Source organism: Impatiens glandulifera, chromosome 1 (genome assembly GCF_907164915.1).
Source record: "Impatiens glandulifera chromosome 1, dImpGla2.1, whole genome shotgun sequence".
In the NCBI taxonomy this organism is placed as follows: Eukaryota; Viridiplantae; Streptophyta; class Magnoliopsida; order Ericales; family Balsaminaceae; genus Impatiens; species Impatiens glandulifera.
Window position 1 is genome coordinate 83,938,661 of NC_061862.1, and position 72,089 is coordinate 84,010,749.

The 72,089-nt window shown below is 31.5% G+C and overlaps 4 protein-coding genes across 5 annotated transcripts; 3 read left to right on the forward strand and 1 right to left on the reverse strand.

Annotated features, from left to right (window-relative positions):
• The first annotated feature begins 42 nt into the window (after positions 1-42).
• LOC124919134 lies at positions 43-5,718 on the forward strand. 2 transcript variants are annotated; one of them, XM_047459299.1, is made up of 9 exons: positions 43-235; positions 523-646; positions 1,425-1,757; positions 1,877-2,099; positions 2,600-2,746; positions 2,823-2,947; positions 3,990-4,194; positions 4,427-4,680; positions 5,407-5,718. In XM_047459299.1, exons 2-9 carry the CDS (start codon positions 540-542, stop codon positions 5,573-5,575), a joined length of 1,563 nt encoding a protein of 520 aa, XP_047315255.1. In that variant the 5' UTR covers positions 43-235; positions 523-539; the 3' UTR covers positions 5,576-5,718. The 2 variants fall into 2 exon arrangements, with proteins under 2 accessions (XP_047315255.1, XP_047315256.1); XM_047459300.1 differs by lacking the exon at positions 5,407-5,718 and adding an exon at positions 5,103-5,396.
• Positions 5,719-25,072: 19,354 nt separating this feature from the next.
• Positions 25,073-29,023, reverse strand: LOC124921937 (E3 ubiquitin-protein ligase PRT1-like). The gene is made up of 8 exons (XM_047462644.1): positions 28,648-29,023; positions 28,463-28,491; positions 28,200-28,379; positions 28,026-28,111; positions 27,736-27,916; positions 27,401-27,607; positions 26,058-26,179; positions 25,073-25,811 (listed from the first exon to the last, which is right to left on the reverse strand). Exons 1-8 carry the CDS (start codon positions 28,716-28,718, stop codon positions 25,383-25,385), a joined length of 1,305 nt encoding a protein of 434 aa, XP_047318600.1. The 5' UTR covers positions 28,719-29,023; the 3' UTR covers positions 25,073-25,382.
• A 14,608-nt stretch (positions 29,024-43,631) lies between these two features.
• On the forward strand, positions 43,632-54,185 carry LOC124919135 (sec-independent protein translocase protein TatB). Its single transcript, XM_047459301.1, has 7 exons — positions 43,632-43,777; positions 46,075-46,170; positions 46,335-46,456; positions 48,133-48,265; positions 48,350-48,411; positions 48,505-48,709; positions 53,973-54,185. The coding sequence occupies exons 2-7, from the start codon at positions 46,110-46,112 to the stop codon at positions 54,071-54,073; spliced, it is 684 nt and encodes a 227-aa protein (XP_047315257.1). The 5' UTR covers positions 43,632-43,777; positions 46,075-46,109; the 3' UTR covers positions 54,074-54,185.
• A 3,641-nt stretch (positions 54,186-57,826) lies between these two features.
• Positions 57,827-59,270, forward strand: LOC124937854 (cyclin-dependent kinase inhibitor 3-like). Its single transcript, XM_047478548.1, has 3 exons — positions 57,827-58,258; positions 58,823-58,966; positions 59,042-59,270. The coding sequence occupies exons 1-3, from the start codon at positions 57,873-57,875 to the stop codon at positions 59,121-59,123; spliced, it is 612 nt and encodes a 203-aa protein (XP_047334504.1). The 5' UTR covers positions 57,827-57,872; the 3' UTR covers positions 59,124-59,270.
• Positions 59,271-72,089: the final 12,819 nt, after the last annotated feature.

Here is a 72,089-nt window from a genome sequence, read left to right on the forward strand (position 1 = left end):
TTTTTTAAGAATTACAAGTTTTCTCCCCTTGTGGGCAAAAACAGATACAAACACATCCATTTGAGAGAGAGAGAAAGACAGGGAGAGTCGTCGAGAATCAGGTCCGCAGATACCCAATCTTCTTACCTCCCCAGAATATTTTCCTTTCAATTAATCGATCAACTTCACCTGATGGTGTTGTTCAACCAGTGTTCTTAGGGTTTACTAAACTGTCAGCTGCTTGTTTCATCCATCTGTGAGTACATATGCTTTTCTTTAAGTAAATCGATTGCTGTGTGATGAAGTAACTGTTACATTCCGGGCGAGAACTATGTATTGTATTCATTTTCACAGAACAAGCATGATTTGACTGAGGAAGACCATGTTTTTCTTTTCTTTTCTTTTATATTATTATATGTACAATTCATAAAGTCATATACATTGGAGAATTTCTTATATGAAAAAATGCTTAGGGTTATTGTTTTATGATCAGATGATTTAGTAACATACAAGTGAAAGACTGTTTTTTTTTTTATATTTTAGGAATTGAGAATCTAGGGATGGCAGAATATCTAGCCATACCATCTCAGATCAAGCTGCATTCGAGAAGAAGACCCATTTCAAACTTGTGCTTTCTTGGCAAACATTCACTTATCAAAGTTCAAAGGTTTTCCCTCATCCAATTTACTTAACATTTAAATTCATTATCTGAATGATCACTTAGATATTTTTATCATTTGAATGTTCATTGAGATGTTACACTTGATTAGTGGTTCTCCTGTAATCCTTACTAAACCTTCTTCATTGGATTAGTCTCCCCAATTTCAACTGGACTTCTTTTGCATACAAGTATACATTATGTCATGTACAAGAACAAATAGAAAACTTATGTTTGAAATGTATGTTATTGCTAAAATGTCTGGATGGGAATTTGAGAATGAACATGAGAAACCAATACTCTTTGAGAACAAATTCCTAATTGCTCTTAGTTTGTGATAATAGTTGCCATGACTAGGAAGGTCGAACTGGTTATTGCTTGGAAATATTAGTTGTTTTTTATGTTAGTGTCTTCTCAAATCTAGATGCATGTTATCTTCACTATCCAAAGGCATAAGAGAGAGTTAGAGATGCTAAAAGTAATGAATGGCCATTCCTTATGCAAGGAAAACAAGATTTCATGTTTCTTGTGAAAATCTAATCACTCGGAGTGTATTAGTATATATATCATCTTTCAATTATTTCATCTTGTAGCTTAGAGTACCGTAGCTATAAGTTATTACCTCCCCAAACTTTCACTGGAACTAAAGAATAATCTGGTGAGTCTCTGATGAGTTATCTTTTACATTTAGATGTAGCATGTCAATATATGCACCACCAAGTTTCATGGAATGCTACTTTTGAGTTATATAATTTGAACAATAGGACTAATTATTGTTTCTGTGCAGTCATTTTAGGTTCTTTTCCTATAAAAGACATTCAATAGTTGGTCAGGTATCATGGAATGAAAGAAAACAAGATCTTGCCTATGTGCCAAATAAAAAGTTAGGGCCTTGCCTGAAGTATAAGTATACACGGTATTATTGCTTGGGAACATTGACAAATGCTGATGGTTTCACACCTTCTGACTGGATTCCTTTTGTCAATCAAGCACTTCTTATGACCAGTATATTCCTCACACATATGGCTGGAGCAATTCCCCATAACAAGGCACCATTAAGGTCACCAATGGACATGTTGAATGACTATACACTTGCAGGAGATCCTACATTTTCGGGTAGGTAAGGATAACATCACACGGAGTTGCCAAACAATCATTGTTATATTGATGATTTGAAGGTGGTTCCAATAATTGTTTTTTAACTGATATTCACTTGCAATACATTTTTTCTACTTGTAGTGCCAAACCAAGTGAAGAGGTAGTTAACTTAAAGTGTGCCTGGGAGTTGGTGGAAGTAAAACTTATGAATGCAGTGGATGCAGTTGGAAATGAGATATCTTCCAGCCAGATGCTTATTGGAAGTGATCAAGACCGAACAAAACAACCTTTGAGCTTATACGCTATTGCTGAAGTTCATCGGCTCAGATTACTTTGTGCTACATTTCAGGGGCTAAAGGAAGAGGCAGGCACTATTTCTGTGACATTACTAAGTTGTTTTTACATTTTTTCTCCATATGAAGAACAAAAAGTAAATATATCATTGACTTGAGAAGCTTAGGGGACAAAATATAATAGTAATATGTAGTTGCATTCTAAATGCCAAATTGGAACTCTAGAAATATAGCCTTAGGAACTAAGGCTTCATCTATTTTAGGAATAAGGAGCTCTGGATATTGTTAATAGCTTGCAGTCCTACATATCCACTGTATATGCCTGGTCCAAGGGGATTAGCGTTCTCTTATAGAGTGGTTGAAGGTGGTATTAACCGATTAGTCTGATCTTGATATCTAAATTCTTTGTCCACCTTAAGCCTCCTCTTCAACCAATCTGTTAAACAATAGGCTCATAATGATTGTTATTACAAAGAAATCTTGACAGGTTTCCATATAATCACAGTCCTTTTCCTTCCTGCTACTGACGTGATTGGCAAAGTTTGAATAATAGAATCTTTGCGGTTAACAGGTTGATAACATGGTCAGAAAGCATGGTACTGTAAGCATCAATGATTGGTGTATATTTTTCTCTGAAATTATCCTGAAATCATGCAAACAAGTCTACATGTCTTGGCTGGGTAAGGAACTATGCTTGAAAACCAACAAATCTCTGAAGGTACCTTTGAGAACATAAACTATATTTTGGATATGACTGCATATAGTTTCTTAAGTGGATAGTTTTTTTTTTGTAGGAACTTTTTCCATTGTTGGTGGAGAAGATAAGGGGAGATGACACTGTCTTGCAAAACATTAAAAAGTCCAGCAAAGAGAATCTTTATGCTGAGCTAACACACTTCCTTGCATATGGTTCTCTTGGGTAAATCCTATTCTGATTCTTGACAACTATATTTTTGTCCTGTTTGGAAAAAAAAATTAAATAAGTGTTTGTTAAATAGAACTAATTTAATTTCATTGAATCTGACAACATGGTCATCTTATTGTACTCATCTTGATATATTAGGGTTTATTTGGAAAACACTTTTGTTTATGGATCCATTTCCGGATGAGAGACCGTCAGTAAATTTCAGAAACTGTCTGACTAAGTTCAGTTTCCAAATGTGACCCCATCTGGATCTACATTCGGATGTGAAATTTGACAGAAAATGTGTTTCCAAATAAACCCTCAAGTTCAAGCACCATAAAAGTTGCTACCAATTGATGCATACACTTTTGTCTATTACTTGTAGTCAACAACTGCATTTACTGAATTTCTTAGTCAAAAGAAACTGTTTTCCATTTCATATTTAGGCCTATATGATTCAAATAAACTATTAGGAGTCATGGTTTCAACAAATACCAGATCAGAAGCTATGGGATCTTATTCTGATTTGGGATAAACAGAAGGATATACAAAGATATTTCAAGGCTGGATGAAAGAACATAGGTTAATGGATACAGCGTAGAAAATCCAAGCTGTGATTTTTTGATAATACATGTGGGAAATTGGCAACCAAAAGTCATCCATGGCCCATCCAACCACGCATGTTGAAAATAGTCCAAAGCCGAAATCCAAACCAAGAATCACTAGAATTTTCTTTTAGAATACAAATAGAATAGGCTGTGATGCCAGAATCAAGATCTCTAGACCAATAATGGCAATACAAAACTCAATTTAAGATTTTTCCAGAGAGCTATTATTACAACAACTGGTGATACTATTACAACAAGATTGGTTGTACATGCCGAATTTTTCTTGATGTTATGCATGAAATTCTTCTTGTGAACATAGTTTTTTCCCCTGAAACTTTAGTAGTAGATGCTGGTTAATTTTATTTTGTGATAATCTTCCATTCATTCCTAAATATATTATATTCAACTTCTGTTTTAGCATCTTTTGTTTTGTCCTTACCAAAAAACAGGAAAGATTGCTGTTACAATTCTAGCTTGTTTATTCAGCATGGAGCTTCAATACTGGAAGATCTAATCATTGGCTTAGCTGATGGAGTTGCAAGCATATATTTAGAGCTTATTTCTGTGGATGGTACCATGTTGAATGAAATGAATAGCCTTGGATTTACATTCTGTACATTGTCAACACGAGAGCTTCAGAAGTTGCGGAATGAGGTGAAGTGGACTATCTAATATTATCCTCGTTCATTGACTACTTATTCCTCTAGGCAAATATTGATGCAGTTTTTTCAATGGTCTTTTTGTTTGCTTCCCTAATATTATTATTGCCATGGCCCATAGTGGATGTCTGTTGGGGCTTTAATCAATCTGCTAGTTTACTGTACAGTTTTATGGTTTACTGCTGGCAGAAATCTTAGAAATTTCAGCTGATCAAGAATTATAACAGGTAGCAGTTAACACGTGGTTACATCAGAACACGGAGGCAATAGTGTCAATGTATGAGGATCGTTTTGATTTACGCATTCTTCAGAGCCGAATCATTGAGGAACCAACCAGGAGCCACATTGAAGATTTCAACTGGTGGAAGAAGCTAACCCGGAGGAAATCAGGATACATATCATCTCCTCCACAATATCTAGCAATAAGCTATCAAGCTTTGATGGTTAGGAGGACTCAAGAGTTGAGGGCCTTGACAGGGTGGTATGCTCCCATTTCTTTACATATCTTACTCTGTATGCAGCCATATGCTTTCCATGTATTTGTTACTCTTTCTAAATTTTGAATTTTCAATCTCTGAGTCAACTTCATAATTTGTTCAAAAGAATAATAAAGGTAGTGGCTTATCTATGATGGCATCTTAACAACTATAAAAGAATATTTCTTATGTCTACCAATTGGCATGTACATTTGATTTCTCTGTTGACAAAATGGATTCTATATAAAGTTGCTTTTCTTCCCACTGTTTTTCATCAAGATGTTTGAAGCTGATGGATCCTTTCAAATCTATTTTCCTGCTTTCTAATCTAATCTCATACCCCAAAATGCATAACTGTCTTATAATTCTCACAAAAGAATAAATGAACCAAGATTGTGTGGAATTTGACTGTTCTTCATTCATTCAGGCAGACTTAATTCTGTCTTATCTTGCTGGGGACGTGCATGAATATGATAATACCGAAAGAGTGTTAAGTTGGGATCCAGTGTTGGAGAAGAAAGTGGACGAGTTCCTTGTTGATGTTTGAATTCATCATTCAAGAAGATATCACATTCTTATATGCATTGATCTCATTCTGAAATTGGAATAGTATATTTTGCATAGAGCAGTCCCAATTCATTTATATGATGTTGTTTAATGAACCATTTGTTCCACAACTAAATTATTTTGTCAAACTAATATATACTTATTATCTCCTTTTTGGCCTGCAGGCAATACTACTACAGTCTCTACCTGGAGTTAGTTGACATTACTTCTCCATTTATCAGGACTGCTTTTGAGAAATTGCGCGACGCCATCTCATTTTTCCTCGTTTCTTTAATTGGGCGGTCCTTAGGACTTATCTACACTGGTATAAGGCAGTGTTTGCGATGGAGGTGATACGACACTTTCCCTCTTTTTTTAGGGGGTGAAATTCTATGCTATATTTTATTATTTCATGTGATGATATATACTGATGGATGAACTTGACATTTAAAAGCTATCATTTTTTAAAATTTAAAAATGGATTGGTTATTCATTTTTATTTTCCAGACTTTTTATATAGTTAATTGATTTGTTATTTAATTCATTATTTTGTTCATATATTGTGATTAGATTGATAGTTTCCAGATTATCTGACATTATTATGTAGCTTATGGTATGCACCTTTAATAATACTCCAGATAAGAGTTCGATTATTTTTTTTTTTATGAATTTTGTGTTTCCAAAAATGATCTCATGAAAGTGATTTATAGTGCATGTATGGGTAATGTCTTTTCAAAAGTTGATTTACATTGTTTATGATTCTGTAATTCAGAATTATTTCAACAATTTGGCATAATTTCTGTAATTGGTTAAAATTTTCACCAGTTAGATTGTAAAATATATAACAAAATTGCACAAGGAAGGAATCAAAATAGACACGTTCTTGAATTGAATGTGCGAACACGTTCGTGACTCGGTCTGATGCGTAGGAGAAGATGAATAGGAAAGGTCAATGCTTGATCTGGAAGAATCAAATTGAATTGGGTCATACTGATAAAAGTAGTTATACTAATGAACTGAACACAATCAAATGTGGATTGGATTCAAGAAAGAAATGGACAAGAACAAGAATTGTCAATGTTAGCTTATTCTGTCCAATTTGGTTTGTGGCACAACTCACTGAGGGGATGCTTGGTACGTGGTTTTTGTACTCAGGAATGGGAAAGGGAATAAAATGAAGTGTTTGGTTGATGGGTTTCATTCCAAAACATTGATTTGATTCCCGGATACTCAGGAATCATCCATTCCTCTCTAAATTGTGAGGAATGAATCCCATTCCCTTGTAATGTATTTTTTCTCCCATTATGTCCACTCTCCTACGTTCTCTCTCATAATTATAATTATAATATTATATATATTTTTTCTTTTATAATTATATTAGACGTTCTTTTATAATTAAAATAATAATTTATTTTAATTTATTTATTGACATAAATTATTTCAATTATTTATATAATATTGAGAAATTATTTTAAATAATATAAAATTAATAAAATAAAATAATTATTTTAAAATAATTATAATAACTAATAATAAAAAAAATATTTTATATAATCAATTTATATATTATATATTAATAATAAAATTATAATAAATTAATTAAAATATAAAAACTTAAAAATAAAATAACAATTTTATATAACATAAATATTGAAAAAATATTAAAAAAGTTAGATATAAAATATTTTAATAAAATTTTTTATTAAAAATATTATGCAATGTTATAGTATATATTATTAGATAAAATATTATATTTTATTTGATTAATTATTAATATATAATATTTTAAAAAATTTATCTTTATTAATAGATAATTTTTATTTATAAATTAAAAAAATTGAATCATTCAATTATTTTTTTATATATATTTAAAATATATATATATATATATATAATTAATATAATAAAATACTAGATGTTTATATTTTATTAAATTAGAACACACTTCAATATTTTATAGATTTTAAACAATTATAATATAAAAATAATAATATTTTGTATTTTTAATTAAATAAAATATAATAAAAAAAAATAAAAATATTAATTTAATTCAATTACAAAATAATATTAATAATTTCTCTCTAATAAATCTAAACATTATCAATCAAATAAAAATATCTGAATGAAAATATCCAAACACTATCAATGGTATTGAGAATGATTAATACTCATAACCAAACACTACACTTCTATCAATCATACCCATTCCCATTCCACCCATCTATCAATCCCATTCCTATTCCGATTCCCTTATTTGAACCAAGCGCCCCCTGAATCGATCTCTCCCTCAAATATACAACAGTTACAGTAAGTATTAATTTGTGTGTTTGTTTGTGCAGTCTAATAGTATTTTAAGCAATTTGTTCTAGTCTCTTCACATTTCAATTGTCTCTTTCACTCATTCTTGGGTGAGAAATTTAGTCTTCTGAAACTTATGAGTGTTCTTCTTTGCATTGGAGGAACTATAATAGTAAGTTTAGGGGATACAAAAACAGGGCAAACCAAAATTGCATCCAACTCTGTTCTTTGTGATACATTTGTTCTTCTTTCGTCATTCTTTTATGCAGTTTACATTACCCTCATCAGTATAAAGTTACCAAATGAGGATCATGGTGAAAAAAATGATCAGTTAAGTATAGGTCACTTTCTTGGGTTCATCTGAGTTTACAACATTCTGGTCTTTTCTCCAATTTTCCTCTTACTTGGTATCACAATACAAAGGTCCACATGTATAATTTTGTAAGAATTTACCCTAATTTATTAGCATTCAAGTCTATAAAATTTTGAAAAACATAATATCTCTTATATTTTTAATAAAATATATTCTTTTAGCTTGATATTTACATAGTTACTGAACTTACTTAATATCAAGAACTTGCATAAAACTGATAACATAGGAATCTTCCCATTAGTTTGTTGTCATGCAAATTAGATCATATGTGACCAAATGGTCCTATATCCCATGTGCCCTCTCACATAGGAGATTTCAATTGAAATGGTTATTTTTTTTTAATATTATAATCTCTCATGTAAGAGGACATATGAACCATTTGGTCACAGAGAATTCCATCTATGGACCCTGTATAAAGCACTGTAGGATCATTTGCATTTTCCATCACCAACAAAATTGAACTACCTTAAAATGAATCATATTATAATGTTAAAACTAAAACTATTTGTTTGTGTATAGAATGAGCCACGAACAGTTTATTAATGTAATGAAACATTAATTTTATGCCGATTATCATATTATGCTCTGTAATAAATATTTGGGAAAAGTATTAAATTAGATTATTGTGATGACTCTCGGTATTTTTGGGATATACAATAGTCTGGGTATATTTATATATAATACATCATTTATATTTATATATATCTTATTTTAAATATCTATTTATTTTGTATATTGTAGAACCCACCTTTTACTCCCTATATTATATAATTTTATTTTTCAAAATAATTAACATTCAGACTATTTTCAAATAAAATTAACTATATAAATAAACAATTAAATAAAGAATCAATTAAAAAAAAATCCTCCAATCCTGTGTTCCCTTAACAGCTTTGAAAATAATCAATTTTTATTCATTAAATAGATTGAAATGATATTTATAATTTTTTTTGAATTTTATTTTGCTACCTTTTACCGTTTAAAAAATTATCTTGATTTTTGTTTATTACTTTATAATATTTACAAAATTATATTGATTTGTATTTATTACCTTATTTAAAAGTCATATTTTTATTTGGCTATTACCTTGATCTAATTTGTTTCTTAATAGGATTCGAAAAGAAGAGCGAAAATTATGTATTACGGCGGTTAAGATCGGGATCGTCAAAGTAGACTGGGGTCTCACAAAAGTGAACGCTTACACACACACGCCGATTGATAATAACCCTTTTAGAGGTTAATATCGATCTCTATTCTTCGCAAGTTGTCACAAACTCTTGAACCGAGTTCAAGTGCGGAAATGTTTGTTTCAACTTGAAGCAACAACAACTAAATGGTTTAGAGGATGATAAGGAAGAAGACACACAACACAAGATTTATGGATATCCGGAGATAAACATTTGAGAAAAATAATCACTAGAATATTCGATCTGTTTACAACCCGTACACAGACTTAGTCGAACAATCAGGGCTTAATTACTGCCTGTTTTCGACCTTTCAATATACTCACTATGTTGAACAGAAACAAATTATGTCAACTTACAATACTCACCACTCACACAGAATAAGTAATATTGTAATACACTTGAGTTTCTAGCACACTCTTTTAAACTGGTAAGTTTCGAAAACTTGAGCGATTTGATAATAAAAATTCAAGATGTCGGAAAAAGTTTGTTAAAAAGGTTCGGTCAAAAGGTGATGTGCTTAGATGACTTTTGTCTTCTTAAGTAGGCAAATATATCAATGGATATATTTTTGACTTCAACGACTATGTCTGCTTCAAGAAATAGTTGTTCTTCTTTTTGATTGGTTGAAGTTCAGAATAGTACAACAGATGGGATATCCTTTGATTTTGTCTGTACTTTGATAATAATAATCCAAGAAATCATTAATTGGTTTAATGATTTCCGAGGAGCAATCAGAATACATTTTTATCTTCTAATGATTTGACAGTTTGAATTAGGCTGGAAGACATCTGCTCCAAAGAAGTCTTCATCAGACTTGCACTATAATGGCAACAAGACAGTCTAGAGATATAAAAGATGCTTTATGCAATTGTCGGATATGCTAATTACAATGTTGGGATACATACTACCGGCTACGCTTCATTAGAGACCAATTAGGATACTACCGGCTGCTCTTGATATAAAACCGATTGTGATACTACCGGTTATGCATGAGATAAAATCGGTTCTGAGATACTACCGGTTACGCTTTGACATACTAACGACTTTGAGATATTACCGGTTTGGAGATACTACTGGTTACGTCTTGAGATATTACCAACTTCGAGATATTACCGATTTTGGAGATACTACCGGTTACGTCTTGAGATATTACCGACTTCAATATATTACCAATTTGGAGATATTACCGATTACGTATTGAGATATTACCGACTTCGAGATATTACCGGTTTGGAGATACTACCAGTTACGTCTTGAGATATTACTGACTTCGAGATATTACCGGTTCTAAGATACTACCGGATACACATGAGATACTACTGAAGTGGAGATATTACCGATTCTAAGATACTACCGGTTACGTCTTGAGATACTACCGAAGTGGAGATATTACCAGTTCTAAGATACTACCGGATACGCCTTTGATATAAAGCCGATTTTGCAGCCGACTTGAGATAAAATCGATCAGTTTTATTTCCGGTTTTCTTTAACCTGCAAGATATTTAAACTTAGTTAAGTTCTTTATTAATAGTTAATACTAATAATTAATTACCAATTTATCCAAAATTTTTTCCTTTTTTGATTATTTAATCTAAATATTCAAAACCTTGTATTTTTATAATCGTTGGTCGTTTATACTAAGTTAATCGTTTATTTTAATCTAACAATTTCTCCCTCTTTGATTGTTTAGAATAAATTATCAAAGCCAATTTAGTTTTCAAAGATAAGGAGAGAATTTCAGCGTCTCCCTCTTTTTGGTTGCGGAGTCAGTTTTGTAAGGTCGCCCATGAATCTTGCCACAAAGCCTTGACCTAGTTGCGCCGGAATATTGATTTCAGCTTCTTGCCCTCGGTTGATCAAGTACATCATCAATGTTGAGTCCACCAGCTCGTCGTATCCTACGACCTGACATAGCGTTGCGTGGGATTTCTAGAGGAGGTGCATTAGGCTGGGACCGAGTGCTCACGACTCGAGGTCTATATTGTGACAACGACATATCATCCGTTAGTACTGTAGGTTGTGGACTTTTCTTTCGTTTAACATCTTTGGTCGTTTTGGAAGTATTTTCTTGTAAGATAGCGTCATTTGCATTCAACTCATCCTGAATACGTCGAGTAGCCTCTTCATCAGCTTGTTCAGCGGCCTTAGCTTTTGCGTTCTCTTCCTCCTAAATACGACTGACAACTTCTTCATGTTCCCCCAATTTCTCAGCATCGGCAGCGTTCTGGGATTTGGCCATCTCGACAAGTTACGATGATACGACTTCAACAGTAGTGAGTGTCTTGCAGACCATGGGTTTTATCTGTCCCAATTCCTGTCTCAACTTCTGTCTTAACCCTGTCAATTCCTGATTATGAGAACCTGAAGAAGATGCTTGCTTCCTTTCCATTACATCCAATCGGGCATTAACAGATGCTTGCCATGGAGCTAAAGCGTTCTGGACAATTTTCTCGATGCCCTGCCTTGGAATTTCCTCAGAATCGGATCGAGTCGAGATATGAGATCTAAGAGCAACAGATTGGATAGGACAAACTTGATGAGAGCTAATTTGAATATATCTTTCCGGACGAGCCGGTCCTTAAACATTATCATTCCTGTTCTTATGACCATGACCAGATAGTTCTTTAGGCTTAGAAGACTTACCCGATTTAGATTGAGTAGGAGTCGGTGTCTTGGCGGGTGGAGCTTCAAGTTCCTATTCATCGAGTGGTTGTGTTAGGGGAAGATTAGAGTTGGTTGTGTCTTGACCATTCTCGTTTTCATATTCATCACAGGTTGTTCCCAGTAGGCCAGAGTCCATTATATCAGCCGAAGTAACTTTCTGTCTTTCGGTAATCCGTTCATAATCTTGTCTAGACATTCTAAGGTATTTTTCTTAAACGCATTGTCCCCTAACATCATAACCCTCAAAGAGCTCTCGTTCTTCAAAAGGAGTCCAGGTTAGCTTTGATGTGCGAGCCTCTTCAACAAGTGGCTGCTCGGTTCTGATAATTTGAGGTTCACCTTGAGAGTGGGGCATTTCTTCAATGAAATCCAGCGGTTTCGTCCCTTCGTCATTATTTAGATCGACTCGCGGGAAGGGAATACCAGACTCCTCAGAGGTTGAAGTAGCCCCTCCATCCACAAATCTCACAGTAGTGGACATGTATTGATCCATAATAGCTTCCAAGTGTTTAATCACTTCCCCGTCTGCCTTTGTGGTTGCTACAGATGAGTCAAAATTCTCCTTGCAACCTTTAAGAAAAGAGAAAAACGATCGGCCCCTTGCATAGGCATCCACAAATATATTTCTTCGCATGGCTTCAACAACCGATTTGGTTTTGTCTATGGAGAGTGCCCTTTTTTCTAAGGCGAGAAGTGCATCCCATTTCTTATTTTCGGCAACCTTGGGGAATATCTCAACAAAATTCCTTTCGAGTCTCAATTTTACCCACGTATTATATATATTTATCTTTTTCTTGGGCAGTGGTCTCGGCCTCTTCGAGAATGAGTTTAATAGTCTCATGAGCTTCTAGAGATACATTTAAGGGAGAATCAGGAGGTGGTGATGCAATGCCTTTGTTTTTATATGGTTTTCCCGTAGTAGGATCTATGTCTAGCTCAGCAACGTTCTCCGGTTCTGGAATGGGCTCTCTGATCTCAAGCTGCCTTTAATTTCTCATTGCAACAAAAGAGGATTGTAGTTCAATAATAGTTCTTTTTAGACCATGTTCATTTGGAGGAGTCAAAATATGCAGAATCCCCTATGGAAACGATGGAGTTGGAATAGGTTCTTTGTGGATGACTGTCATAACTGTTTCATCCTCAGTAGACAAGGGGCCTATAGTAGGAGTGGAAAGCTCTTTCTGAGATGTCGGTTCATCGTTAACTTGATCGGTTTCAGCGACTTCTGGATGACCTGTTTTTGGCATATTCGACTAATCGGTTTCAGGAGGAATCGACTGATCGGTTCCAGACGCAGCGTTAACCTGATCAATTTCAGTTATCCGACCGGTTGCAGCGGGATCAACCACCTGTTTTGTAGTATCAACCACTACCGATTGAACCTCTAAAGCCGTAGGCTCAATCGTAGTGGCAGGAAGTGCAACACTTTCCTTCTGATTTTCCGTAACTACCAACACAGCCTACACAGGTTCAACATTAAAGAGAGGAGGAAGAGGGATATTTACCTTGGATTGAGTCTTCTTTTGTAAAGAAGTCATTTTATTCACATATTTTGGTCTTGTTCCAGTAATACTGGTAGTGCTAATGGTGGACTCAGCGGCTGACCTGAATCTTGAAACTGCACGGGTGGAAGTGTTGATGCGTTTCAAACCTCCCACTTTCTTTTCACTAGCAGCCTTTCCGCCGCTTGTTTGTCGACTTGAGGCTCGGAGTTAGACTCCTTAGCCTTGCTTATCCTTGTAAAGTATCTACCAGTAGTAAGGGCATTCAAGATTTTGCTAGAAATCTTGGACCAGTAGGTATATTTAGATGTGTTAAGATCCATTCAATCTGCATCGCATACCCAAGACTTTGCTTGTTGAAAGGGGACACCATTTCGCACAGGGTGTTGAATAGAATAAGCCCCTAGTTGATGATATCGCCCCTAACGATGGCACCCATCATATCAAACTTGGACTGTGTCATACTGTCAAAGTTTCCCTCTTTTCCTTGTAGCACTTTGGAAACAATATCGCACAGAACACGATATTCACATTTCAATTCATTTTCTTCCCGCTAAGGCTTACTGGAAAGTCGCTGTCGAAAAATAAAGATTGTAACCTAGATGTAGAGGATGAGGATAGCGCTTCAGAGAAACCCCTGCCCTTGGATGAAAGTTTCAGAACTTCGACGAATAGCTCTTCGGTGATGGTGACCTCCATACCGCTTACTTTGACGACAATGGAGCCTTCGACCATTTTGGCGGAGTCGAAGAACTCCCGAACGGCTTTCAGATAATAAATGGGCGGTCCTTCCAGGAAGTATCTCAAACCAGATTTTTCAATGGATCGTAATATCTTTTGCATCTCGATGCTTCCAGAGTCATAAATGGATTGAAAGTCGACTTGTACAATATGGTTAAACAGAGCGTTATCCTTAACCATTTTGATGATACAGATGAAGAGAAGTAGCGAAGAAGAAGAGATATTTTAGAGAGAAGGTAGAGCAAGAATATTTTAGGGTATGCAAATATCTCTTTTAATCCAAGATTTTCGGCATGCATTCCATTTTAAGGGGACAGTGCTGAACGTGTTTAAAAACTGCCAGGTATTTGAACCGTCGTATTTAATAGCGCGCTTCCCGAAACACTATTAAAATATGAAGTTTGGCGCCAGTTTGAAAAAGAAGACATGTTTCTAAGGCACATTCATTATTTTAATATTAAATTCTTTATGACCGTTATTTAGGAAAATGCAAATTAATTAATTGATACACTTAAACTAAAATATTCCATAAGTTCATTAAATATAAATAATAGAGGAAAATATTAATAACTTCATGAATTTAAGTAACCGGTTATGAAACAAAATAACCGGTTCACATTTTTCTGAGCCGGAAAAGACAAAGGAAACTTAACGCAGGTTCTAATGGTTTGAGGATCCTGGGGTTAATTCCTTCTAGCTTGTGCCGATTCTATCATATGGATACATCTTTCGAAATTTTCTTTGGTCAGGAGGTTGGATGGTCTTAGATAAGTTCTAGGTCCAAGGTTGATTTGGAGTTCGAGGAGGATGCAGCTAAGCTGAGAGACGTACCTGATCATCATTCTTGGTGAAGAGACCATTCTCTTCAGATTTTTAAAAATGACATATGACCAAATGATTGGGATGCTACTGACTATGGATCGGGATGGCCAAAGGAGACTGGGGTCTCACAAAAGTGAACGCTTACATACACGCTGGTTGATAATAACCCTGTTAGAGGTTAATATCGATCTCTATTTTTCGCAAGTTGTCACAAACTCTTGAACCGAGTTCAAGTGTGGAAATGTTTGTTTCAACTTAGAGCAGCGACAACTAAATGGTTTAGAGGATAATAAGGAAAAAGACACACAATACAAGATTTATGGATGTTCGGAGATAAACTCCTACGTCACCCCTTCTTCTCAAACCTTTGAGAAAGATATCCACTAGAATATTCGATCTGTTTACAACCCGTACATAAACTTAATCGAACAATCAGGGCTTAGTTACTGCCTGTTTTCAACCTTTCAATATACTCACTCTGTTGAATATAAACAAATTCTGTCAACTTACAATGCTCACCACTCACACAGAATAGGTAATATTGTAATACACTTGAGTTTCTAGCACACTCTTTTAGAACTGGTAAGTTTCGAAAGCTTGAGCAATTTGATAGCAAAGATTCAAGATGTCGGAAAAATCTTGTTGAGAAGGTTCGGTCAAAAGGTGATGTGTTTAGATGACTTTTGTCTTCTTAAGTAGGCAAATATATCAATAGATATATTTTTGACTTCAACGGCTATGTCTGCTTCAAGAAACAGTTGTTCTTCTCTTTGATTGGTTGAAGTTCAGAATAGTACAACAGATGGGATATCCTTTAATTTTGTCTATACTTTGATAATAATAAACCAAGAAATCATTAATTGGTTTAATGATTTCTGAGGAGCAATCAGAATACATTTTTGTCTTCTAATGATTTGACAGTCTGAATTAGGCTGGCAGACATCTGCTCCCAAGAAGTCTTCATCAGACTTGCACTAAAATGACAACAATACAGTCTGGAGATTTAAAAGTTGCTTTATGCAATTTTTTGATATGCTTATTACAATTTTGGGATACATACTACCGGCTACGCTTCATTAGAGACCGATTAGGATACTACCGACTACTCTTGATATAAAACCGATTGAGATACTATTGGTTACGCATGAGATAAAATCGGTCTTAAGATACTATCGGTTCTGAGATACTACCGGTTATGTTTTGACATACTATCGACTTTGAGATATTACCGGTTTGGAGATACTACCGGTTATATCTTGAGATATTACCGACTTCGAGATATTACCGGTTTGGAGATACTATCGGTTACGTTATGAGATATTACCGGTTTTGAGATACTACCGGTTATGTCTTGAGATATTACCGACTTCGAGATATTACTAGTTTGGAGATACTACCAGTTACGTCTTAAGATATTACCGACTTCGAGATATTACCGGTTTGGAGATACTACCGGTTACGTCTTGAGATATTACCGACTTCGAGATATTATCGGTTTTGAGATACTACCGGATACGCATGAGACACTGTCGAAGTGGAGATATTACCGGTTTTGAGATACTACCGATTACGTCTTGAGATACTACCGAAGCGGAGATATTACCGGTTCTGAGATACTATCGGCACAAATCGTTTCTTTAAATGATTTGACATAACGGGTGTATAAAAACTTTTGGAATTGCTTGCGGTTATAAATAGGACTTTAGAACAAACGAAAATGGGCCGAGAAAAAGAGAAAAAAATCTTGAATTCATAGAACCATCATCCTTCTAAAGAGACACACTTGTTCCACACCTTGACACACATTCTCATACCCCAAACCTTAAAATATACACCTTCTCAACCCTAAAACTCATTTTTTTGATTTTTCTAAGTAAAACCACCAAATTTGTTTTATTGGTATTCAAATCTAAGTGTTTTGTTTTTAAATTTCGTCAATTTACTCAAAATGATATCCATATGCAATGTAAAAAATCTTTTTTCTCAATTTGACTTCTCTAAGCATAATTTAATAAAATCATCTTATTGACATTTCGAACATGTTTCTAGTTTCAGTTTAATTAAATTTATTAGATATTATTTTTGTGTGAGTGATTATTTAATATTTCGTTCATATAGATTTGTTCAATTCAATTATATTAAAAAATTAATAAATTCAAATAAGAGATTTGTTTTGATTGACTCTTGTTCTTGAACCCTTGTTTGAAGACAATACTCAAAATTAATCTACATGTCATGTATCCAATTCGGAGGCTTCAGCAATCTGCCAAATAAATCTTGACCAGTTACGCTAGTAAACAGATCCTTCATGTCTTCATCCTTCACCTCCTTCAGCTTCATCCAATTGTTCAACTCATCCATCTGTTCAATGTCATAACCTAACAGAGGATTGGCCGTTACCAGATCATTGAGTTTAAACATTTTTCCATTAGGGTCTGTGTAGTTCTCCAATTTTGTGGACTTCTTCTTTCTCCAAAATTGCTTTCCCAAAAAATTGTTGGAGTCATTTCTAACATATCATCATCCATCTTCTTCTCCAACTCCTGATCACCATCCTTCTTCTTCTCCAACTCCACTTTCCTTTTCTTGGCCAACTCTTCCTTCCTCTTATTGGCCAACTCCACCTTCCTCTTCGTACTCAACTCCTTCTTTTTCGTGGCAAACTCTTTCTTCTTCGTGACCAAATATTCATTGTTGTCCATCTCAACTCAGCCTGCTTCTTTTCCAACTCTTGTTCCTCTAATACCTCCAACCACTTATTTTTCAGAAACTTCATCTGCCTCAACTCATCAGCATTATCTTCTTTGTTATCCATCTCATTCAACCCATCAACAACATCATCTTTGTTATCCATCTCATTCAACCCATCAACATCATCATCTTTGTTATCCATCTCATTCAACCCATCAACACCATCATCTTTGTTCTTCTCTAAGTCATTAAACACATCAGTATCATCTTCTTTCTTCTCCAATCCATCATCATTCAACACATCATCATCATATTTTTTCTTCTTCAATCCATCATCATTCAACCCATCAACAATCTCTTATTTCTTCTCCAATCCATCATCATTCAACCCATCATCAACATCTTCTTTCTTCTCCAATCCATCAGCAACATCTTTCTTCTTCAATCCATCAGCAACATCTTTCTTCTTCATCTCATTCAACCCATTATCAGCAACATCTTTTTTCTTCTCCAACCCATCATCAAGCCTCTTCAACTCCAACTACTTCTCCACTGAATCTGAATCAACATTTTTTGTTGTTTTATTTCCTCCAATAATTTGATTATGTGGTTGAACATAACACGTTGATCCTCTTTGATGAGCGTCATTTAAGTTTTAAGTTCATTTACAACCCTTGCCAGCTCCCTTAGATACTTTGTCATCAAACTTGACATCATGTTGGGCTTGAGTCACTCGATTGTCTTGGCTAGTTAGAAAATTGTCTTGATTAGTATGAGGAGTCGTCGCAGAAGGGACATGGCTAGATTCATGAGTAGTAGACTAAGAGATGTCTTGGTTAGATTCATCAATAAATGACCTCCCGGTCCTCTTGGCTAGTGTGATTTTAAGTGGTCTTCTCCTTTTGGGTGCCGGTTTGTGAGTCATTTCATCTTTGGGAGTATTGTCATCTTCATTCTTTCTCTTTCTACCATCCACTTCAAATAATTCATCATAAATGTAACCTCTCATATCTTCAAAATCTTCCCCACAATAGTTTCTCTTCTCCTCCTCAAACTCATCAATCTTGTTAAACACATTGCACTTCAGGAGGCTAGTGGATACCTCCTAGGTAGTGTTGGTGTTGCTCCTAGAGGCTGTATAGTGCAATATCATTGGGCATATAGGCTGTTCCTCGATCATATCCGCAAACTTGGGGCAAATGTCTTGATAACCTCATAGGTCCAAACTTGAAAGGCTATTGCGAACCCACTAATATTATAAGAGACATCACGGTTCCCCTTGCAAGTTTCTCTTTTGGCCAGATATACCTCCCGAAGATGTTTCATGTCTTTGTCAATACCCTTCAGGGTTGAACTGAAGGACACATTTCTCCATGTAAATTGAAGGAATATGTCAATGTCCTCCACCATGCTGGAGATTTTCAAATTTACCCTCCTCCTATTATCAGATCCAAAAAGACATTGATAAATCAGGTTTATGAGCCCTATCTTCCATGCATCCTCCTTATCACAGCATTGGAGGAAACTTGTTTGAACCTCATTAACTCTAATAATCATTTTGCCCCAAAATATTTGCGGAATAGGGGTGGAAATTCTTCAACGTGCCAGTTTTCAACCACAGGAAATCTTCCAAAGTTAAGGTCTGTCACCAAGGCATATTCCTTCATGCCCTAGTAGAGCTCTTGACCATTGACCAGGAAACTTATTCCCTTCAAATTGGAGCTACTTTTCCTTATCAGCATCTGATGGATTATTGTTCCTAAGGAAATTATAGTCAGGGCTTTCAATATATGCTAGAATTGAGTCTACAAAACCCTATCCATAAGACCAAGGTTATTAAACGTGTCCTTAATCTTTAACAAGCAGGTGCAAGTGGATTTCCATGAAACACGGCCAGGAAAGTTCTCAATAACGGATTTGGTTTTGGTTTTGCTTTTGGTTGGTGCCATCTGCAAAGAAATATTATGTTAGACTAATGAAAGCAAATACCACTTCTTTATAGAAGCAAATAATATATTATTCGTCTACGACATATGCATCCGTCGTAGGCGAAAATGCATCTGTCGTAGGCAACGATGCATCTGTCGTAGGCAAAGATGCATTTTCGCTTGCGACAGATGCATATTCCACCGTAAAACCATTCAGCCACCCCCTAAAACCCTAAACCTAAACTTAACGATAAAACCATAAATCATTCTTCCATTTCAGCATGCATGCAAGGAAAACGACGGAAAAACAGGAAAAACTCACCTGAAATGATGAAGGTGTTCCGGCGTTGCCTCAGGGAGTTGATCGATCGACTTCCTTCGTCTTCGTTTCGTTGGTTCGCTTGGATGGTCGGGGGAGAAGAAGAGAGAATACCAAAGGTCGAGGGTCGGGGGGAGAAAGGGGAAAATGAAATGAGGAGAGGGAGAGAAAACGAAAAATAACCGGCCACATTTTTATTTGAAGGGTATAAATGTCTTTTGCCCATTGCAAAAGGTTATATTTGCAAAAATTAGTTTACCTATATTAATTTTGGAAATAACCCTCGTCAAATTTCCCTAAATGGGGGTGTTTGTAACTCCTAAGAAAATCTTCAATTACTTTAATTTTTTTATTATTTTATGTGACTAACCTACTTGATTTTCTATGAATGCATGATTGGTGTTTGATACTTTATGTATGCTTGCATAGAAACATTCGCTAACATTAATTAAACATCAAACATGCATCTATAATATTAAAGAATCAAAATAGTTATAGAAGCATGTTCGTTAGAAAAATTTTTAAAAATTTAAAAAGTTGAAGACTTTTTAGGAGCTAGAAGCACCCATTTTTATTACATACAAATGTGTATTGATTTGGAGATCTTGTCTTCAAATCACAAGAGTCAATCAAAACAAATCTCTTATTTGAATTTAGACTTTTTGAATATGATTAAATTGAATAAATTTATAAGAACGAAAAGTTAAATAATCACCCAGACATACAATAATTTAATCAATTTTAATACATCGAAACTAGAAACATTTAATAATTCGAAAATGTCAATAAAGTATTTCATTAAATTGAACTTACAAAAGATTAATTGAATAAGAAAAGATTCTTTCAGCATTCATGATATCCTTGTAAGTAAACTGACTAAATTTGAGAGCAAACTGTTAAGGCATGAATTATAACTTAGCTTTCTGAGTTTTTATTTCAAGAATTGAGTTCTTAATCGCTGTGACCGAGTGGGGAATTTTATAATCAAAGGGCAGCGGAAGAATTTTGTAGTAGAAAATTTGAGATGAGGGGAAAAGAAGAATCAAGGGTGAGAAATGAATATTGTTGGTCTATACCAAACAGTCCAAAACAAAGGTTCAAAACCTAAAATAAAATAGAGGTGAAGAACTTTCACAAGAGATTTCAAATATTCATTATTCCATAGGTCCTTGGGAGAGGGATCAGCCTTATATAGATGTTGTCTTACCCCTGAATATTCAGTTACAACAACTAACAGAATTTGGTTTGAAAAAACAGAACAGAAATACAAAACAGAATATAAAAATAAAAAATAGAAATTAGCCCAAGTGCTGAATTGGACCGATGGAGGGTGCTGGAATTATATTTGTAACGCAGACTTTATTTCTAGACCGTAACACAAACTTTGTGATTTTACTTAGAAAAATCAAAAGGGAAGTTTTAGGATTTTTTTATAGGGTTTTGGGTATGAGAATGTGTGTCAATCTGTAAAAGAAGTGTCTGGCTTTAGAAGAACAAGTTTTATAAAGTCGAGAATTTTTTTCTTTCATATTTTATTTGTCTCTTAACCTTGAGCCCTATTTATAACACCAACCGTTTGTAGAAACTTTTACAGGGTCAATGTAATTTTGTCCTCTTTTTTTCAAATTATAAGGTAGCAAATAAAATTCAAGAATTTTTATTTTAAGATACTAAAATGTAGTAAATGAAAGTTAAGAAAATTTATTGATATCATCTCAATCTAGTTTATTTATATATTTAATTTTATTTAAAAATAGTTCAAATTTTAATTATTTTGAAAAATAAAATGTAGGGGTAATATATGGGTGTCTAAATATTTAATTTTTATGGTTAATATTATATTATTACTTTTTAATTTTTTATAATTACGTATAATTTTAATTAATATATATAATTCAAATATATATATATATATTAAATTAAATTTATGAGTTATTTATTTATTTTTTAAATAGTGAATTGATTTTATTTACGTTTTTAATATATAAGTGAACAGTTAAAATAAAATAAATATATATTTAAAATAATATGTAAATATAGAGAAAGAATTAGGAGAAAGAATTAGAGGGAAGAAACGAGGGTAAATCAATTTGATTGGCTAAAAAAATAAAATAATTTACCTATCTTTTATATTTTATTTGTACTTTCTTTCAACCAATTAAGTGATGACATATCGTTCTTTTTCCCAAATTATTTCTTTCCATCCCTCTTCATAAATATATTTGAATTATATATATATATATATATATATATATATATATATATATATATATTAAAATGATGAATTATATATAATTTTTTCTCAATGATCATGTGCCTTGCTACCTAAACTAGAGGCAACACTAAACATAGGGGTCTAATTAAAATTTTATACCACATATTAGAATTTGTGAAACAGTTTGTTATTTGTGTACTTTTTCTTAAATATTTTTAGGCTGAGTTGTTTTCTTTGTTTTTAGAAAACGATGGTGAGAAGTTGAAACATGAGTTCAAAGTTTGTAATTTGTAATGCAACACTTCACACTCAAGTTATTTGGACATCTTGAAATTTTATTTTACTTTCTTATTTATATATTTGATGACAACTTTCTCTTTTATTAATGTTGAGATATGCTTAATTTATTGAATATTATTTAATTTTTCTTGGAGACTCGAATCTTACTAAATTATTAGAACTAATATTGTCAAAAATATTATTATTATTGCAAAGATTGACATGAAAAAATATTTATAACATGCATTCATATGTTGTTTGAATTTTGAATAGAAATATGAAGAAAATAAGTTCAATTTTTTTATTATGCACATTTGATAGAACCCAATGTTATGTAAAGAGACACTTTTTATTTTTATTTTTAGTTTATTTTACAAAATTAACTCTTTAAATTATTGTAGTAAGGATATAGCTTTGTGAAATAATATTGATGTGATGTAGACTCAAACTTAAAAGAATAAAATATAATGGATTCTTAAACTATGTTGATCAAAAAATTCCTTTTATAATTGGTAGAAAAGTTTTTAACTGTAACTAATTTCTTAAAAGAAAGAATACTGGGTTGGGAAGACTGGGTTGGGTGGAGCATACTTAAAAAGCGTTTTCTATTATTATTCCATTTAACTAGAGAGATAAAATGTACCTCGGGTAAAACCTTCGATCAGTTAGTTGGAATCTTGGTCTTAGGTATCCGAGTATAAAGACCCTACATAGACGTAATTTATAAATGGTTAATTTTATATCTTTAATTTAAGTAATTGAGTTCCCTTTCTTATCTCTCTCATGTAAGGCAAATGCAAAACCTTTGCATTTGGTCTTTGATAACAAATCTCTTATTTTATACTGACGTCTGAGTTCAAAAAGGAGTGCTTTCAATATAAGATTCTAAAGCCCGTCTCGGTCCCTCGGTGACCGGAAAAATAACTCTAGTATGAATAAGAATGACAATACCTCTAGCTCTGGCAAGTGAAAGTCTTTTTTTATGAAAAAAAAGTAAGAAGACGACCTTTCTATTAGGAGCTATAAGCGCCTAAGCTGCTCTTAGCTAGGATCTATAGAGAAGCTCTTTTTGTCTCACTCTCTTTAGTGGAAGAATTTTCTATTGATGTGTAGGATTATTCTCCATTACACTCCTTTATTATAGGGAGATCTTTTAAAGTTGTCACATCTTCAAAATCAATTTATTTTTGCTAGTTTTTTTCCTAAGATAATCTGCTCTCATATAATATAATATTGCTTTTACGTCGTTGATCCTGTCTAATACATTCTTAAAAGAAATTTTGTTCTTAAATCTTGGAAATTGTTTTTTCTTTTAAATTATATATGAATGTGTCCTCTAGTTAATTATTTGTACAAATTTACGGGTCTATTATAGTTATATAGACACGGTTAAATATTTCATCTTCCTTGATGATCACAAGAGAAAGAGAAGGGGAGTGAGTCATTTTTTACATTACAGATATCATTTTATTTAGAAAACTCATTTCCACAATTGATATAAGAACAATTATATGAATATTATTGAAGATGCATTTATATGATTATATAATATTACGAACTCAAATGGAATGACCTTTGAGTTTGAGCACCTATGTCTAACAAATGGTTATGAACATAACATTGGTCTCATCGTGTAGGCTTCGACGCGCATCATCTTACGTCAAGGCTATGGAGCAACTCGGTGGGGGTATGTAATACCTATTCATGAGCACCCCTATACTCCGGAAAAGAAGACTGATGACCAATTTGGTGAGAAGGGAGCATCATAGGTTCCCTATGAGGAATGGTTATGAACATAACATTGGTCTCATCGTGTAGGCTTCGACGCACATCATCTTACGTCAAGGCTATGGAGCAACTCGGTGGGGGTATGTAATACCTATTCATGAGCGCCCCTATACTACGGAAAAGAAGACAGATAACCAATTTGGTGAGAAGGGAGCATCATAGGTTCCCTATGAGGAATGGTTATGAACATAACATTGGTCTCATCGTGTAGGCTTCGACGCGCATCATCTTACGTCAAGGCTATGGAGCAACTCGGTGGGGGTATGTAATACCTATTCATGAGCACCCCTATACTCCGGAAAAGAAGATTGATGACCATTTTGGTGAGAAGGGAGCATCATAGGTTCCCTATGAGGAGGCCCTTCCATTTTGATTTTTGCACTTTTCAAGGAGGATCCACCTTCCCTGTTCAACAAAATGGAGACTGATACTCTTGTTTGTGGTGCATGGACATTCCAAAGAAAGGTCTGCATCTGGCCCGGTAATACCTGATGAAAATGAGCAATCTAATCTATCCGAGATAAACATTGGGAGGAATCCAGAGAAGTCGTATGCACACAAAACTCTTATGAAATGAGCAATCTAATCTATCCGAGATAAATATTGGGAGGAATCCAGAGAAGTCGTATGCACACAAAACTCTTACTTATGACGATGCAGCATTTTATCACAACATATAGTACAATATCTAACCATGTTGGAGCACATGCAAGTGAAGTAACCGAGAAATGAATCAAACTTCATGTTGATTTCACATATTTTGAGCCAGAAACCTGTTTTTGTAGTAAAGAAATTGGAACACAAACCCCTAAGCCCAGATAGTATTCAAGAGGAAGTAGAGATGATTGCACTTAATAAACACCAAGATTTGGAGTAGGAATGCAGTAAATACACTAGATTTATAGTGGTTTAAAGAGAATTCCTACCTCCATTTTGCCAAGGCAGGGACTTAGCTTTTAGAAATGCAGTAAATGTTGAAGTTAGACTTTGCCCAAAACTAATGAGAGATGACCAACTAAAAAAGGAACAAAGCTTAAGAAGAGGTGAAAGAAACAGGTTTTATCATTCATGAAAATAGGGTATGTCAAAGGTTTGATTAACAACATATCAATCAAAATCTGTTGAACCAAAGCAAGATGGTTTTCTTTCCAGGGTTAGTATTTAATTTCACATAATACTGGAATAAGCAGCATGTACATGTAGATAAAATGACATATTATGAAATCTTTTGAAGCAGAAGAAGAGACATTATGAAAAGTTTTTCTTTAGGCATACATATATACCTACTACCCCCATCACACCACCCTCCCTAAAGAAAGAAGGGAGTTTAAAACCCAAATAGATCATGGACCTCTCATGTGGTATTATTCAAGGCAACATCATTTTCACTATCTTCGGCAGTAGTAGAAGTAGAAGGTGGTGTACTACTAGTGCTAGTACTAGGACTAGTACTAGTACTGAGATTGGTGGTGGTCTGGTCCTCCTGCTGGCTAAGTTGGAGTATACTAGAGATATTGGTTTCATCTTGGTCATCTGTTGCAGAAGTGATACCAGATAAAAGGAAGGGGAGTAAGCGATCTTGAGTCTGGCCCCTTAGCATTCTTGACAGAAATATACGAAAATGGTTTGAATCCCAGAGTTCAAATTTGTGTTCTGGGGTGTGTTGCTGATTAAAACGCCCAGGGACCTTTGAATGACTGTTGTAGCACTGCCCACACAGGTCGAAACCTATCTCTTCCTTGCAATCCATGCATCTGTATCTATCTCCAACTATTGGGAACATCTGTAAGTCCATGTAACTTGTTGTTATCATTATTATACTATTATAAATACTTCTTGTTTCGAATAACTGTCGCTGAAAACATGACAAAAAAAGAAATTTGCGGTTTCTAGCAATAAACTGATAATAATAATGCTCCACAAAACACTTCTCCTTTTATATTTCCTTTCATGCCAAGACTAATGATTTTATATAAAGACAATCTAGGTGTCCTATTAGTGAAAATAAACACACAAACCACATTCTTACCCCACAAATGTCGCAACCAACTCCAGTATGTAAATGTGCGCCTTTATCACCCCAACATGGTTGAAGATTTTCTTCCTTAGGTGATGAGAGCTGAACGCCGTTTTCAACGGATGTGGTGGAGCCTGAAAGTAACAAGATTGCTTTGTGAACCAACAGATCAAACAAACACTAAGCATCTTCCCAGGTGGTTACAGAAGAGAAACAAAATGTAAGAATGCTACAAACAATAATGTTTTCCTTTTTAAATGATATAGTTTGAACTAAATGAGTGGTCACAAAGACTTCTAATAAATACAAACAATATTTGTACAGATCGTTGAATATGCAACATAAATGTTGTTTATTGAAAAACTGTAATAAGTAGAAAGGGATGAGATAGGAGAATGCAAGAGGAGATGAGAACTAGTCCTTAGATGAGAAACATGGAGAGTCTCCATTGCCAATATGAGTTTTACACTTTGAATATTCATTCATAATTCTAACCTAACTATTTTCTACCTCAACTATACTCACTCTCTAATATCTTAGTGAGCCTACAATATTGTTATGTTTTATTTATATTCCCTAATGCCAATGAGCCATTTGATGTAATTATTATATTTATTATATGTTATTTGGGTTTGAGTTGTAAGTTCACTTAGATATTAAAGTGTGGGTATATATGTGGTTAGATTATGTTGAAATGGTAGTTAAAAGACACTCTTATCTCTTATCTATGCTATGGAGATTTTCTACAAGCTTCTCGTAACACACTCTTCAACATTCAAGGCACTTCTGAAATAAGAAAATGAAAATATTGTTTATGGAGATTATGCATAACATGGTCACACATCCAGTATTAAGCTTTTAGATGTTTGATATATAATACAGCCAAAATATTATTGATGGGCAATTATTCTAAATTCTGTTTCAATATAGCGTTGGAGTAGGCAAATGAACTTATTTATAAAGATTTACTGAATTAGAAAATTTAGGTGTATTAAGTATTTAATAAAACAAACTATGTTGGTAAGATTATATGTATAAGGATTAAAACATCCATTGTGTGATCAAGTTACCATTATCAGGCTAGTCCTTTTCATATATATATGGGGATAAATTGAGGAATTGATTTAAGATTGTTATAGACAATGTTCTTTGAAGGATTTGTTCCTGAAAAGCTATAGCTTATTCGTCAGCTATAACTCATTGTTCCTTTTTCCACGTTAGGAATCTGCTTTCTAAAGAAGCTAGAGTCAGCAAGTTATTAAATACAGTTCGTTGTGGTGAAGAATCTGAAGATTATAATTTTCACAAATCAAGATAAAAGTGATGGAGAGGATATCAAAGACAAGGAGACATACATGTCACTGGATTCTCATGCTGCATTTGTGCTTGCTTGAGTAGAACCGCCTGTTTCCTGGTTGCATATTCCTTTGGGAAGTGTTCCACCAAGAAATTATCAAAGGCCAAACATACTTTTGGGAATCCCCTGGGATCTATCCTTTGACAAACATGACAAACTGCCCCAACTGCCTCATTGGCTGGTGCAATGCAACTTGTGCAGAATACTAATGTCACCAGAGGTGAGGGGCGGGAGATAGAAAAAAGAGCAATGTGAATTTACAATTAACAAACATTAGAACCAATAACATAATAGATAAAGCAACGGAGCTTCAGTAACATTAAAAAAAAATACCATGGCCACAGTTAAGGACAGCAGGATGAAATAGCAGTTGATTGCATGCAGCACACAACACATCATTCACAGTAATCTTTTGATTTGTTTCAGATAAATTGCTTTCTTTCATGTCTACGGCATTTATGCCTCCTCCAACAATGCCAAATGTTCTATTCAGCAGCGTATTCTTATTATCAACCTAAAGAAAAATAAATAATCAACTTATCCCAAGGTCTTAATTCTGAATTACAAAGGTTTGCAAGCACGAGTAATGCATAAATGTTTATGGAAGATTATCCTTGACAAACCTTGTCATTCAGATTGTCACCAATCAGAGATGCCTGTTGGCCAGGATAGAAACTAGGAGAAGAACAACCTTTAACTTCTTCCTCGACTGGACCAACACGAGATATCAGAAACTATATGCATAAACAACGAATACAAGAGGCAAGCAAGAAATGTGACTGACCAACAGAACTCACCTAAAATCTGAGATTCCCTTCTCTTATAAGTTTCTGGATAAGCTTTGACAAGCAAAAAGTGAAGAACCTCACAGATGGCGGGAAAGTAATGATATTGATTCCTACATATGGGACACTGAGACTCTTGTAGCCCGTTCATGGATTGGTGGACACACCAGAAGCAAGACATGTGGCCACAAGCTGCAATTGTAGAAGAAAGATCAGTAAATGGATTGGACCCAAATCTAGATATTCACGACTTTGCAAGAAGAACAACAACTTACCCAGTACAACAGGTTTGAAGAGAAGATCTCTGCAGAAAAATAAAGAGGAAAAAGATCACTACAAAAAACTGTTATCTTTCTGGACTCATTGGATGAATCGGGAATATCCAAAAGTTAGATTAATTCTAATTCAAGCAAGAAATAAAGTAATGATTTTGACATGTATGAAGGGAAAAGAAGTGTACAGGCATATGCAACAGTAAAATTCCTCAGCAATTTGCTCCAAATTAGCTTCACCCGCCGATAGGGTTTCCATTGATCAAGCTTCTGAGTTCGTATCTCGGATAGATTGGTTGATTGAAAGAAAGAGGGAGAGAGAGAAGCAACAAGACTATGGATTTATTAGTGGGGTTGGAAAAGAAGAAACGTTACAGAGAAAAATGGTCAAATGATAGCGAAAAAGTGATGGGATTGAAACAGGAAATGGAAATGGAAATGAGTGGATGATGATGAGGAAGACGATGTATATATATATATATATATATACGAAGAATCTCGTCTATCACAATTGAGTAGAAAGAGGCATTTCCCTTGCCGCGGGCGAAGAATAACGCAGGTTGCGTATTACGGTATAATAGAAAATACAAGACTGAAAACCGTCTTCTTCCTTTCTTTACTTTTGTCCCTACTTCCAAAATATTAAAATATATGAATTTTTATTTTTACTTTTTTTAACTTGAATATACATATCAAAACTTTAAATTTTAAAATAATATAAACAAACTTTAAACAAGTAGATGAAGATTTATAATATCATCTATTAACTTTATTTCCTTTGGCTAAAAAATGAGACAAATACAAATTCAAGAAATGATCATGGATAAAATTAGAAGGTATAAATAGGAACGACAAACAATTCACCGAAAATTAAGAATATTATTCGGATTATAAAATCCTGAATAAAAAAATTTGATTTAACTAAAAAAATTATCACACCAAACAAAACACAACATCAACTCAAATCTGAGTAGTGAAAAAAACAAAATTTTAACTTATCTTGAAAGTTTTATTTTGTTAGAGATAGACTTAACTGCTTGAAATATATCTTTTCAAGTCCAAAAAGATATATTAGTTAAACGATGATGTAAGTAATGATGATGTAAGTAATGTTATTTTATTAGATATCAACCACTTAATCTGTTGTTCTATTTTTTTATTAGATATCAACGGCTTTATTTTGTTTATAAAAAATTACGTGATTGAGTTTTTTTTTATGAAATTATAAACCGCTATTGTTAACTATTATGTAGCTCGAGCATATAAGTCATGTTACACTATTAAATAACAAGTTTATCATTTTTTATTTGTAAAAATTTGTGGGTTTGAAAGATGTAATTTAAAAAATGACAGAGTTTTTATCTTTTATTTTTAAATATTGTAAACTGCTTTTTAACAATCATTTCTGATATCCAATTCTCATTTATGACGCCTTAAGTTGGAGTGGATGGTATGGCAATGGGTCATTCTATTTTCTTTAATTAAAAAAAAATCATTTATGATGGATAAATCATGTTTCGTGATGTTAACTTTTTATAGTAATATTATTGACGAATTTTAACATTTTGAACGACATGTATTATTATAATAATTAATAATATTAATTATGCAAATTTAGATTTACACAAATACACTCAAATTAGTTGAGTTTCTTTAATTTTATTTTAAAATATTTTAATTGATTCTCGACAACCTATTTAGTGTCTAATCGAGACAATTTTGCTTTGTTAATTATGTAACGTTGCGTATTTAAAATTAGTATAATATTAACGCTTTTAACCTTGCAACACAAGATCATTTTATTATTTTATTTAATTTTATTTTCCTTCGTTTTATTGAGTTGGTGTTGTATTTTGTTCAGTCTAGTATCTTGTTTAGTTGGATCGGATTTTTTATCCAAATTTTTTATAATTCAAAATTACTCTCAATTTTGGGTGGATCGTTTGCAGTTCATACCTCCAATTGTCTTGATGATGCTTTCTTGAGTATGTGGACATTCTCATTTTAGCATTAAAGATAATGAAATTGTCAGATCTTGAGTTGTTTCTCTTTTGTTCAATGGAAAGTTATCGAAACGAGTTTTTCATTTAGAAGCCCTCTTAAAGGTATCATCCCTTAATTTGTACGAATTTCTTATTATTGTAACTATATATATATATATATGTAGATGGTCAATTATCAAGTGTTAAAAAATTTAGCATTGTTTACCAATGATTTTACTAGTGAAAAAGTAACATTTAAAGACAGTTTCTATTGTCGTTAATGTATATTTTATGTCGTTAAACATATTTCCAGTAATAAAATCATTGTAGTCCACCATCGTTAAAAGTTCTGTCGTTAAAATAATTTTTACAGTTAAGAACGGTAAAATTACCTTAATTAATAGTCTCTAATTATATAGTTTGTAAAACCATAGTTAATACTCTCTAACTGCAGTTTCTAATAAAACTGAATTTAATAGCTATCCTATAAAAGTGGTAAAATTAACCCCAATTAAATAGTTGGCATAATAGTTTATTATAAAGACGCTAAAAATAGCGTCATTAAATAGTTGATTTATAAAGATAATAAAAATAATAATAGTTGACATATAAAGGCAAAAATACTGTAGGTAATAGTTAATTGGCAAGTAAAGGCCATAAAAATATAAAATTATAACTTATATTATTTTTGGGAAAAAATATAAGACTTTCAAAATAATATTTATATTTTATAAATAATACAATATTTTATATTTAAAAAAATTAAAAATATTATCTAAAAATATAATTATATCAAAATATCATTTAAGTATTCAAGTCATCCAAAATAAACACTTAGCATATGAATAAAAATAAATTATCATTTCCAAGATTTAAAACAACTTTTCTTAAGTTCATTATTGGGGTTTATAAAATAATAAGACAAAAAAATTATCAATCAATAACAAATTCCAATTCAACTATTACTAAATTAGTTAAAATAAATTTTATTAAAAAAATAGTCAAGAATATTATAGGAAGTCTCTAATGACTCTTGTATTTATAGGAATCTCAATCCATATTTGAGACCTTTGTGTGAGATGGTTCCACGATTATTTACAAAGGGAGTCTCTAATGCTAAGCTACAAAGGTTCTTAATTTCAACTTCGAGACCATGACAAACAAAAGGATTCAACACCCCAGCCAAAAATGCATCAGCTAAGGTAGGGGAAGTCCTTAGAGCAACCGAGAGCGAGGACTGTGGTGTATTTATGTTTATGTAAATGGAATACTTGACTGTTAACTTGGGTGTAGAGAAGGTGACCTCCGATGAAATGGAGTTTTTTAGACAGAAGATGGCGGTCAGGTTATTCCATCAAATTATCGAACCTTAGTATCTTGTATTGAATTTTGGATAGAACTTGAACTTAAAGTTACATGTAATGTTAAAATATTTGTAGTTTAATTTTGTGTGTGTATATTCTGGCTGATTCATTACATTGGATGATAATTTGAATGACTTCGCGTTTCGCTAGGTTTTTCGCGTTTCGCTAGGTACTTCGTGATACGCTAGGTACTTCGCGATACACTAAGTACTTCACGTTTCGCTAGGTACTTCGCGATACGCTAAGTACTTCACGTTTTTCTTTAAATCTATATTATAAGTTGATTTTTGTGTATATTCATGTTTTTAACATTTTTCTTTAAATGAAAAACATACCAAGATTCTTACCAAAGAATTGAACATGAACTTCAATGTACATAACATACCAAAGAATTAGAAGACACTTTCAATTGAAACTTCAAGCCTGCACTTCAGTGTAAAACCATTGTATGTGAAGAAACTTCAAGGCTGAATAACAGTAAGGAAAGATACTCAAACTAAACTAAATTGTGTATCCTTCCTTGCCTGCTATTCAGACTTGAAGGTATCCTTCAATGTACAACGTGTGTATGTGTAACTTTACCTCTATTTATAAAAACATAAATTTAAATTTAACTTTAACTTTGAACTTTAACTTTTAACTTTAACTTTAACTTTAACTTTTGACTTCGCGTTTCGCTAAGTATTGATCAGTACACATGATACAAGAAACATAATACAACTTATCCCAAACATACTATAACTTATCTCAAACATACTACACTGTTTTAGTTCAATTAACAAAGGAACACTACAACGTATCACCACAATCTTAAATGTTTGAACCTAAAGGCTCATATTGTTGAGATGATGACTCGTGCTGTTGAGATGATGACTCATGATGCTTAGATGATGATGCTCTTGCAGTAGATGGTGCATGCATAACTGTTTTGCATGTTACCCTATTATGTCATAGTCCAGCACATGAGTTGCATCGTCTCGGGACCTTACGGACTTCACATTGGGATGACCTACACTTTGTTTGTGGCCGCCCTTTCTTAACCTTAATAGGTGGTTTTAGACACACGCGTTCCTTGATAATTTCGGAAATATCTCAATCGTCTTCATCACCAGCAGGATAACATGTCTCTGCATATGCATTCATCCAAGATTCAGTTGTGTAATACCTGTCAGTATGGAAAATAAAATGATTAAACAATTGGTTAAATAGATTGAACATGTGAGCTAAATAATACCTTGAACAGAAGTCATAACAAACCAAATTGCGGTGACGGACAGCAGCCATTGCATGCGTACAAGGAAGACCGGAAACTTCAAATACTCTACAAGTGCAGTTCATGTCTTTCAAATTGACTTTAAAATGGGACTCATTGTCATGCACATAAAACTCGAATCGGTTAAACGATGATATTGTATAGAATATGGCCTTGTCGAATCCCTCACGTAATAACTTTTCATAAGTTGGAGATAAAACTTCTTGGTGGTTGGACGTTTTTTCTCTTCTATCATTAAATCAATGTTGTATTGTCAATCTTAAATACTCAGCCATTGCGGAAATGGGATACTTATTGGCTTCCCTACTTTGACTATTAAAACTCTCAGCATAATTGCTTGTGAGTTGATTATATCGCTTATCGGGGGAAATGCTCTACTCCATCTTTGGATTCCAATTTTTTCCAAATAGGCAGCAATCATTTGATCTTTAACCCTTATCTTGTCAAAAAAATCGGTTAAAGTTGGAGACTGTGTACGCACGAGAAGCCAAATCAAACTCCATATGACATTTATCCGTTTTGAATTTGGCCATAATATTCATCTTTATGTGATATGTGAACGCATTGTGGTCTGCTTCTGGAAAAACAGCACACAAGGCATTGGCAATGTGATCATCAACTAATTCAATTGCTTCTCTCAATTTTTGCATAAAATAAGTCCAAGAGTTATTATTCTCGGAATCAACAACGCCGAATGCGACAGGATATAGTTGCTCATTCACATCCAATGCAATAGCCACCAATAGTTGACCTCCCACTTTGTGCTTAAGAAAACTGACATCAACGCACAATACGGGACGGCAAAAGGCTTTGAAACCCCTAATTGAGAGGCCTAGGGACATGAACATATACTTGAAGTGGTCGAGCTCGTCTGTCTGGATGTCTGTTATGGTACCCGTATTATTTTTCTCCAACATGTAAAGGTATGATGGTAATTTTCCATAGGAATCCTCTATCGTTCCTCGCACCGCCATTAAAGCATTTTCCATTGCCCTCCATGCCTTATTATAAGTCAAATATATCCCATAAGTTGACTGCATGTCTTCAATTATTTTCTTAGGCAAGTGGTTATGGTGATGGTTCATGTACTTACTCTTCATGCATTGCCCAATAACCAATGCTGGTGTTTGCATTTTTTTCTCTGACCTCGACAAAACTGAGCATGAGTGTTGTTGGTCGAATTTCCGGATCTCAAACATCTCAGATAATTTACCTTTCACAGCACGCAATCTCCAGTTGCATGTCTCATCCAAACATTTCCCATACCAAAGATGTTTTTTGACTTCTCCACTTTGAATTCAAAATAATTAGTCATCGCATATTTATATAGCATCAGTTGTAGTTCTTTTTTATTTTCAAACAATGCACTGACTTCCAATACGATTTCAGTATGTCATCGCAAATGAGGGGTCTGTCGGTGATATGTCTGGCGGGTCTATCGGTGATATGTATGTCGGGTTTGTCGATGGTGTACCTAATGATGATCTCCTTGCACTAGATGGTGTACCCATTGATGATCTTCTTGTACTAGATGGTGTACCCATTGATGATCTTCTTGCACTAGTTGGTGTACCCATTAATGCTCTTCTTGCACTAGTTGGTGTAGTTATTGATGCTCTTGCACTAGTAGTAGCATGCAAGTCCTAAGTAAGTGGGATGTAAGGCAAAAAATTATCTCCGGCTTCATTTTGACTTTCAACAAAGACATCCGAGGGTACAACTTCTTGTACAATTTTTTGAGTAAGTGGTGGTGGTAGTATACTTTCTTGAGTTGGGTATGTAAGTAGTGGTATATTTTCTTTAGTAAATGGTGACTTCTCTACTACAGAGACACATAATGGTGACACACTTTGACCCAAAATCAAGCGTGATAAATATGTGTTCAAATCCTCATCTTCATCAATAACAATAGGTCTAGGATTTGTGATACGAGGAATATCATACTTGACTTGCAGCACTAAATCATATGTAGATTTCTGTACGTTAAGTCTATCATAGAGTTTATCAACTAATTCGGCATACCGAGTACTTTGGGATAAATCCAATGTTTTGATTGAAGAGGTATCAAAATACAATATACCATAAACATCAAATTTCCACTCTCCATTATAGAAACCAAAAACTTCGGCTGCAATAAAAAACATGATTTAGAAACAAGAAATGGATAATTAATACTGTGAAATGGAAGACCTTCGCGAAACGGGAAGTATCATCGGATAAACACTAAACAGTAGTGATTCGAAGATGCAGAAACCGAACAACAATAAACTTGAAGTATCATAGGATAAACCGTACCAAGTGGAACAGTGCTCGTGCTCGTCGTGGAGCTCATTGTCTGTATCGCCGCCGATCGCCGCTGCCGTAGCCGCCCCGTTTAGAGAGAAGGAGAAGAGTGGGAAGAGAGAGAAGGAGAAGAAAAGAAATGAAAAAAATGAGGCGAGGTTATATTAAATAGTAAGGGTATTCTGGACTTTTCACACATTTCCACTTCGCGAAACGCAAAGTCCCTTCGCGTGACGCAAAAATGGTATTTTCGTCCAAAAAAATTAAAGTGGTCGCCAGAGCAATATAAATTAGCAGGTGACTACGGAGACAAATACCTCAATCATTAGGGTCATTTCGTTAAATTTCCCGGTTATAAAGAGTTAAAATAGTGTAATTAAATAATTGATCTATAAAGGGGAAAAAAATTCTACACGCAATAGTTAATTGGCAATTAAAGGCGGTAAAAATATACAATTATAACTTATATTTTTTACGGAAAAAAAATATAAGACATTCAAAATAATATTTATATTATATTATTTTATATTAATTTTTTCTTAAAATATTATCTAAAAATATAATTACATCAAAATTATATCAATCATTCTTTTGGTCCTATAAAATATTAAGACAAAAAAATGTATATCAATCAATAACAAATTACAATTCAACCATTACTAAATTAGTTAAAATAAATTTTATTTAAAAAAATAGTCAAGAATATTATCTAAACAATAAAATATAAGTAATTATTAAACAATCAAAACATACTTAACATAATTTTCTAATCATTTAATAAACGCAATTCATATAAATAAATGTTCACAACTAAATAAAACAAAATTTTAATAGTGAATATACAAATTTTAAATTTATACACACTATGAATATTTACATTATGTACATTCTAAAAATAGCATTTTAAACCTAAAATAAATGATAATTTTATCATTAAATAAAGTTAATTTCAACATAAAACAAAATCATGTCTAAATCAAAAACTACTTTCAACCTAAAACAAATATCATTTTTAAACTTAAAACAAATATCATTATCACCCTAAAATAAAGGTCATCATCAGCCTAAAACAAGATTCATTTTCAACCTCCAAACGTCATTTTCAGCCTAAAAAATAGTTATTTTCAACAATATAAAAGACATATAATATACCATAATAGTTATTCAACCAAAGCCAAATATCATTTTTAATTTAAGACAAAGACTACAAAGTCATTAACATAAACAATTTATGTGAATAGTTAATCTAACATTGATTAAAATTGGAAGTCATTGCGGTGAGTGTCTCAATAGGCGATAAATAACTCAATAAATAATCTAGCTTATCTCGCATGCTTGATTGGTTAGTTTTCATAATCTCCATTTTTTTTCTCAAGATATGCATTTTGTTAAATATGTATTGTCTCGATCCCCTCATAGCATTAGACATTATACCTCCTTTCATGTGATTACATAACCATGTATCTTTGGCTCAAAACATTTCTCTGTTCTTTACGACGATCATAACATTGTATCCTTCAAAAAGTTATATTTATAACAAAAATCAAGTATCATAAAAAAAATTATAATACTTACGTATTATTCTTATATTTATAATACTTATATCCATGTTCGGATTTTTCAACTTTCTCATTTATCGTTATGAAACTCAAACAAATTCGTATTTGAAGTCAACCTAAAAAATTTATATATTTTTCATTAAAATTTTAATTTTGTAAATTTATCATATTATTTAACATTTAAATTTTCATTTATTTGTTTGGATTATTTAGATGTTATTTTGTATTATTACAAACTAATATCTTATTTGAATAAATGAGAATTAACATTTTATAATAAAAAAAAAATGTATCAAATGCAATGGAATTGGACGTGAAATAGCCCTAACTATTCCCAATAAAAAAAATCTTTTTTTCTAAAATCCCATATATCACATTGTATAAATAAAAATTATAAGTATATATATAATATTTTATTTATTTGCATGGTATTTTGTTTATAATCTAAATTGGTCTATCTTGACGAAGGATGAAATGAGTAGGGATGTAAATGAGCCGAGTCGAGCCGTATCATGCTCGAGCTCGGCTCGTCTAGTATATATTCGGGTTCGAGCTCGGCTCGAGCTAGTTTCGAGCTTTTACAATCGAGCTCGAGCTCGGCTCGTATGGATTTATTTGAGCTCACGAGTCGCTCGTGCTCGGCTCGTTTAAAGCTCGTTTAGAAAGCTCGTTTAAAGCTCGTTTAGAAAGCTCGTTAAGAGCTCGTTTATAAATTGAACAATGAAATGAATGCAACAATAAAATTATAATTATAAATATACTTTTCAAATGATAAGAGTAACAAATTAGTGGAAGTAAACCTTCAAAACTATAACACTAGCCAATAACATAATTACATAAAGCATTTTGCTTTAGTTTTAGAATACTTCTAAAAAGGCCATAACACAAAAATATTATCAAAAGTATTTTGCTATCATCCAATATGATAGAGCATTTTTCTTTAGTTGCAGTATACTTCAAAAAAGGTAAAAACACTGCATATGATGTTTACAATGAATACATTCAGCCTTTGTATTCCCGTCTATAAGTGTGATCACTTTAAAATCATCCCAAATTTTAGATGTACGCTTCCTTTTCTTCGTGTCATATGGGTTATTTTCATTTTCTATAACATTATCAAGTTCAGTCACCTTATCAGGTTCAGTCACCTCCTTGTTTTGAGAAGCTTCAGTGTTATTAATTTCATTTGGTTGAACTTGAACTTTTTTCATAGTTGGTGTTGTACTCAATTTCTGAAATACAGAGTATAGTATTGTAGAATATTCATTAGAATATTTTAATACACAACATAATCAACAGATTCCAAAAAAGAGAATTCTTCAAACTATCAAATAAAACCATTTCAATAGTTCTATAAAAGAGAATTAAAAAGAGAATTCTGAAAAAACACATTAGGTCTAGTTAACAAAACAAAAGACTAAAAAAACAGAAAGAATAAGTATGAAATCAACAAAACAAGGGTGTCTACTTTTTTAGTTTAAACATATAAAACAAATCACTGAGGTTTAATGCAAAAACAATTTCAGATAGAGACTTAAACCTAGAAAAACCTCTCAAGTTTGGGTGTTGCAGGTGGCCCGGATGAGCCTCTCACCAGTCACCAGTCACCACCTCTTTGTTGTCTAGCCTTAGGTTGAAACTCCCGGCATCTGAAACACTTTGAAACCTCACTAGCTAACCCTAACAAATATACTAATTAAGAAATAAAACCTAAAATAATATTTAAAGTTTTTGTTTTTCACAAAACCTAACTGGTTTTATAAAATATTAAAATCTCACCTCTAAGATGATTCGTAACCACTGATTTCCACTTTCCACTGATGCTTAGACGAGAGAACTTGGCAAAAGAGAGAAAGAAAAGAGCGTTGAAACCTTGGTGTGCTGCAACCTTATAGACCGACGACCTTGACTAGACGGTAGAGAGAGAGACGAGAGACTTGGCTAGACGGAAGAGAGAAATATGAGAGACTAGAGACTGACTATCGAGATCCTTCTATAGAGTTCTAAAGAGTTCTCTTGCAGAATAAAAAAAGAATTTTAAAAATATCTATTTATTAACCCTAAGTTTAATTATAGCTTTATAGGTTATTATTATATTAATATAAATATAATCATGTAATAATATTAATTATTATAATATATATTTATATATTACTATTTTTTTAAAATAATTTATAAATTATATTTAAACAATATTATAATCGAACGTGTTCGTGAACCTATAAACGAACTTGTTCGCGAGCTTATAAGCGAGCCTATAAACGAACATGTTCGTGAGCTTACGAGCCGAATATCGAGAAGTTCAAGCTCGGCTCGTTTAAATTTTCGAGCTTTTAAACGAGCTTGAGCTCGACTCGTTAAGACTAACGAACGAGTTCGAACGAGCTTTTTGTCGAGCCAAGATTCGAATAGCTCACGAGCAGCTCGGTTCATTTACATCCCTAGAAATGAGTAAGAACATTAGATTTTCATTAGTCTGGTATAGTGAGAGACGGAAATTAATTTAGTGGAAGCAATTTTTGGCTATCAAGATCATGACCATGTGATTAGAATTAATTGCTTTCACAAATGAGAGGCAATAATAATTAATTAAGGAAATTCCTCTAATTAGATAATGTAGAAGTTGTTGAAACATCATTGCTTATAATGATAAATCTTCGTCTTAAAAAGTTTAAATGAGTATGACTTATGAGTAATCTATAAGTCGTATATGAATTAAGTGTCAAAATTTATCTTATAAAATATATATTTATACGGAAATTAATTTAGTGGAAGCAATTTTTGGCTATCAAGATCATGACCATGTGATTAGAATTAATTGCTTTCACAAATGAGAGGCAATAATAATTAATTAAGGAAATTCCTCTAATTAGATAATGTAGAAGTTGTTGAAACATCATTGCTTATAATGATAAATCTTCGTCTTAAAAAGTTTAAATGAGTATGACTTATGAGTAATCTATAAGTCGTATATGAATTAAGTGTCAAAATTTATCTTATAAAATATATATTTATACACAAAAATAAAAATATAATTAAACAATTATAAGTGTTTTAATAGTTAAATTGTTCATATTGGCAAATTTATTTGAGAAATTATAAAATTTAAATAAGAGAATGGTAGTAAATGGTGATATATAATGTATAAATTTGAGGGAATTATATGTGAATTTTTTTCCTTGAATGGTTATATTATAATTTTTTAATACTTACAAAAAAATATTTACTAACATATTTATGTAGGTTGAATTCAAAATCTTGATATTTTGTTTATAAACTGAAAAAATAAAATAGATAAATAGGTTGACACATGTATATATATCATGTTAAATTATCAAATTACAAGTTTTTCAATTTTTCTATTTACAAAAAAATGTGTAGGTTTCTATGAAATAAATAAAAAAGTGAGCAAAGTTCACAGAAAAATGAGAGTATAGTATTTTTTATCTTTATTTAAAAAATTGAACGTGATCATGATAATTGTTGTGATGTTAATTTTTTTATTATATTATTGTCTTATTTTAATAGTGGACTATATGAATCATTATAATAATTTATAATATTTTTGTTTCGTTAGTCGTCTATTTTTTTTTAAACACCTCAAACGATTTTCGACATCTTGTTTGGTGTTTAGTTGCATCAAATTTTGCAATTTGCATTATTGACTAGTTATCGTTTAGTTATTCATAATAATTATATAGTATTAACATATTTTAACATTTCTACATAATAAAAGTTAAATTAAAAAAAAAACTAATATTCACTTCAACCATTCTAAGTTATTTAAATAATGTAAGTTCTATATTTCAGTTATTTAAAGAGTATATGTTCTACACTAAACTAACATTTAGCCCGTGCATTTGCACGATTAATAATATAAAAAACAGTGGAAAAAAAATTACGGATAACATTTTTAATTTTATTTTTAACCGTTTTAAATTTAAAGCGGATCAACCCACAATCCGACCCAAGTATCCAAATTAACCACAACTCTCGACCCGACAATCCGGACACTTTAAAAATTAAGCATCATTATATATATATAGATTAGTTAGTTAAAAAGTTGAACTTATATTAATGTTAAAATGTCCCGCGTTTATCAAATTTGGTGTTGAATTTAAAATATAAAGTCTTAGTAGCCTAATTGGTTAAAGAGTTGTACTTGTTTTGTTAGGTTGCAAGTTCGAAACATACATCTAGCATTTTTAATTTTATTTTTAACCGTTTTAAATTTAAAAACGGGTCAACCCACAATCCGACCCAAATATCCAAATTAACAACAGCTCTCGACCCGGCAATCCGGACACTTTAAAAATTAAGCATCATTATATATATATATAGATTAGTTAGTTAAAAAGTTGAACTTATATTAATGTTAAAATGTCCCGCGTTTAACAAATTTGGTGTTGAATTTAAAATATAAAGTCTTAGTAGCCTAGTTGGTTAAAGAGTTCTACTTGTTTTCTTAAGTTGCAAGTTCGAAACATACCTCTAGCATTTTTAATTTTATTTTTAACCGTTTTAAATTTAAAAACGGGTCAACCCACAATCCGACCCAAATATCCAAATTAACAACAGCTCTCGACCCAGCAATCCGGACACTTTAAAAATTAAGCAGCATTATATATATATATAGATTAGTTAGTTAAAAAGTTGAACTTATATTAATGTTAAAATGTCCCGCGTTTAACAAATTTGGTGTTGAATTTAAAATATAAAGTCTTAGTAGCCTAGTTGGTTAAAGAGTTCTACTTGTTTTCTTAAGTTGCAAGTTCGAAACATACCTCTAGCATTTTTAATTTTATTTTTAACCGTTTTAAATTTAAAAACGGGTCAACCCACAATCCGACCCAAATATCCAAATTAACAACAGCTCTCGACCCAGCAATCCGGACACTATAAAAATTAAGCAGCATTATATATATATATATAGATTAGTTAGTTAAAAAGTTGAACTTATATTAATGTTAAAATGTGCCGCGTTTATCAACTTTGGTGTTGAATTTAAAATATAAAGTCTTAATAGCCTAGTTGGTTAAAGAGTTGTACTTGTTTTGTTAGGTTGCAAGTTCGTAACATACCTCTAGCATTTTTTATTTTATTTTTAACCGTTTTAAATTGAAAAACGGGTCAATCCACATTCCGACTCAAGTATCCAAATTAACCACAGCTCTCGACCCGGCAATCCGGACACTTTAAAAATTAAGCATCATTATATATATATATATAGAGAGAGATTAGTTAGTTAAAAAGTTGAACTTATATTAATGTTAAAATGTCCCGCGTTTATCAAATTTGGTGTTGAATTTAAAATATAAAGTCTTAGTAGCTTAGTTGGTTAAAGAGTTGTACTTGTTTTGTTAGGTTGCAAGTTCGAAACATACCTCTAGCACTTTTAATTTTATTTTTAACCGTTTTAAATTTAAAACTGGTCAATCCACATTCCGACCCAAATATCCAAATTAACAACAGTTCTCGACCCGGCAATCCGGACACTTTAAAAATTAAGCATCATTATATATATATATATATATATATATTAGAACATTAAATTGAGTAATTAAAATCTCATAATATATAACTTTAAAAACTACTAAAAATAGGTGATCCATAAAATTTCCTAATTTATAGTTTATTTGTTAATCATTCTCAATTAATAATTAATATGTTATCATTTCATATCAATCTAAAAGTGAATTACTTTTATATATATATATATATATAATGCTTAATTTTTAAAGTGTTCGAAATGTCGGGTCGAGAGTTGTGGTTAATTTGGATATATATGTGAGAGTAAATGGATACTTGAATCGGATTGTGGGTTGACCCGCCCATAAACTTAAAACGGTTAAAAATAAAATTAAAAATGTTATAGGTATGATTTGAACTTGCAACCTAACAAAACAAATACAACCTTTTAACCAACTAGTCTAATAACACTTTATATTTTATATTTAACACCAAATTTGATGAACGCGGGACATTTTAAAAATATAAGTTAAACTTTTTAACTAAATAATCTATATATATAATGATGCTTAATTTTAAAAGTGTCCGGATATATATGTGAGAGTAAATGAATATTTGGGTCGGATTGTGGGTTGACCCGCCCATAAACTTAAAACGGTTAAAAATAAAATTAAAAATGCTATATGTATGGTTCGAACTTGCAACCTAACAAAAACAAGTACAACTCTTTAATCAATTATGCTAATAACACTTTATATTTTAAATTCAACATCAGATTTGATGAAGCGAGACATTTTAAAAATATAAGTTTAACTTTTTAACTAACTAATCTATATATATAATGATGCTTAATTTTTAAAGTGTCTGGAATGCCGGGTCGAGAGTTGTGGTTAATTTGGATATATATGTGAGAGTAAATGGATATTTGGGTCGGATTGTGGGTTGACCCGTCCATAAACATTTTTACCGTAATATTTTTTTCTCGGTTTTTTATATTATTACTCGTGCAAATGCACGGGATATATGCTAGTTTAAAATAAAAATAATAAAATAAATTTAGATGTTAAACTAACCCTAACCATTCTCTAATCCAGTCCTAAGTAGTTTGTGGCTTAATTTATATTTTAGAAGAATTCAGGAGCCTAAATAGATGAAAAGAAAGATGAGGGGGTGGAAATGGATAAAATAAGAAAGAAATAAAGAAAGAAGGAGAAATCGAACGCAGGAGCTGTAATCTTGAGGAGGATGGAATCAAAGATCGGGAGAAAACGAAGAACAGTTTAGGGTTTGATTCGTTATATAACACTTGTGCTCTTCAATCGTAGAAGATCCATCTGTGCTAGTGATCCGTTTCCATCGCTTTTAGTTGCAGTATCATTTCACCTCAGGTTCTTTTACATCTATGATCATATAGCTAGGATGAACAATGTGTAACTAGACTAGAATGACTCCAGTTCCTAGTATAATTGCCTAGTTGTAATTGAGTTGAGTTTTGAAGCAATACAAAATGATTTTGATGAAATCAGCGGTTATTTTCTTTCTTACTGAGTTAATGCTTATAGATGTTTGATTAAATGCATTTGATATTAATTAAAGCTAAGTATAATCATGCTAAACTAGAAAATGCTAAAACGGTTTGTGTTGATGAAGAGATGATTGGGATGCTGTGATTTTGATGAACACTTGAGCTAGAGTTTTCTTTGAATATCAGTATTCATGTCTTAAGGAAGTTTTCAAGGTGTTAATTCGAGTTTATTTAGCATTGATTTGGTTGGAATTGACAAGAAATGTCAAAGGCTTGGTTCTATATGTTGTCTAGGCCCTAGGGTTGTTTAAACTTGGTTGAAGTTGATCTAAACAAATTGAGAGTTGTTTTGAAGAAAATGTCCAGTGTGATAGATTCTGGAATTCTATTTTAATCTGTCTACTTATCTTTAAATAAATTTCAAGTTGCTTTTCTCTTTATGAAATGAGCTTAAGTTTTTCCATGTTGTTGCTCAAGGTGATGACAATGATGGTGAGAATTTGATTGCACAAAACCTTGTCGAATTGAACTTCAACTTGATGAAAACCGATAGTCTACAGTTCAGAATTTCTGACTCTTAAATTTACTGTAATGTGAGCTTTTCTCTCAATTGAACTGGAAAGTTAATGTTGCCCTGAAAGGGTCCCAATGAAATTCTGTTCTGAACATCTTTTATGTTTTGAAGGTCTGCAGTTGAAATCATCTAGAAGCTGAAATCATCTGACTTCTGAACTGCTGCAGGCTGGAAATTGAATCTGTAGTTAGAAACAGTATCATTGTTTTGATCTTAAAGTTGATATTGATGTTTAATTCGATGGTAGGCATTTTGATGCTAAACTAGGTTAATGAGTCTAGATTCAAATGGTAAAGACCTTGTTTGCATCCGGAATGAAAAACACATTTAAAAGAAGTGAAAACAGTAGGCTTCCCTGTGTCCTCTGTTTTCTGAGCAGACTACTTCTTATTTTGCAAAAATGAAAACCAAACTAGCCTTTGTCATTTGAAGCTAAAAACCTACCATTTGATAGTTAAGACATCAATCAAGGTTAGGTAATTTTCTTATGGTCAATTATTAAGGCCATATGAAAGAAAATGAATTTCAAAGTTGGACTTTAAATATGAAATTTCAGGAACTTTGTTTTAATTTCTTTGTTTTGAATTCAAATGGAGCCTTAACAAGACAATTGCCTAATATTCAAAACAAATTGAATATGATTAAGTTCTTTGACTAGATTTGATTCATCAACTTTCCTTCTCTTAAAATGAATTTGATTTGAGCTTTGAAATGATATCTAAATAACAATGATTTGAATGAAGAGAATGCATGTTTCAAATAATGATTTGAATTGATAAAGTTCACTTCAATTGGTAATTTTCTTTGAATGATGCTAATACTTAAATGACTTAAATGATGAAATGCTTTCTTGCCTTGGTTTGGTTGATGGTTGAACATGACATCACAAAATTGTTATTTGAATTGTTTTGAAGAAGGGGTTGTATGCTTAGGATGTTCTTGTATGCGTCGACTAAGATTATTAAACTAAGCATATCTTGAAGGATTTGATATGATAATCATGTCTATGTGCTTACATGATAAATTGATTCTTAAAATAATGATTTTAAAGAATGATGCTTCAATCTTCATTGATTGGATGTAATTGATAGATTTGATATATGACATGAATGATGAAAGTTCATATGAAATGCAAAGTGCTTGGATGCTATATGAGATGCATGCTTAAGTGTTTCCATTTGTTAAACTTGATTTTATAGTCATGACAATGTGTATATATGTTTGACCTGTATTCAGCTTGACTATTAAGGTCAAATTCATTAATTTTGTGCAATTAGATCCTGATGCACTCCAACTGCTTGTTGAAATTACTCTCAGTTAATTTGTTAGTTTTGAACCGTAATAAACCCAGGTCTTGTTTCTAGCTCGTGTCTTGATATGCATCAATTCATAGATGATAGAACATTTTTTCATATGTAAGTAGTTGAGTTCACTAGGAGTGTGCACTTCTTAAACTTGTTAATGTTCTAATAGGGTGAATATCTTGTTAGGTATGGGATTTTTCATGCTTAATGTCTCATTTTTCTCATTGAACATAATGACATAGTTATTGAATTTCCTTGTGCTTGATTTTCTTTTGCCTGCAGGTACTTTCATTTGAGATAAAACATAAAGAGTTAAAATGCTAGGAATTTCATACGGAGAGCTATTCCTCTTACTAGGAGCTACAGCTGCTCTTATTGGTGCCCCCTCTTCCTCAATTCCCATAAAAAAATATAATTAATTTGGATTTTTTAAACTAATTGGTTATTGCCTTTTATGGTGTTGTCATTTTTTTCTTTGTTGAGTAATAAATAAGCAATGTCTCATTAGGATTCTTGATAAATGGTGGTTAACATGATTATAGGTCCAAAAGATCTACCTTTGATTGCACGGACTGCAGGTAGGCTGGCAGGCCGAGCAATAGGATATGTTCAGTTGGCTCGTGGCCAATTTGACAATATTATGCAACAGACACAAGCTCGACAGGTCACTTTTAAACCCACGTCAATTTTTGCATATCCTATTATTACTGTCCTCTGAATTCATTTTCTCCCACAATGATTAACTTATGCTTGCATTTTTAACATTTTTTTATTCAAATCCACTTAGAACAACACTCAAATGTGACATTGGTGTAATATTTTCTATTTGATGTTGCAACCTGTCATAGCTCAATAACATGTCCTTGTACTTTGTTCATTTTCCTTACCACCTTCAACTGTCTTAGACTTGACAATGTTTGATAATTGTTATCGAAAAACATTTAATTATTTTGATTCAACTCAAATTTGTTGAGAAAATCCTAATATAACGAGAATAGAGAAGATAAAAGCGATAAATAATAAATTGCACACAAAGATTTAAGGAGATTCAGCCAACACATCCTCGGAGAGTTGTTGTACTATAGATTTTCAATGACTTTCAACCTCCAAATAATCCTAGGTCACGTCTCTATTTATGTGAGTATATTAAAAGCCAAAAAATCTAAACCACCCTTACTCCTAAGCCCATTAAAATACAAACTCTAATAAGCATATGAGCCCCAAACCCAACAATCTATACCTAGGCAAATATCGCTCTTCTTGAGATGAGTGAGTCACATACACAACAATCCTCAACCTGAACGAATTCCACGCCATCTGAACTAAGTGAGCCATATACATCAATCTTCACCTTTGGCAAATTCCACATCATCTCAGATTAGTGAGCCATATATCAATCTCCACGTTCACATATTTCACGCCCCTTGAGAATAAGTTGATCATACTTCCACTTTGACGAACTCCACGCCACTCTCAAGAACTTTAGGTGATAAAAATCACAGAGTTTATAAAACCAATTGAAATTGAGAAAACACGATTCTTTCAGCGACAAAAGATCATCGATAACTCAAAATCTTCATTGTCCATACATGTTGTCATCTCATCACACTAGAGTTCAAAATTCTTTGTTTCACCAACAAAGCATTTATTTACCTCTGATTGCTACCAACATAATTACCTGTTTCAGGACATGCCTTGATAAGCAAAGCCGAACAAACCTTGATATGTTTTTTTTTAATGAATGCTGTGTTCCGCTTCTCCTTCGGAGTGCGACTAGTCCTCACGGGTTAAGCACATAGACCGCAAACATACTTAATCAATTATAGGCGAGCGAAACTTGCCGCCTGACGGACTCGAATCTTAGACCTCAAAGATACTTGGGATATCCACCTCTTGTTGCTATTAGGCTAGAAGAGGGGATAAACCTTGATATGTTGCTTGAAAGTACTTGAGAACCATATGCATGCCTTTTCGAGATTCAAACAAATTCTTCATTATGTGAATCAAACTTACATCCTGAGCACTAGCCAAAAAATCATTTTGTTGCTTTAAACCAATCAGGCCTCAAACAGTTACAAACCAAAACTAGGGAAAAAATCTTTCAAATCGAACCGGCTTCAAAAAGCTTCAGACCACAAGTCCCAACTAGCTTTCAAACCAATCAGGTTTCATAAAGTGTCAAACAGAAACTAAACTAAGGTCCCTATCCTACCTAGAAATTTTAAACGCAAATGATTTCAAAAGGTTCAAACCTGAATAGTACTTTTGTGCTAGTAGGATAACTATCTACATTGACTGTGACTCACTTGTTAGCACTCATTGACAAGTTTAATTCCATAGGTGCATAAAGAACTACAAGACACACTTGCTCAATTGGAAGCCATACGCCATGAAATCCGAGCAGTGTCTTTCCTTAATCCTGGTCCTCTGACTCGTAGGCTAGTTGACAACGTAAGCCAAACATCTCCTGATGGTATGTATGTTTGACATATTTTTTGTTCTGTTTTAGGATTATACATTCTTAGCCAAGAGTAAAATTCATATGATTTGGTTGCAGAGATTTCTAGTGAGCTCGGATCTTCCGACAATAAGAACATATTAACTAGTTTGGACGCCAAGGTTTGTCAAACAGACTTACAGATAGATAAAATGGCAGTATATTGTTATATTATTATATAGAGTAACTTAATATCTCTCTTTTCTATGAAGTAGAGCTATAACTCAGTAGCCGCCTCAGATTTATCTAATATGCACACCCAAGCAACATCATATGCAAGATTGGCACAATCGACAACTGCTTTGAACTCTGAATCTAAGAAAGATAGTGAAGTCATTAATGAACTAACCGATGAATCTGGACTCTTTGTTGTTCTTCCTGTATCTGCTGAAAGCACTGGAATGCTTCCAGAACGCAAAGGTACTTAACTCATTGGCTCTTATTGAAGTTACAAATAAATATCATTTACTAATATGGCAGTTTTCGAGTATTTTACTATTGATGAATCTGGACTCTTTCTTGTTCTTGATATAAGGGTTCTGTTGAAATTGAGTTGATGGGTCAGGCCCAATTAAATAGGCCCAATTAACTAAAGTGTCAAAAGCTTAAGTTTGTTAAGTTTGTTAAGTTTGTTAGGACAAGTTGTTTATATATATATATGAGTAATTCACACAAGAGGGTTAGAGATTTTCAGAGGTGTGACTGATATATATAAAGAACGAGGTGTAAACTGAAACGTTTAATTGTGATAGTGGAATCGAGTTCGTAACAGAGCTCGACGGAGACGTAGACCATCTTTTTTGGGTCGAACTCCGATATCAAATCTTGTGTTGTTTTATTGGTTTCTTGCTGTTATATTTCTTAAGTTCTTTGATTGATTAGGAGGGAAATTCCCTACAGTGGTATCAGAGCTCGGTTTGGGCAAGATTAGAATCAATCTTGAAGAATCTTGAGGAATCTTGGAAAGGTCTTTAATGCTGGCTAGTGATACGGATAAGGAAGATTCCGGCTCAGGCGCAGAAAGAGACAAAGTGGACAAGGTTCAATATTATACAAGAAAGAGATCAACACAGAAAACGGCACCTTGGGAATTCCAGTGGCAGTCCATCTCAAGCATGAAGACTGACATTGACAAGTTCGATGGCAATGGAGATTTTCGCATTTGGCAGCGGAAAATCAGGGCTCTCTTGGCACAGCAGCATCTTCTGCGAACTCTAGAAGAACCAGTCTCGTGGCCAATGGAGATGAATAAAGATCAAAAGATCGAGATGACAGAGACAGCGATTGGTACAATCATTTTCCATCTCTCAGATTCTGTAATTCGGTTGATAGACAATGAGAAGACTCCGGCATCGATGTGGAGGCGCCTAGACGAGCTGTTCCAATCCAAATCTTTGATTAACAAGATTTACTTGAAGGAAAGGCTGTTCAGTTACAAGATGATGCAAGAAAAGACTCTTACTCAAAATCTTGATGAGTTCTTGAAACTCAATATCGAGTTGGCAAACTCAGGCGAGAACGAAGCAATGAGCAATGAAAACCAGGCAATAATCATCCTCAACTCTCTTCCCGAATCCTACAAAGAAGTCCGTAATGCAATCAAATATGGACGAACAAGTATCACTCTTGAAGAGGTGATTTCGGCATTGAAGTCGAGAGAGCTGGAATTAAGAACAGAAAAGAAAGCGAGTTCGAATGGTGAGAATTATATGGCCAAAGGAAAAAACTTCTTCAAAGGGCAACCTCGCACCAATAACAAATCGAAAGACAAGAAAAACAAAACATCACAATCAGAATCTACGGAAACAAGAAAATGCTATCATTGTGGAAAGGTTGGTCATCTTCGAAACCACTGCTATAGCTGGTTAAAAGATAACAAGAAAAAGCAAGTGGAGACTAAAGAATCAGCGAATTATGGTGATGGCTATGATAGTGGAGAGGTCTTAATGGCGTCAATGGAAGATACTAAGAGGGACTGGGTTCTTGATTCCGGTTGTACTTTCCACATGACGTACAGAAAAGATTGGATCTCTAATTTCCAGAAACTGAATGGTTGCAAGGTGCTGATGGGAAATAGCAATGCATGTCAAGTAGAAGGTATTGGAGATGTCAGCATAAAAATGTTCGATGGTGTTGTAAGGGTTCTGAAACAAGTCAGGTTCGTGCCTCAGCTGTCACGAAACCTCGTCTCTCTCGGGATTCTTGATGACTTGGGATACACAAATCAGATAGTGTCGGGGAAGATGAAGATAATGAAGGAAAACAGGTTAATGATGCAAGATATCAAGCAAGAAGGTTTGTATCAGCTGATTGGTGAAACTGTGTCGAGACAGTCTGCACTTATAGTTTCAGATGAAGACAGGAAGGCCACGATATGGCATCGGAGGCTCGGTCACATCAGTGAGAAGGGTTTGCAGATTCTCAGCGACAAGAATATATTAGGCTCAGATAGAGTCAAGGGTCTAAACTTTTGCGAGCATTGCGTGTTAGGCAAGCAGCATCGGCAGAAATTTAAGACCGGGGTTCATAAGTCCAAGGGCGTGTTGGAGTATGTCCATTCAGACTTATGGGGTCCTGAGAAAATATCGACGCATGGAGGTAACTCGTATTTCTTGTCAATCGTAGATGATTATTCTCGTAAAGTATGGGTTTATCTATTGAAACACAAAAGTGATGCTTTTGAGAAGTTCAAAACATGGCAGACTTTGGTTGAGAATCTGACAGGTAGAAAATTAAAGATCCTAAGAACAGATAATGGGTTAGAGTTTTGCAACGAAATGTTTGATAGTCATTGTCGTGAGCTAGGGGTTCAAAGACATAGAACAGTTCGATCCACACCCCAGCAAAACGGCGTTGCTGAGCGAATGAATCGGACTTTGTTAGATAAGTCTCGATGCATGCTTTTCGGGGCAGGTTTGTCCAAGTCTTTCTGGGGAGAAGCTGTAATGACAGCAGCATATTTGGTGAATCGATGTCCGTCGACAGCAATTGAGTTCAAAACTCCTGAAGAAATGTGGACAGGTAAACCTCCAGATTTGTCTCATCTTAGACCATTTGGATGTACAGCCTTCGCTCATCAAAAAGAAGGCAAATTAGAGCCAAGAAGTGTTAAGTGTGTGTTTCTTGGGTATCCTCAAGGAGTGAAAGGTTATAGGCTGTGGTTAAAACAGTCTGGTGGTTTTAAAACCATAAACAGCAGGGACGTAGTATTCAATGAAGAGGAGTTTGTGTGTCTCTCTCAGAATCAATCTAATCAAGGTGACTTGGGTAAAAGCGAGCAGGGGACTGGTCAAGTGGAGATTAATGCAGGGGATCATGGTCAGGTGGAGCCATTGATTTCAGATCAGAACACTGAAATGGTTGCTGATAATCAGGAGGAATTTACTGGTACAGATGTTGAACCTGTTGTGGCACAAGACGAGGAAATTACAGCTCAGTCGGAAGTTAGTTATCAACTAGCAAGGGACAGGGAAAGGAGGCAACCAAAACCCATCCAGAGGTATGGGTTCTCAGCTTATACCGATATGTTGGCATATGCGTTTATGACAGCAGTTGAGTTAGACAAAACTGAGCCGGAAGATTTCAAAGAGGCTTTGAGTTCTAATGATAGATCCAAGTGGATGGAAGCTATGAAGGAAGAAATGAATTCACTTTATAAGAATTCAACTTGGGAGATTGTTCCAAGGCCTGTCAAACAATCTGTAATCAAGTGCAGGTGGATCTATAAGATCAAGGAAGGTACTTCGATTCAGGAGGGGGTCAAGTACAAAGCAAGATTAGTTGCTAAAGGGTTCTCTCAAAAGGAAGGAGTGGACTATAATGAGATCTTCTCACCAGTTGTTAAGTACAAAACAATTCGGATAATGCTCTCGCTGGTAACTCAGTTCGATCTTGAGTTAGAACAGATGGATGTCAAGACTGCGTTTCTTCATGGAAATTTAGAGGAAACCATCTACATGGAGCAGCCAGAAGGGTTCAAAGTTCAGCAAGAGAAGAACATGGTGTGTTTGCTTAGGAAGTCGTTGTATGGACTCAAACAATCACCAAGGCAGTGGTATTTACGGTTTGATGCGTTTATTACTCAACAAGGCTTTATGAGGAGTAGCTATGATACTTGTTTATACTTTAGAGGGAAGAATATACTTGAAGCTGATTATCTTCTGCTATATGTAGATGATATGCTACTAATCAGCAAAGAAGCTTCAAGTGTGAAGAAGTTGAAAATTGTTCTAAGTTCCGAGTTCGATATGAAGGACTTAGGCAAAGCTGCTAAGATTATTGGGATAAGGATTAAAAGAGACAGGAAGAATGGTGTAATGACTCTCAGCCAACAAGGGTATCTCGAGAAGGTGATTGACAAGTTCGAAATTCGAGGAGCCAAGCCAGCAAAGTTGCCGATCACGAATCAGTATCTGATGTCGTCTGTGAACTCGGCAAAAACCAGGTCAGATCAGACTTACATGGAAAAGATTCCGTATTCAAGTGCAGTTGGGTCTGTGATGTACTCAATGGTCTGTACCAGGCCAGACTTGGCACATGCGATTAGTGTCTTGAGCAGGTTTATGGCAAGTCCAGGCCGTGAACATTGGCTCGCAATGAAGTGGTTACTAAGATACATAGCCTCGACTACTAATGTGGGGATATGTTACAAGAAAAGAAGTGGAGCAGATGTTAGTGTAATTGGTTACGTGGACTCAGACTATGCAGGAGATAAAGACTCAAGGAAATCAACTTCGGCTTTCTATTTTTTGGTGAACGGTAACTGTATCAGTTGGAAGAGCCAGTTGCAATCAGTAGTGGCCTTATCAACAACAGAAGCCGAATATATCGCAGCAACTGAAGCTGTAAAGGAAGCAATGTGGATTCAGGGTCTGCTGCAAGAACTGAAGGTGTTCGAAGGACCTGCGACGGTGTTCACAGATAGCCAAAGTGCACTACACTTGTGCAAGAATCCCGTGTTCCATGACAGAACAAAACACGTGGATATCAAGCACCATTTCATTCGAGAGAAGATAGCAAAAGGGGTGGTTTCAATCAACAAGGTTGGAACAGAAGATAACCCTGCTGATGTTGGAACCAAGGTACTACCTCTAAGTAAATTCAGGTATTGTTTGGATTTGCTTAGAGTTCAAGAGATTTAGTGCAATGAAGGCTTCGAGCAATGAAGTGATGAACATATTCGATTTCACTAGAACAAGAGAAGGACCCTTCAACCCAAGGTGGAGATTGTTGAAATTGAGTTGATGGGTCAGGCCCAATTAAATAGGCCCAATTAACTAAAGTGTCAAAAGCTTAAGTTTGTTAAGTTTGTTAAGTTTGTTAGGACAAGTTGTTTATATATATATGAGTAATTCACACAAGAGGGTTAGAGATTTTCAGAGGTGTGACTGATATATATAAAGAACGAGGTGTAAACTGAAACGTTTAATTGTGATAGTGGAATCGAGTTCGTAACAGAGCTCGACGGAGACGTAGACCATCTTTTTTGGGTCGAACTCCGATATCAAATCTTGTGTTGTTTTATTGGTTTCTTGCTGTTATATTTCTTAAGTTCTTTGATTGATTAGGAGGGAAATTCCCTACAGGTTCCTTAAAAAATTGCTACCTCCTAAACTAACTGAGATCATTTGAACTGGATATAGCTTATGTGGAATTAGTATTTGTGTTGTGTTGTGGTTTGCAGTTGACCTTACAGGATCAGATGTAGTTTTGGAAGCAATATTGGAGGCAAACGTGGCTTGTAATGCTAAGCAGTTTTTTGCAGAGCATCAAAAAACCAATTAAAATGAATTGTTATTTATGTGACAGAAGAGAGAAATAATTCTGATAAATTTTATAAGGATAGTAAATTTATGTTCATCTAATAGTAAATAGTAGTTATTTTATTTTGGTTTGATGGGTAGTTTTAGCTGCTAAATACCAAATCATGAGTTCAATTAGTTTATTAGAATTGGAGTATAAATATAAAATAATGTAAGATAATTTGGTATGAATTGATAATTTTTTTAATATGGTTCGGGTGTGAAGTTGAATTGGCCAGACGCCAGCCACCTGCCTGGACATCGCGTTTTTGTGCGATTTGTTCCTTGGTTTGGGTCATTGTGATCTTCTTGTGTTCATTGAATTGCTTGCGATAAGAATTGGGGTATTATCTAATTCTAGAAATATATCTCAATTTTTGTTTGATAATCAGGATATTGATTTTTATAGTTTATTAATAATATCTTGCTTGAATTATCTTGATAGGGTTATATATACTAATTGTTCAAATTGAGATATCAAATCTTAGTATACCTAATCTAAGTAAACCTAACCTTAGTGATTGGAATCATCGTGAATAAAAAAATTATATTATAATTTTCTCTACATCCCTCTCTCTATATACCATCAAACTAGTTTTTAACTACAAACATATATACCAATTAAATTTTTAACTACAAACATTAGAAAAGTATTTCTTCTTTTCTTCTCCATAATCTTCTTTTTATAAGTTTATCAAGTAAAAGAAAAAAACAAAAAATAAAAACATTTCGGCTATTTAAAGTAAATATTAAAAATATTTATTTATATCATTCAAACAATAATTTAAATATTTGGTGCACCGCGAGAAATCTTTATCCTTATTGAAACAGAAATGGTAGAGGTTTTGGGAACTGTCATATTACCATCCTTTACACCTTTCATGCCATTGTTATTGTCCAAAATTTGAGAGTGATTTTTGGAAATTGAACTTTTGTGCTAAATAGATTGAGATTAGTGACTTGAGGGTGAAAATAAGTGTTTTGCGATGCGACAGTTAGAGTGTCATTCATTTGACATAAAATTCGGTTTATCATGACAGAATGAAGTATATACAAGTTCGTTATCATTTCATCCGATCAACTTTAGAAAATAGAGTGTTAGTTTTTTTGATAAGATTTTCGGAAATGAGAATTCTGTTGATATGTTGACGAAAGCTGTGACAAATGAGAAATTAAAGTTGTGTGCAACTTCAGTTGATCTTCTTCGTTAAGACATCGGATGAAGAGTCGTTACCAATTGAGAGAAGATGAAGTTAGTTTCTAAGTGGGAGATTGTTAAGTTGTGGAACCTATATTTATAATAAACTCTACATAAGTTAATTATAGTTTATTGAGTTTGTGTTTAAGTTTGGGTTTGGATCTGACCAAAAGTTATTTATATTTTATTACTTTAATGTTTACATTATAAATATGTTATTGTTAAAAATTTACATTATAAGATATAATTCTATAGATTAAACAGTGTGAAACAAAAATTTTATATTATTTTTTTTCTTCATAGTGAAATTAGGTGACGATTGAAAGTGAACGTAACTCTTTTAAATGAACTATTATAAATTTGTGTTTTTTTATATTTTTATTTTCCTGTAGATCATTTCATTCCGGTTAAATTTGAGGATCAAAATTCTAACAATTATTTGTATATCATCGATGCTCCTCCTCTTCGGACACAACTAATATTTGGTCGAGTGGAAAAGAGATTATCCCGATGATCTCAAATTGTTTAAATACAATTAATGTTAGATCATTCATTGTACGACAAGAAGAAGAACTTGTGGTAGGCCGAGGAGGCACACAAACAATGTGCGCCGCAGAAAACATATGCAGGGAACAATGACTAACCTTTCGAAACGAAAATTTTCGGTTCGGATTTCGTTCGAACCAAATTTTGACTGATTCAAAAGATAACCGTATTGAACTCAAAAGTTAGAACCTCCCCATTTCGTAGTTTCCTATTTTAAAACGATGCATATTTTAAAGAGAATAATCCGATAGGTATGAAAAATTATCACGTGTGAATTACACATGTTTTTTAAAATACTCTTTTCCGTTTTAATTTGTTAATTAAATAATAATATAATAAATTTGAGGAGAGATAAGAGGGAATTTAAGAAAGTAACACATTATTAGGCTGGAAAATGATAAATGTAAGAAAAGAAAAGACATAAAAAATTTGTTATTTTTTTCAGAATTTTCTTCAAATTTCTTTTTCCAAATTCTATCTCCCAATTATTTTTTAATAAATTTATAAAGCATGTAGTTTTATTTAATTTTTATTTTTACAACAATGAATGACTCAGATTACTTACACGACCGTCACCTTAGATTGAAATAATAGCAAATATAATAAACTAGTTACAATAATTGATTCTATAAATTAGCTTAGAAGATTTTCAAAAAAGATTTGTCTGGTGACCCTATTCTTAAAATAAAATTAAAAAAAGGAGTAGTTCATTTTTTATTCCTATCATGATATTGGTCCGATTCTATTTTAACATTTATATGCCAAATAGTGATACACAATAACACAAATAGTAAATTTCTAGTAAAAATGTTAAACAATAAGACTCAATCATTTAGTAAGAATATCATAAGATTTTATCTTCAATTGATATAATTGTTTATTTCAAGTTTTTTTTTTTAAGTTACTTACATATAACAAAAAGTATGAGTTTCAATCTCTCGTAACATTTAACTAATTAAACTAGTTATTTTTGTTAATTATAATACAACACTATTATATTTAATCAATCTAATATAATATATACATAATAAAATAAAAAATAAAAATAAATTTATTTTTTCGCCCACAACAACCCAAACCTCATATGTTTGAAAAATTAGACTTTTGAGTTTTATTAAGTTTTTTCCTTAAAAAAAACTTTGTTTGATTAAATTTTTTAAATTTTAGGTTAATATACTAAAATACTCATATATTTTTTTCTCTAACTTTTTTTAAATTAATAAAGAATAATTTTTATATTTTAATAGATAAAAATAGTAATTAAATAAATAAAATGATAGTTATATTTTAGACTAAATTTTTTTTAAAACTTAAAAAAAAAACAATTAAATATGATCAAATCATAGTATAAGAAAGACATTACAAATCACATTAACTTAAGCATTGTTCTCTTTGGTTATTTGAAAAACCCAAACAAAATCAATTTTCCAATCAATCATTTCTCAACAATCATATCACTCATTTCATTAACCAAAATACTAAAATACTCTCTATTTTAAATTATTATTTTTTATTTTATTTATATATACCAATACCCTTTAAGTCATTTTATCAAAAATAATCATCATTTTCTCAAAATCATCACCAATCATTATTATTTTCTTCCTCTAGATTTTAAAAAAACCCCAATCCAAACAAGTCCTTACTATTTATTCTTTATGGGTACATTTAATTTTTTTAGTTAGTATTGATATAATAATCTGTTACAATAATTTTACGTATCTTCCCCTTCTCTTCTAACTGAATAAACTCGAAGTGTAAGTTAAATCCTACGAGGAATTAGCTAAATCAAACATACCTATAACTCAATTTTCTCTATAACCTTAATATAGACACCACTAGTCCTATTTAGTACTCTTTTATGTAAACTAAATAGGCGCCAAAACACAGTACAAAGTGTCACCTATATTTATAACTCCAACCCTAAACAAACCCCTTTTCATTTCTCCATCTCTCTCTCTCACACACACACACACACACACACAAACAACATACAAACATATGAGGTAAAAACAGAGTCTTTGTTAGCTAGAGAAAGATGGGAAAGTACATGAGGAAAACCAATATCTCCGGCGACACGGCGGTGACCCAGCCTTCATTTGGTGTCCGAACCAGGGCCAAAACCCTAGCCTTACAAAAACTACAATCAGCTTCCGAATCCACCTATCTTCAGCTCCGAAGCCGAAGACTCGAAAAACTTCTTCCATCTGTGGTTGAATCAAAGAAACTGCAGCCGAGAAAGCACCACCATGTTAAATATGTTGATTCTGGTAATAGTCCAAGTCCTAATTCAAGAAGTGGTTCAAGGCTAAGATCCATTGAGGTCAATTCCGTTTCTGTAGGTAAAGAGGAAGCAATTGATGGTTTTATTATGGGGAGAGTATGGAATGAAGATGAAACAGAGGAGAAAATTGAATTTGAAAGGTACATACATACATACATACATACACTTTTAGATAACTCCATTCCTCTGTTTCATCCTTCTTCACAAAGACTTAATTTTTTTTTTGTTATATCTGAAAATTGTTCTTTTTTTCATCTCAAAAGCTTAGAATATGTTTTGACCCACCAAGTTTGCCCATGGCTAAAAGTCGGTTTAAGATACCTAAAGATCACGGGTTTGATTTTACTGTGGGGTGGGGGATTTGTAGTTCTAATTAATTGGAAAAAAAAAGCTTAAGAATATGTTTTAAATCTTGAAATAAAATATTTATTTGTGTTTTCATGGTATATTTTTCCTGCATTGTTCTTACTTGTGTGGTCAACTCAACACCAATTTGAAGAATCATATCCTATTTTTTCTCCCCATTTTCAAATCTGAGTAGAAATCAAAGTTGGTCCTACTATAAATCTTGATCCAATGATACCATCTTTGGTTCAAACTGTCACCATCTATCATATGTATGGTCCACTTAGGGTAGAATCATTTACTTTCAAATTCATTGCATATATTTAAAGGGCTGACTGAAATTTTATGCATTAAAACAGGAATATTAGGGAAAGAACACCTTGTAGCTTGAATCAGGGATCAAATACAGCAGCAGGAACACCTAATTTCACCATAACAACATGGGAAATGGAGCAGTTCTTTTCTTGCACAGAACAGTTGGAGCAAAAGATTTTTACTGAAAAGTATGAATGAATGCATATGTTTTGAACTTAACTTTTCAATACACAACTAACACTTTTTTATTTTTTTATTTTCAGGTACAACTATGACTTTGTTAATGACTTGCCCCTGCCTGGACGATATGAATGGGTTGAGAATGGATCTACCCTCATCAATTGATCACTTTTAAGAAAGATTATGCAGAAGAATTAACATGATGGCACCATTAATGTACTAGTTTCATTTTGCTAGTTTTGTCCATAACTGTAGGTAACTGATATGATGAATTACTAAGTATGTTTTTAGTAGTAGTTTATGTTCCTTTTATGATGTCTCTTTTATTAAATATGGTAAAGTTTGATGGTTTTATGTGGTATTTAAAAAATGTTATCTTTATCAAGACAAGCAAATGTGGGTCGGTCTATAGAGTATAGATTAGAGATGAAAGTTTGTTGCCCTTGTTTTTGGGGATTGCTTTAGTGGAATGGTAGTTTGTCTTGATTGATTTGGTGGTTGTGGCCAATCACACATGAGGACACTCTTTATCTATTTGGTACCAAGGCTTTTAGTGGGGGTGCCCACTTTTGTCTAATTTAGGTACCAAAAGAAATGACAATTCACTCCACTCACAAGAAGTTTTTTATTTTTAAAGAAAGTTTGGACTTCAACTCTCACATAACTCTTTATTTTTAACTTAAAAAGTTTTTATCATTAGAGTTCATTTGATATGGGATTTTATCAAAGATTTTAGAAATTTTTCATCTATCTTTTAACTATTAAATCACATATTTTATTAATTAAAACACTCTTATTTTATTTTTAATAAAATAAAATTAAAAAGATATATTAATAATTAAATTAATTAAAATTTTAAATAATTTTTTTATTTAAAATTTTAAATAAAATTCCCAAATCCCTAAGATAACCAAGATTAAACAAGCTATTAGATTTCATTCCATTTTTAAGAACATCTCCAACTCACTCAAAAGGATGAAAACATCATTTTCTCTCTTAAATATGCATATTTCTGTTTAGATAGCATTTTATTTTTAAAATTATAAATGAGTCCTTTGAAAATTGATGTGTGAGTAAAATTTATTTATTTACTTTTATGTTTGTATTTTTGTAACTACTAAGTTTAATATATAAAGACTGTTTATATGTATTAATTTATATATTTAGTTTTTTTTATAGAATTTATTTAGATATATAATTTTGTATTTTTATCATATATTTTTTATTAATATATTTTTAAATATCATAAATTTATAATAATGAACAATATTAATAAAAAGCTAAACAATAATAAAATAATTTCATTAAAATCACAAAGTTAGAAAATTAAAATAATAATTTGTTATAAGCTATAAAATTTGGAAAAAGATATTCAGATTATATTAAAAATAAAAAATATATTTCTCTTAATAATTAAAAATTAAATATAAAAGATAAAAATTAACAGAAAATAAAAAAATATGATTAATAATATTTAATTTTTTAAATGTGTGTAAATTATTAATGTATAATTAATTTTATTATAATTTTCTCTTATTAAATGAAAAATATTAAGGTTTAATTTGTAAAGTTGATAAAAATATAAGTGATATTAAAAATGTACGTGGGAAAAAAATATTCTTTTTAAGTTTGAGAATAATTTTTTTTTTTTTTTTTTAGAGAATTATGTATTTGAATTTGAGAATGAGTTTGATAGTTGATGATGATTTAAGAGTTTATTTGTTAAGATTATTTAAATAACTAAATTTTAATAAATATTATTTCACTCTCCTTTCATCAATTAGATAATTCCGCAATCAAAATACTAAAATATCATTTATTTTATTTTATCATTATATATTACCTTTTAAATATTTTGATAAAAATAAATATATAGCTCCTCAAAATGTTCCCAAACCATTATTTTTTAAATATTTCAAATAAAAAAAATTCTAATCTTAATTATAGTTTCATGATGTTATCATTTTAATTATAGTTTTGAAATCGGTCTCATCCGTCGGTCTGACCGGCAAACCTGGTGAACAAGTCGTTAAATCCAGTTGATGAAAAAATTGAAAATGCAATCAACCTAGTTCAACCCGGTTAATCTGCCAACCCGGTTAATCTGCCGATTGAATTAGAAATCCGACAACCCGAGTTAACCCAACGGGTTTATCCTTATTTTTTATTATAAAAATCACTTCTTTTCTTTCTCATTTATCACTCTCCGAGTTCTTATCTCCCATTTTTTTTATTTTCAGTGGTTTTTACATATCTCCAGGGACGAATGTACACATGAGTTGAGGTGAACCCACCCCTTAATTCCTTAATTTTTTTTAATATGTATATAATAAAATTAAAAAAAAATCTGAAATCCTTTATTCTCACTCCATTTCAATGTTTCTCACTCATTTTAAAATATATACCCTAGGGTAGCGTTTGATACAAGGCTGTCAAAATCGAGAGTTTACGTGAAATCGTTGGTTAGTTGTAAACTCGAAAAATCTAGAATTTAATTGAAATTATAAGAGTTTAATTTAAAAAAATAATAGTTATATATTATTATCATTTATATATATAATTAAGTATTTTATACCTATTCAATTTTAAAATTTTGTATATTTAAATATTAAATTAATTAAAAAATATTAATAAGTAAATAACATTATAAAAAAATTATACTTAGAAAATTAATTATATTAATTACTTTTTTTGAATAAATAATAATTTTTTTTTATTTTTAAATATAAATTAATTTTTTAACGTAAAATCGTATAAATCGTAAAATCAAAATTATTTATAAACTTGTAAAATCTTATCATCGTAAATTTAAAATCGTAAGAGTTTACCTATTTAAGAGTTACTTAAAATCAGACTCGTTAACCTCATGTAACATTGTAAAATCGTAAAATTTTGAGAGTCAACTCGAGATTTTAACAGCCTTAGTTTGATACGTGATACAAATTATATATTGTATAAGTTGTATAGATGTATAAATTGTAACGAGATATAAAATAATATAGGGTAATATAAGTTGTATAAAATATTGATGTTTGATATGAATTATAAGAAATGATATATGTTGTATATGGTTTATAATTTTGTGTTTGGTATATAGTATAAGAATGTAGTATAAGTTGTATAAATATTAATTTTAAATTATTATTATTATTTTCTATATTTATTTATATTATAATAATATTATTTATTATTATAAATTATTTTACTGTTATTATTTAATAATTAATGTAATTTTAATTAAAATATAAAAAATAATTATAATATAAACGATAAATTATATCTATTTAATTTAAATATTATTAATAATTGTAATAAAATAAATTAAAATAAAAATATTATTTATAATATAAGTAAATATAGAAAATAATAATTAATAAAATTATCGTTATAAAAATAAATAAATATTTTTTAATTAAAATATTGACCTAATTAAAAAATATATATTAAAAATAATTATATATAATAATAATAATATTAAAACTAAATAAAATATATTTAATATATTATATAATAATAAGTTATACTATACTAATAATATAGTACCCCCATTATATCATTAACCAAACATTGCCTATGTATATATAGACATATAATATTTTAATATTTGTATCCTTGTTTATTTGTAATAATTTGTTTAAATGAAAATTTTAAATTAGTGAAATATTCTACTAATTTTTATTATTTAATTATTTTTATTACATTTTCATATTTATAATTTTTCTAATTCCGAAAATAAAAAGAATCTCATTTTTTTTTTTTTAAATTCTAATTTACTTCTTTAATATCTATCTTCTTAATTAATTATTTATATTATGTTTATATGGTTTTATTATATTTAATTAAATATTATAACCTTGAAAATTTATAAAGTTAATATTAAATAATTTTTTATTTTAAAATTTTCTTAATTATTTAATAAAATATTTACTTAATTTTAAGATTACAATTGTTATTATTATGAGCAAACATTTTCAACAATGAACAATGAATAAAACTTTACAATAAATAGAGGATAATTTTTTTTTAACTATTTGACACTTTATATTAAACAAGATTTAGGCAATGATGTTAATATATATTTTATTATTAATGAATTTTATGTTTTAAAATTCGGGTATAGTTCAACTTATTTAAATATTATAATATAATGTTTTCTTTTGATATATAATTTATTACACAAAATTTAAGCCCGCCCCAATACAAAATCCTGAATTCGTCCCTACATATTTCTAATTAAGTATGAGTAGATTACCAATTTTTAGTTTTAGACACTAAGAATGACAAATTTCTTCATTTACTTCAAGCTCCATCTCCTACCTGAATCAGCTGATTACGCTTTTACCAGACTAAAAAAATGATTTAAAGTGACATTATAAGTCATAACTTAAGCCTAATTTCTTCTAAAAAAACATAATTATCTAAAAATCGGAGGTTGTAGTTTGATTTGAAGCACTGTCCCTTGTATAATCTAGTTAAGTCTCTTTTATTTCAACTTCTTTTAAATTATTGTCATCATTTTCTTGTCAAAATTTGGCTTATTTTGAGGTTATACTTCATATAATTGATGTAAGTAGTTTGATATTATTTTGAAGTTCATATATACTTCGTATAATAATGATTAAATCTCTAGATTATCTTTTTATGTGTAATTTGATTATGGATTCTGTTGGAAAAATACCAACAGATACAACATCAATATTTTTAAGTGTACAATATTTTAAATTTTAATATCTACTTTTACTATTATTGTATAAATAATTTGATAAGTTTTTATTATTTTATTATTATATAAAATCCACTAGTGTGTCAACAACATCATTTGAACCAGTAACCTAGTGATTCTTCCACCAGGTTTGATAACTAGTTCGGATTTCAAAACTATGGTTTTAATGTTCATTCTCACCAAACATATGATATGTTATAATATTAAATTATTGTTTTAACATAATAGTATAAAAAGATATATTAAGATAGTGATCTTTTTACCTTGTTATTTGCAACTTAACTAATCTTTGGGAGGTCCTATAATCAAAATTTTCGCCATCTTTATTGTATAACAAATCGTGTTTTTATACAAAATAAAATATTATATTTTTCAAATTAAACAGATGGATCTTAAATGTGATATAACGAGATTATAAATATAGAAAAATAATTAAATTCTATAAAGTAGTCTCATTGAATTTGGTTAATTAAAAATACTTTGATTTTTAAAATTAGATTTAGATTATGGCATAGTACATAAATTGTTAATAGGATTTTGGATTTGTCACTTATTTTTTTAAGTAACATTATATTTTCAAATTTTATTAAAGGATGTTTAAGATAAATTGACACTTTTTTTGGGGGGTATACCATTACCCATTTCAAGAAACTTAAATTCTTCATCATCGTCTTGTTTGATATTGTACTTTGGTAGGTAAAGATTATTTAAACCAGTTATCATTTTACCTATTCAATAATCAATTAAATTAATTAATTTATTATTTAAAATATTTCCTATTTAAAAAAATCATTAAATATTAAATTTTTTAATCCAATTCTTCAAAATCCCAATCCAAAAAATAATATTTCAATAATTTAATGTATTTAAATAAGAGACCTTTTAAAATAACTCAAATTCAAACTAAGAATTTTTATAATAAAAATTTAATTTAAGAGTTTGTAGTATAAATTATCAAAAATATCTTTATGTTTCAAATTAAAATTTAATTAAAGTAAAATTATTTTAATATTTTATAATTAAAACTAATAATTTAATTTTTGACACCCAAGATCAAACAAGCATGAGTTTGATTTGTCTTCTAAATGTATTTTTTTTTTATCAAATTATTATCCATTTTTATTTAAAAATGACAAGTTAAAGTGAGGTTATAATTATCAGATTATTTTTTTTTTAACTATTAAATTATATATTTTATCAATTAAAATATTGTAATATTTTGATTTTTTTATATTAAAATTTAAATTAATTTCTATTAAACAAATATGAAATAAGCTCATGATGTTTCTGTGATATGTCAGGTGGGTAAATCTGAGTTCATGAGAGCTTTCCGACAGGGGCAATGGAGTTTGTAAATGTGTCATCAAGAATAGCTGTCCTTTTCCTCAACGTCTTCTTTTAAATAGAATCAAATTAATTATGAGCTTCTTTTAAATTAATTTTAATAGTTTTAATAAATTTTAATTTATTTATAAAATAATGATGTTTTAAGTAAAAGACTTATAATATGGAGCGAAAGAGAAATTTCATTTAAATTCAAAACATATTTATTTATAATTTTTAAAAGTACGATGGAATATAAAAAATATTCAACAAAAAAAATTAAATTACATATATATATATATATATATTATAAATGAAACGATCATTTAATTAACTAATTAAAATATTAATTATTTTATAAATAAAAATATAAATACATATCATTACTTTTTAATTATTTTTATTAAAAAAAACTCTCTCTCAAAATCACTATCAATATTATTTAAATAAGTGTAATCTCAGTTCGATCATTTCAATTTTTAGTTTGCGCGCATTATTTTAAAAGATTTCATAATGCTGGTCAACTTTTAAAATTAATTATTTTTAAATTTTATTATGTGAAAATAATTAATTTTGTTTAATTTTTTAATAATCTAAGAATTTGTTTATAATCAAATAACGATTATGAAATTCGGTTTAAATTAATTAGACATAATTAATTTAAGAAAATATATTTATTTTTAAAAAATAGGGCCGCCAATTGATATTAAGAAAATCAATAAAAGAGATGTACGTGTACAAACGTATTTTACACCAGAGTTTCGTTTGGTTCGAAGTTAATGATACTCGGGGAAAAAATTTCGCGATATGTCTTATGTACCCATTCAAGAACGGTCTCAACTTTATAAACTTGACTTTTTGAAAATTGTTTGTATAACGGTTTGAGTTTTTAACCGATTATTCTTCCGATCCTAGTCATAATTATAGGTTTTAGCGTTATTTAAAATATTGAAATAACAATATTTAAATGCTGATATCTGTTACGGATGATAACTATGGTGGAAATACCTAAAAAATATCAGTTATTTTTAAAGGCATTAGGGTTTAGAAATAAACATAAAACAAGCCTTTGTTGAAATAGTTTTGTAGAAATATCCCCAAAATATTTAAAATATATTTTCTAAATTTTCGGGACTTTAGAAAATGACATGGAGTCCCAAAATTACAAAAATAATTTTGGATTTTTAAAAGTGAAACCAAACAGGCCTTAGGACCGGAGTCTTAAGGCTCGGGATCAATTTTATCAGTCGGGATCCAGAGACCCTCGGTTTGGGCTTGGGAGCTCTTAGTTTGTGTATCGGAGTCCCTCGATTAGGATGTTAGGGATCTCGGTCCTTGGTTGGGATTACCGGTCTTGTAGACACTCATTTTTTCACCCCCAAAAATTTTATAGTTTATGATTTTAATAAATCTGAGCCTATACAAGTTTCTCGAATTCACTCGCGGGCTCATTGCACGATTTATTTTAAAGACGGTTATTTTTAGACAATTAAATTTTTAAAAATAATTAATTTTGGATTTTTAATAGTTAAGATAATAATTTGTCTAAGTTACAACACTTAGTAAAGTTATTATACTTATAATATTCAAGGTTTTATTTAATTAATTATCTTGGGTATTTATATATATAAATAAAAGAATTACAAAATAAATATTAACGTTTTTATATAAAGTCATTAGTTATATTTTTTTTATTTTAATTAGATTAGTTTTCTTTATTTTTTAGATTAGTTTTTGTTAGATTAGATTTCTTGAATTAATTAGTTTGTATTCTTTTTTAATTTAGAATTGTTCCTTAGAAATAGGAATAATTAAAATAAAATAAAATTGCTTGTTTTTTTTAACAAAATCATTTGGTAAGATGAAGGGATGTGTAAAAAGATAACGGTTAAAACAAACAAAAAAAACTAACGGTTGAAGAACGTAAAATCTCTCCACAACCCCGAGTTAAAAAAAAGATGAAAGAAGAAGTGCAGTCAAAGGGAAAAAGTGAAGTTGTCAAGAAAAAAATGAAAAAAATGGAAGATGTTACAAACAAAAAAAGAAGACTTCAAACATGAGCAAGAGAAACATGAAGACTTGGTTATTTTTTAATTATAAAATTAAAATGACAAGTATTAAATTATTATTAAATAAAACTTAAATTCCATTGGATGAAAAATTGACATGTCAAGTGAAGATTGCTCCATTATTTTAAACATCTGTAAATGTTTAAAACTATTTTCTGTTTTTAACGTAAGTGTGTTAAATTGGTCTTTGAACACTAGCTTTGCCTATAAATACTCTTTAACACCTTAGCAAAAGATGACCTCCTCCCTCTCCGACTTAAAGTTTTCAATTATCCAAAAATCAAGAAAGCAGTCACTTTGTAAGCTTCTTGATTTCTTTTGTTTTGTCTATTGCTATCAATAAGAGTGTTTGTGTTTGCCTTTTTCATTATAAAATGTAATTGTTTGTTTTACTTTCTGCATCTTTATAAAATATAAATATGTAAATAATTTAACCATGTAAATAAATAATTAAAAATAAAAGAAGTTAAACAAGGATCTTTGATCCAAAATTTTTTTTTATAAAACTAAAATCGACCTTGAATTGGCCATTTAAATAAACCTAAAAAAAATCAAAACAAAAAAATATATAATAAAATAATTAGTTTTGTTACATGTTATATAGTTTTATAGAATTTTTGTATGCAACTTGGGATCCATTTGGATCACCAAATAAATCTTTAGCTAGGATTAGGTAAAACTCGACGTTTTTCAGACGACGCTTGCCCTGCTACAATTGCTGTTGAACCAGGCTACCGATGCTTTTCAGACGACGCTTACTCTGCTGCAACTGCTGCAGATACTTAAGAAATCTCTCCCTATTGAAGTTGCATAAAAAGACTTAAGTTGGAGAGGTTTCTTAAGTATCTGCAACAGTTACAACAGAGTAAGCGTCATCTGGAAAGCGCCGGATTTTTACATAATTCTAGCTAAAGATTTATTTGGTGATCCAAATGGATCCCAAGTTGTATAAAAAAATTCTATAAAACTATATAACATGTAACAAAACTAATTATTTTATTATTATTATTTTTGTGTTTTGATTTTTTTTAGGTTTCTTCAAATGGCCAATTCAAGGGTCGAATTTAGTTTTATAAAAAAAAGTTATTGGATCAAAGATCCTTGTTTAGCTTCTTTTGTTTTTAATTATTTATTTACATGGTTAAACTATTTTCATATTTACATTTTATAAAGATACAGAAAGTAAAACTTAAACTAGCAAATCATACAAACAATTAAAATATATATATATATATATATATATATATATATATATATATATATATATATATATATATTAATTAGATCTTTTATATAATTCACTTCAATAAATTTCTTAAAAATCAATCTAGACTTAGACTAATTAAAATTTTGATAAATAAATTTCTTAGTCTTGATTTTTTAGAATAACTTTATGTGTAGATTATTTTCTTAGGTTTTCTTGTGTCTTTGTTTATTCATTTTATTTCATCATTTATCTTGCATTCAAGCTTTCTAAATGTTTAAAATGAAAAATTCTAAAACATAAATAGTAAGAAATTTGAAAAAAGGCCAAAATTAATTAGTAGAGACCTTAGGGGCGTTGTGGGATATAGCGTCTAAAAAACTTTTTCCCACACGTAACTAAACGCTGAACTCACTTCTCTTAATTTCCTAATTTTTGAAATTATGTGGCGACTTTCTAGTCGTGAGGATTAATTAATATTGAAAAAAGTTAAAGTAGGCCAATGACATACTTCCCATTAAAAACTCTCAATCTCTCTCAAATTCGACGGGAAGGTAAAATATGGAGTTGTCTATAAAGCCTCATTTTTTAAACTTCAATTTTTCAAACATTAAAATTAATTCCCCTCACGTTTTCAAAATAAATTTTTAAAGAGCGTTCCAGTCGATCAATTTTTTTTTTAAATCGATCACAAGTCTAGGTGTAAAAACCTCTCGGTCTTGGACTAGCCTGGAGCTAGGTTTCTCAGTCGAGGTGTAAAAACATCTCGGTCTAAGGCTAACTCTAGGCTAAGTTCCTTGGTCCTGGGCTCAAGAGCTCTATGTCCCGACTTCTCGGCCCTAGGGTTAAAGAGTCTCGGTCCCAAGGTTAGGACTATCGGTACTAGGGTTTGTGAGTCTCAGTCGCAATGTTAGAACTCTCGATCCTAAGGTTAGACCTCTCGATCCTAGGTCTTGGGAGTCTCGGTCTCGGTCCTAAACTCAGACCTCTATGTCCTATATGAGAATCCTCGGTCGATTTTCTTGGTCCTAGCACAAGAACATCAGTCCTAGGTTTCGGTCCTAACTCAAGAACATCAGTCTTAACTTAATTTTCTCGATCCTTAGTCTCGGTTCGGACCGAAGATTATTGGTTGGATCTCTTGGTCCTAAGCTAACAAGCCTCGGTCCTCAAGAACACAATGATCCATTTTTTAGCTCTAATTCTTTAATCCAAGAACTTGGGTAGCTTTACAAACCTTCCAAGAATATTTTGATCATCATCTCAAGGTATCAATCGACTTATGATGATCAATTTGTTCAAAAACAATTTGTGATCAAAATTTGAGTTTTTTTAATTTTGAAACTGTTTTGAAGTGAAAATGAGTCTTCCAATAGTTTCCTTATATCACATATACTTGATTGATATCAAAACAAGAACACTAGATGTTCATTTTGACCCATTTAAGAACTCAAATTTTTCATTTTATTTTGAAATTTTTTATTTTGATCAAACATGATCGAGATGGATCAAACATGATCCAAACAGTTGCCCAACATTTTTACAATCATGTTGGGAAGATTTTTAGGATATGATTCAACATATTTAACCCAAGAACAACAAACTCATTTTTTTAAAAATTCAAATTTGAGTTTTTGTTATTTAGATTGATTGATCAATTCTAACCTATCCATTTAGTTTATAAATCATCTAATTATGAATTTTTAACCATAAAATACTATAAACAACAAGCATACAAGCTTATGCAATTTGAAATATAAAAATTTCAAATTGTAAATATGAATTAGAGGGTGATTAGAATCTTACCAAGAATTGGAGAACACTCCTTAATCTTTAGGAAGCTTTTTGGATGCTTAGATCCAAGCTTTAAGGTCTCAAATAGAAAATTCGAAAAATCCCAAAGCTTAAAGCTTTAATGGTGGATTTTTTGTTTTTCTTCGATTTCAAGGGTATGAGTTGGTTCTTTGGCTTCGGAATGATCCATGGGGGTATTTATACTGTCCCAATGTCGGTTGGAGGAGCCAAGTGGGCAGAATCAGTTAAGTGGGTTAATTCAGCCAAAAGTGATTAATTACATTTTGACTATTCTTAGCTTAAGTTAGCTTAAGTCGCCGGAGTAGGTAGTGAAGAGGCCTACTTTTATAAGCAGAATGATCACCACCGTAGGGTGATCATTCTGTGTTTTGAATCAGTCGTCGAGTTCCAAAAAACCAAAATCGACATGGATCTTGAAGCTTATCTTCACGGCGTCACGATGAAGAAGAAGACAGGAGGCCAAAACCACGTCGTTTCATACGCGTCCTAGCGATCCATTAGCGTTGGGCATTCCGTGAGTATTTGGGCTAACGGGGATAACGTCTAGTTAGTTTATAGGGTTTAAGGTGTAGTGCGGGCGCGCGTTCCCTTTGTTAAAGCCGGCTACGCGGGCGTGTCTGGGTCGTTGGATGAGTTCTTAATGCTCATCTGATGGCCCAATTTTCGACTGTAGTTTATTTCCCAGTTTCGGCTACACCCGATTATGAATTTATTTTTATTTTAAAACCTTAAGGGTTTGTTTGAAATTGATATTTTTTTCAACCTCTTGAATTTAGTTTTGATCTTTTTAAATACACAAAATATTAAAATAAATATGGAAAATTTTTTACAAATTTGTTTTTTTTAATATATTTTTAGGATTTAAATATATAATTCATTTTAGATGAAATGGATACAATAATTCATCAAAAATATTTATTTTTGTCTTTTATTTTGAGATAAAATGGGTAAAACATTTATCCTAAATAATTTTATTTTGTATTTTGGTCTTAATCCTTAATTAATTTGATTAATTAACATAATAATTAATCCTAATTAATTATTTTAAATGGATTTTTATCATAAGTTTAATTATTTTGATTTTATTTATTTAAAAATAAATTAAAATAATTATTATAATATTATAAATTGAGAGATAGATTTTGAGTGTTTATAATAAGTTACAACTAAACAAGTTTATTTTATCGCCCATTCTATTATTTAAATAAATTTTATTCTATCACTTATTTATTAATTATTTAAACTTACAATATATTAATTAAAATATATTTTATTTATATTTTAAATATATATGTTTTTGTTTTTTTAAGTTAACTATAATCAAACATTATTTAATATCTTTTCGTAAATTATATTACTCAATTTAAATATTAAAATATTATTTATTTTATTTTAATATTTTATCATTATATATTAATATTTTTATATAAAAAAACTCAACTCCTCAAAATTATTACCCATCAATATTTTATAAATAACTTTTAAATAAATAATTATTTATTTTAATAAACCCTAACCAAGCAAACTCTAAATCTTTTTTCATGTTATTTTAATAACTCAAACAAAATTAATCATCATTTCACTATCCTCTCATTATATCCCATTACTTAATTTATTAATAAAAATATTAAAATATATTTTATTTTAAATTATTATTTTTTATTTCATTTATATATATCAATACATTTAAGTTTTTTTATTAAAAAATAATTATTACCCTAAAATCATCAAAACCATTATTTTTCTCCTAAGTTATTAAACTAAATATTGGAAAATTTGACTAAATGGCCTTAAAGATTACCTTATTTGAGTTTTTGACCGGCGCATAAAATTAAATGCGCTGGTGACACCTTTTTATTTTTTTGGACGATTTTGCCCCTATCACAAGACGTCCATAATCGTGAGACGCAACCGGCATTCGCGAGACGCAATCGGCATTCGCGAGACGCAACCGTTAGTTGTGAGACGCAACCGAATGTCATGTGAAAAATCTACAG

What these genes read in the sequence shown, in the direction of transcription:
- LOC124919134 (XM_047459299.1), top strand. Translation starts at nt 540, where the DNA reads ATGGCAGAATATCTAGCCATACCATCTCAGATCAAGCTGCATTCGAGA. An exon ending in TTCAGGGGCTAAAGGAAGAG is followed by an intron (nt 2,100 to 2,599) that starts GCAGGCACTATT and finishes TGCGGTTAACAG; the next exon opens with GTTGATAACATGGTCAGAAA. An exon ending in CTTGCATATGGTTCTCTTGG is followed by an intron (nt 2,948 to 3,989) that starts GTAAATCCTATT and finishes ACCAAAAAACAG; the next exon opens with GAAAGATTGCTGTTACAATT.
- LOC124921937 (XM_047462644.1), bottom strand. Translation starts at nt 28,718, where the DNA reads ATGGAAACCCTATCGGCGGGTGAAGCTAATTTGGAGCAAATTGCTGAG. An exon ending in CTTCAAACCTGTTGTACTGG is followed by an intron (nt 28,380 to 28,462) that starts GTAAGTTGTTGT and finishes CTACAATTGCAG; the next exon opens with CTTGTGGCCACATGTCTTGC. An exon ending in TTGGTTGCGACATTTGTGGG is followed by an intron (nt 25,812 to 26,057) that starts GTAAGAATGTGG and finishes ATGGACTTACAG; the next exon opens with ATGTTCCCAATAGTTGGAGA.
- LOC124919135 (XM_047459301.1), top strand. Translation starts at nt 46,110, where the DNA reads ATGCTAGGAATTTCATACGGAGAGCTATTCCTCTTACTAGGAGCTACA. An exon ending in AGCTACAGCTGCTCTTATTG is followed by an intron (nt 46,171 to 46,334) that starts GTGCCCCCTCTT and finishes ACATGATTATAG; the next exon opens with GTCCAAAAGATCTACCTTTG. An exon ending in TAACTAGTTTGGACGCCAAG is followed by an intron (nt 48,412 to 48,504) that starts GTTTGTCAAACA and finishes TCTATGAAGTAG; the next exon opens with AGCTATAACTCAGTAGCCGC.
- LOC124937854 (XM_047478548.1), top strand. Translation starts at nt 57,873, where the DNA reads ATGGGAAAGTACATGAGGAAAACCAATATCTCCGGCGACACGGCGGTG. An exon ending in GAGAAAATTGAATTTGAAAG is followed by an intron (nt 58,259 to 58,822) that starts GTACATACATAC and finishes GCATTAAAACAG; the next exon opens with GAATATTAGGGAAAGAACAC. An exon ending in CAAAAGATTTTTACTGAAAA is followed by an intron (nt 58,967 to 59,041) that starts GTATGAATGAAT and finishes TTTTATTTTCAG; the next exon opens with GTACAACTATGACTTTGTTA.